We start from the raw sequence: 70,938 nt of genomic DNA, 5'->3' as shown, positions 1-70,938 counted from the left end.
TTTAAAAAAACAATTTTCTTGATAAACTATTAATAATAAATAATTACAGTTACAATTGTTGTAGTATTGTTATGTAATGAACACATTAGAATTGCTGATTAATATTTTTAACCCTTTGACGTTTTATCATCTTTGAACAAAATATTATATATACTGTATCTATATCTATCGGTGTCTGTATATATATATAATGTGTCTTTTTATCATTGTAAATATCCAAAACATTTCTATCAATGTTTTCCTAGCATTAACACAAGGGGTGACGCCCCCCACCCCACACCGAATGGACAACTCCAACTGGGGCTCAAATGGCTGCTGAAAGTGGGCCCTCTCGTGTCACGCATCCGCTTCCAATCCAGGACGCGCCTGTGACTGCATACACACAACCTTAATTTGGATGGTACCTCACATTGATCAGGCAGCAAGTTATTTATTTCCGTTTTGAGCTTTTGTTTGTTTGTTTTTTGAAATGCACTTTATTTTGATTGCAACTGCATTTCATTGTCTCTTGACTTTATTAATAAGCTTCGATTTGACCATCACTTTTACTATGTTATTTGAGTTACGTATATCTACATAATGAAAACAACTACTACTATATGATTCGTGCTTCATAAAAGACAATGTTTACAAATATCACTTGTCTTTTTTATTTTTCTCGAGATGTGGAATTGTGGTCACTCAAACCTCCAGTCGTCCAGGTGTAACGTGCGTGTATTGCACGTCCTACCTAACCTTCCTTGCACACACAATTGGCGTCAATGGCCTCTTTGGATTGGAAGCAGATGCGGAGCACTCAGCTGCTGCACTGCACACGCTGACCCGGAGCTAAAACATTTGCCAAAGGGCCGAGCTGTGGGTCATGCAGGTGCAAAGCACCCCCACAATGACTCCCCCTCTCAAGGAGATTGCAAAGTGACGCATTGTGCACGACGAGGCCTCCAACTTGACTACAAGTGCATGCATCGCCTCGTCTTCAATTGCGCTTCATTCATCGCCTGGGAAGTCAGTGCGGTGCTAATGACGTGTGTTAAATTTTACCTCCTCGCTTGCGGTCGTGCATCGGCTGACAATAAGTCATAATAGACAGCGGGGGGCTAATCTCAAGTAAACCATATTTCTGGCAGGCGCAATTATACCTTTTGTCCTTATGCCTTTCCTTTTTTTAACATTACAGATATGGAAATGAAAGATTTTGGGGGGTTGTCGTTATGAAACGAATGAGTGGTTTTAAATTGCTCTTATTGCTTTTGTGCATTTAGTAAAATTAAATACATTGGGGGGTTAAAAAAATATCAAATGTTTGCTTTTGTTAAATATTTCAAACACATTATGACACATTAAAGTAGATTTACTATTTCGATACACATCATAATGCAATAATATACCAAATACTACATTTATATCATATTGTTGTTCAATGCATGTATTTTTTAAAGACTATTTTTGTTTCATGTGGCCATTCATTTCTTATATACAGGACAAGATTAGATATTTATCATTATTAAGTGGTGTATTATAAATGTATTTAATATTTTCCTAACAACTGCGCTTTATGATGAAACAACACTTTTTTTATAAAAAATAATAATATTTAGTACATGGCACATAACATTCGGACTTGTAGTGATTCTTAAGAGAATAATTCAGCTTTTGTATGCAGTGAGGCATAACTGCATGTCCCTTTCCAGAAAAGTGGTGCATGGAACATTCCGGGAAAGAAAAAAAGAGAGAGGGGTGGAAGAAAAAAAAGGTCCCCAGATGCAAAGGACCCTCCTGCCCCCCATAATAGACACAAAGCGGGCCTTCATTTAATTAAGACAACGAAGCCTCAAACTCAGTTTCTATAAAAATATATATATATTCGCAAACGGCATATATATTTTTTTCTCTGTGGGGAATGTTTAGGGGTTCTGTCTGGTTATGTTGGCTCAGTCACGCTCTTTCTTGACCCCCAATGCATGAAAAACGATTCCAGCACGCTGATTGGATTTTATTTCTTCCTGCCCTAGAACCCTTGAAAAGCGTCATTTATTCGTTTTGGGACTAAAACGACACTTGTTTGTTATAATTAGGCCAAAACAAAGGAGGGGTATGCGGGGATGACTTTCTGTCAGGCTTGTTAACAAATGGGCATGTGGCACTTTTGGTGGGTTTTGTTTTGATTGATCTTTTCCTGGTGTGAAGGATTCGAGTTGACAATTGATCTGCACTACGCACACATTAATTGTTTTTTGTGACGTGTGAATAAAGAATACACACACTTGTTGATGAACTATTACGGGATTGGAACAGGTTTGAGAAATTCACCTAAAGGGTAAAATAATAGTTAGTCAATCATTAAAACGAGAACGTATTAAAACAAATTTTAAAAATGATTATTGTGCCTGCAAATTATCAAAATGTCAATTTGCACAAAGGAAAAGTAATTATTGCGAACCTTAGCGTGAAACGCATCTTAACAGCCTTTGTACTTATTTGTGCTCGTATTTTTGTTATTATTTAGATGAGTTTGAACGACTTATAAAATTGTCTTCGAAAAACACCACATGAAATTTAGTTGTCTTTTTAAAAATGAACAAAAACCATATTTCTATATATTTAAAGTTTGTGTTTCCCTTTGTTGTTGTTGGGGGTTAATGTGAATAAAGCTATCCCATATTTGAAAGCAACCAATAAATTCGTTTTAATTTTAGAAAGCAGACTTTTTGGGCTTCTTTTAAGCGAGTGTGTCAAATTTGATTTTTTCCTTTTAAAAAAAGGATAATATGTAGATGTATGTGTTATAATATTAGCTATATTTGCATACTTTGACATCCAAAACTATACTTACATTATTTTTCATGCGTAAACTGTCAGGAGAATTCATGTGCAGTGACTGTATAATTTTAGAGCCATAACTTGAGTTTTTGCTCGTGTCACCATTTTTTTCTTATTAAAATAAATAATATCATTTTAGTAATGTTGGCTGCATTGTAAAATATCACCAGCCTTGTATGAATCCTTTCAAAAAAACAAAAACGTCTTAAGCTCACATAAAATGACAATTTATTAAACAAACAAGTAAAATCCTTCCAAAAAAATAAAATAAAAATACTTATCAACATGTGAAGTATCTTTCAAATAGTATACGGCGATATACACGTTCCTTCAGTCATTTTTATAATGGAACACTTTTTTGTAAATCAGTTTAGAAAACACTGCTTTGTGTTTGTGTGTGGTTGCGTGTGTGTCTGTCTAGGCGTGTGCGTGCGCGTGTGTTTGGTCCATAATATCCTGGCTACAGTTTGGAAATAAATTACTATATGCAAGTTTAACGTCCATGAAAAATAGAAATGACATTTTAACATACGGAGCAAAAAAAATAGAGAGCAAGATATAGAGAGAGACTTACGTGTTATTTGTGGTAACACTGTTTAGAAAGATCAAGTCTTTTTTTTGGTTTGTTCTGTCTCATATTAGTCTATTTGAATGACGGGTGTGGGGGGCGAAGGACGGGAGTTGGCTGGAGGTCGCTTTGGGATCAGAACTTGCTGCAGTCATACACAAAAGCTCCCGAAGTGCGATAGATAGACTGGCTCGGGGGGAAGGACATCTGGCAGCTGTTATTCCCGTTCACCGGCGAGTTATTCAAACCGATTCTCTGGGACTCGAACATCTCTCGCACCGAGTGAAAGTTCTGCTGCTGCGCCGTCGGGTAAGCAGCACCCAGGTGGCCCAGGTCCCCGGCCTGGTTGAGATACCACGAAGTCAGCCGGCCCTGGTGAGCGTGCGGGTGGCCCTCCTGGCCAGAGTTGAGGCCCCCACCGCCCCCGCCGCCGCCGTGCAGGGACGACGAGGTGGTGGTGACCGAGTAATCTGGCAGGCTCTCGTCCGGCACGGTCGTGCTGGGGGCTGAAAGGTGGCTGGCCCGCTCCCCGGCGTACAAGCTCATGGCCTGCATGTTGCAATGGTAGGTGGCGTTGGAGGTAGTGGAGATGGAGTTCTGGTTACACGGGGACCCGTACGCGGAGGTCTGACTCGGGGAGTAGCTGAGCGACAACGACGGAGCGATACCTGTCCTCGCCGAGGGCAGTTCGCTCGCCCCTTGCGGAGACCCCCTGAGGGAGGTCATGATATTGTCCACGCTAAAGCCTTGCGCTTGGTGTTGCTGCTGTTGTTGCTGCTGCTGATGGTGGTGATGGTGGTGGGGATGCTGCTGCTCGGAGGCCTCCATGCCCACCAAGGAGCGATTGGACGGGATGCTGCTGTGCGGGCTCCCGCTGGACATGCTGCTGCTGTCAGGGCTCTCGATTTTGGGAACCGCGCTCAAGGTGGGCGAGTTAGCCTGTGGGGGCGTCGCCGTTCCGTTTTCCGTCTTAATATCCTGGATTCGGACGGGCTGCGTGCCGGCCTGCTCCTGGTCCCGAGATTGCTGCTGCGGCTGCGGCTGCGGCTGCGACGGACGAGGCGGCGCGTCCTTCTGGAGCCGATCCTCTTTCTCCTTGATCACATCCTTCTTCTTGAAGCGCCGTCGCCTGCGCAGGAAGCTGCCGTTCTCGAACATGTTGTACGAGTCCGGGTCCAAGGTCCAGTAGCTGCCCTTGCCGGGTTTCTTGTCGTCGCGCGGCACTTTGACGAAGCACTCGTTGAGAGACAAGTTGTGGCGGATGCTGTTCTGCCAGCCCTGCTTGTTGTCCCGGTAGAAAGGGAAGCGCTCCATGATGAACTGGTAAATCCCGTTCAGGGTCACTTTTTTGTCGGGTGAGTTCTGGATGGCCATGGTGATGAGCGCGATGTAGCTATACGGGGGCTTCACCATATCCTTGGGTTGGGGCTGTGGGGTGTACGGTCCGTAGGCGCGCGCCATGCCGGCCGGGTACTGGTCGTGCGCGGCGTGGGTGTACATGTTCATCGGCGCGGGCATACCCGTGTATCCCCCGCCGGCCGCCGCGCGGTAGTAGCCCGGGTCGCCGCTGATGTACGGCACGACGCCCAGAGAGTTCGGGCTGGAGACGGAGTAGCGCGCCTGCATGGCAAAAGTCGGCTTCCTCTGCGCCCAAAACAAGTCCCGGCTCCCTTTTCAATAATACAAAACGGAAGAAAAGAAAAAAGAAGCGCTTGCTGTTTTTTAAGCCGTCCCCATCTCAGAGCGTGCGGGAAAAACTTCTGGACTTTGGACATCCGTCACCACGCAGGACTTTTGCGCAGTTAAATTCTTTCCTCCTTTTTGCTGCCAGTGAGGCTCCTCCTCGCCCGGGACCACCGTCGTCCAATAGGAAATGTGGCCGAGGAGGGGGGCCCTGGGTTCTGGTGGGGGTGGTATAGAGGCGCGTTTCGGGCCCACGTCGAGTCACAACAAGCCGATAAAGTTATCCCCCGAATGCGAAATGATCACCTAAAGATGTCAGAAGTGTCACCGCAACTTATGTGGCCGTCTCTTTAAATTTCTCAATTCTGATCCTAAAGACAGCAAAAGGCTGCTGTTGCAAAAGTGACATCAATGACCAGATCTGGCTCATTAAGTGATGGAATTAAAATGCAAATTTGGGCTGGGGGGTGTGAAATTTTATTCAGGGGTGGGCTTTAAAATGCAGGGGACCAAATGGTGTTTTAGCATCATGGTTAGACCGTATAATCAATTAGAGGGTGTTTTTTGTTGTTGTTTTTTTATTTTTTTGGAGGGGGTGCGCTTGCAAAACATTCATTTCAATTCGATAACTTTTAAGATAGGCGAATGTATTTTCTAAGTCATCCCTAAGATGTTTTTCCTTCTTGGTGAAAGTTTTAAAAAAAAGACGAAAAAAGCAACGAGTAAGCCCATCAATAGGGGCTTTAATGTGCACCGTGAAATCGTCCATAAATTGACCGTGATGCAACGTTACACTCTTAATATGAGTGCATAAGCCTTTGCACGTCGTCTTAATTAAAATGTCCGTGCAGTGCTCGGACGGTTTCTCCTTACATGGACCCGGGCATGAACTTTTTCCACCGCCCCGAGGCTGTTTGCATACGCAGCCCGCGACGGGCCTTCTATTTAACAAAGCTGGCCACCCCACAGGCGCACTTAAATCTTGCACAATTGAGGTTATTCAGCCTGTAGTTGTAGGTATGTCTTTTGCAATATACGAAAATAGGATTTGAATCGAAACATCCATGATGTATGTAGATATAGCCTATGGTATTATTCAGGTGAGTGGAAAATGATTGTAGGTTCACACATTATAAATTTAAAAATCTTAATTATGTAAATATGAGTTAGTTTAATAATTCAAAGGTTTAGTATACTGTAAGCTAGATCATTTTAAATGCACTGTTCAATTTTAAAATAAAATAAATGGGAGGTAACGTCATGAGCGTGAGTGTGGCTCTCTCTAGCGTACAGAAAGGAGAATTTCAAGGAAAAACTGGAAATAAGCCATACCAATTGAACCAGAGGTGGGCAAGGTAAACACGTGTGGATAAAAAGTATAAGTACTATCAATTTACGACTTATATAAAAGAAATTTTACAACCAACTCAGTAACTCTTGTGATCTGCACCCATAATATATTAAATATTCAGTACTCTAGTTGAGTAAATCAATGAAATAGAGTTTAGGTTCTTTGGTTCTCCAGATATGTGGCACCTTTGCTTGCAGTTACTTTTTATTTATTTTTAATGACTGTGGAGGTTTTCAGAAGCATATCACAAACTTTCGAAAAGGATAAAAAAGACATGCAAAGAGTGCAATGTCTGCTTTGATATCTGTGACGTGAGTCAGATAATTAATATGCTGGCCACCATCTGTTAATTATTGATTATCTTTAGTTGCCAGTTATGGTAACATAAATTGAGCAATAAGGAGGTTGGTTTGGATCAAATTTAAAATGTGTTGAGAGGGTATTTCAATGAGGATGTCTGGAAAAAAACAGACAGAAAGTAGGTCATTCAAAAAAAGAGAATTTTTAAAATGCTCCACATAGCTAGTGAATGACACTGAAATGGGAGGTATTGTCAATTTTCACTGCCAGTAAAATGGAATGAATGCCAGCCTACACCCACCTCAGTGTCAGCAATGTTAGCCATTAACCCTTAAAAAGGCCAAACCACTAAATAATTGACAGCAATTTAAAATTCTTTAAACTCTGAGCCTTTAATGCCCCCTTGGAACAGAAAGACTACAAAATGTAAAAAGTAATTTGTATCATAGTCATGTGATATATCAGTTTTGATGATGGCAAAATTATCACATTACCCAAATGCATGTATCAAATATAATACGTTTGAACTTATAGGGCTATTGGTGAATCTTAGACGTGTTGTTGAGTGTTAACGGTGGTCTTAGTGTGGACATTTTTATACATAGCGACGCCAACTTCAGCATGACCTTTGCATTAAATTAACAACCAGATTTATTTACACTTATTACACGCTGCTGCTGGCTAGTGGTCTAATTAAGTACTACAAGTTATGGTCATCCTTTTTTACATGTGCATTCGAGGCAGATGAATCTTTATTTTATAAAATGAAAAAAAAAAAAACGAATGCAACTTTTCTGATGTTTAATAATTAAGAAAAGTAGGTAAAATCATGTATTTCCAGGAAGTTGCCACCCTAACATGGGGGCAGACATTTAATCAATGTTGACTTTTTTAGCCAATCAAATGTGAGTATCCCTGAGTGCCTGCCCTTCCTCCTGTCATCATTAATTCCATCATCACAGACATCCCTAACAGCTTGTAAGCGATTATGTATAACTGGCTTCATAAAAAGGCAAATATTTTCCCTATGATCAGAACTCTTAAGAAATTTGCCATGTCCATATTTAACTTTGAAGGGGAAAAAAGTGCTCTTTCCTTTTTGTGTGAAAGCAAGAAAAATACCTTTTCCATGATGTGATTGAGCAATGAAGACACGCAAGGTTGTATATTTTGTTCAGAACATCATATTAAACTGATAATTATTGGCTTCTTATATTTTTATTCTCAATCACAGACTCGATATAATCACCATTCAGCTTCATGCATTTCATTAAGACATCCCCAAATTTGAAAATATGTATTTTTTTAGACATTGTAGATGGGTTACTATCTGAACCAATATTTACTTGATAAGAAATCTACACACCCCTGTTATTTTTTTTTTGTGTGATGAAAAGAATAGAGCAACATAATAATTTTAGCTTATGACAAAAGTGGGCCTTTAGCCTTTCTGATTCAAATCCTTTTATAACTTAGGTTTGGCTGTTTTTCCCAATGATTTATGAGCTCTTTTTAAATAGGAGCACATGCAATTATTCATTTTCCGAAACGCTTATCCTCACAAGGATAACTGGGGGAGCTGGAGCCTATTCCCAGCTGACTTCGGGCACCAGGCAGGGGTCACCTTGAATTGGTGGCGTGCCAATCGCAGGGCACAAGGAGACGGACAACCATTCACGCTCACTCTCATACCTCGGGGCAAATTAGAGTGTAACCATTAACATGCAACCAAATTATGTCAGTTTATTTTCACCCATCCAATAGTTTATTTATTTGAACTCGTTTCCTGCCCTTAATGGTGATAGACATCCAATTCATTTTATCGGGAGAGCAGTGCTCATTCATTCCCTTCCTACTTAATATCTGTCCAAAATTTTAGCCTATGGCACAGAATGAGTAAAATCCAACTGAGTTGTATAGGTTTTAGGTAAGATTAATGTTGGAAAAATGGTTATAACGACACAAGAAACAACAGTGTAGTGGTGTTTGTAGGTCTGCCCTTCTTTTTCTCTTATTTGCCCAAATGACATTTTAAATAAAAGATCATCAAGGGTTAGATAGCACCTGAATATTTGGTGCTCTCATGAAAGTGCACGTTTATTTGTTTTTGATACCAACTGTACGCTTGGAGTTTCATTTTTGCTCTCCCCACAGTGCTGCTAACGGAATGACTCATCAGCTTGAAGATATTTTTTATTTAAAGTGGGATTTACAATAACATTCTGAATATTTATGAGCTACTTTAAATTTTAATGTTTTTGGTATGTTTTCAATTTAAATTATTCAAACAAGAGCACTTGGTTATGATTGCTTGCACAGGAGTAACAATAGAGGGCAGCACATTGACAAAACTTGGAGAGGACAAGGAAAGTATTGAACCAGGTTGTTTGGTTTTTAACTTGGACTTCGAATGCTATCGAATTCGATTTGCAACACCTTAATTACCGATGGAATCATGGAATCGTCTCCAAAACTAAAAAAAAAAAAACCCTACCGTGAAATGCTCAATGACACATTGCTTACTTAAAAACTTAAAAAGTTTAAAAAAAATAATAAATAGGAGACGACCAACAACATATAATAGCAAGGCAAAAGAGCTGTATTGAACAAACAAAAGCAATGAAAACCAACAGCAATATTTGTAGGCCACTGCATGTATTAACATTTGCCTATATATTAATAATAATAATGATGCTTACAAAGTTTTGATAAAATACTTTCCTTTATTGGCCCTGTTCAGCAACATTAAGTGCATGAAGTAAAAAAAATGTTCATGTGCATCTCATTAAATGAAAATAGTACAAAAGGTGTTTCATTAAGTCCACTGTGAAATGAACCCCTCAAATTCAAATTCATTAACAGGGGAAAGAACTTTTAGATAGGAAAAAAAAGAATGGTGTTTCTTAAAAGGGAGATTGGGGTTTTTCGATAGCAATATAACATATAAACATTTAAATTTACAAAGTATTGAGTTACTTCATGATATTACATTCCCCACAATATTAATTAGGGTTGTAATAATCTGAACCCTGTATGAATTATTTATAGGCAACAAACCAAACTAATCGAACAACATTGTCATCTTTTAGATACCGTTTTGTTAAAAAGGATGGATATGTGTCGTGTCTACAATGATAAATTACCATTTTTTGTTGTAGGTCAAATATGTATATACTAATATCCTTTTATTTATTGACCTCGAATCAGGGTAGAATCATCAAAAAATTAACAATTGTACCCCCTAATATTAATATATCAAAATGATGTACCTATTGTGCGTGTATGCCTTTTTTTCCAGTATGTGAACCATCAGGTCTGCTGCCATTATCGATCACATTGTTTTTTTCTTCATTTTTTTATGTAGAATGTCACCACTGTTTTCACTTAAGGGAGAAAATGTCACGTTGTCAAATGTTCTTGTTTACATGACACAAGGCTTGACGTCTTGATATGGGCTCTGGTGATGGTGCAGTTGATGATGGTGATGGTGATGAGGATGATAATAAGACGCTCCAGTGCCCGAATGTAGAGAGGACATCCCGTTGAGGCTTAAAACCAAATCCTTCCGCTCACACACTGCACTGGTATGGCTGGAGTACCGAGACAATCCAGCTGCAAACAAACAGCAAATATTTGGTGCGTAAATACAACTTTAATCAACTAAAAATTTATTTCATGCTTTAAATAATGGTGCAAAATGCAGAATATTATGCAGAAAGTTTATTTTATTTTTTTACATTTAAGATATATAGACACGTATACTCAGTAATTAAGGTACCTATTGCAAGTTTTCCCTGGTTGTTGGTATAAAAATGCATTAACTGTCTATTTGATATGTTGATTGTTTGGAATACATTATTTCATTGATTTGAATAGAGGGAATGGCATTCAATGCGCAAAAATATTTCTAAATATATACATAAGTATTTTTATTTCATTACATTTTTTCTTTTAAATTGAACACAAAATTAGAATAAGTTGATTAAATTTGAGATTGTGTCATGCATGTCGTTGCAAGTGTCTATTTTTTACATTTTTAAATTAATTGCAATACAATTTCATATCACTCATGCCTTCTTGCATGGGTGTTTTTTCTGTGTGCATAAATGTGCAAAACATGAATTGCAATTCAAAGTCCAATCTACTGAAAATTGAAACGAAACAGAGAAAAAATATAGAAAATGCAACAGAAGGATGCAAAATAAAAACATTGGCTACCATTTGAAGTGCAAAAACAAAGAAGAAGAAAATTTAAAAAAATGTTTTTCACGTTTGAAAAAGAAGGCATGTTGTACGCAGTGCACACTTCATATTTACATACCTGGAATGTCAGCAGAATCTCGTCCGTTATGATGAAGATAACTTTGATCCAGAGAAGACGACGCCATCCCGTGTGTGTGCAGAGCACCGTGGGCTGCACCGGGGCCGTTATTAGTCGCCAGAGTCTGCTGTTTAATATACGGAGAAACAGCAGACGAACTCCAGTGGGATGCCGCATTGCCGTAAAAACTTTGACCGTCCACGGAGCCCACCAAGGCCGGAGATGACTGCAGCGAGCTGCCGCCGCTATCCGGGCAAATGTAGTCCACATTGGGGGTCGCGCTCATGTATGACGAACCGGAACCGGAGGACACATAATGCCCCCCAGTGACACCTTCGAAACCCCCGTGAGGCATCGAGTTGAAGTCCAAATTGTAACCATTGTGACACACTAATGGGCCCGACGCGGCCTGGAAGTCGAACCCGATGCCGTTCATCATCCTGTACATGGGTTTGAACGTTTGGCATTTTCTACGGAAGCCGCGAGGTCTTCGCCGAAACGAGCCCTCCTCGAACATGAACTCACTGCCCGGGTCGATGGTCCAATAATGACCCTTGCCGGGTCTGCCGAGGCCCTTGGGCAGCTTGATGAAGCACTCGTTGAGGGACAGGTTGTGCCGGACGGAGTTCTTCCATCCCTGGTAGGCGCCTCGAAAAAAGGTAAAGCGCGCCTGCAGGAACTGGTAGATCTCGCTCAGGGTCAGCCTCTTACTGGGAGAGCTCTGGATGGCCATGACAATGAGGGCGATGTAAGAGTAGGGGGGCTTCTCGGGTCGTCTCAGCCCTGAGTTGCCGCGCTTGGCTTTGGCCGGCGCGTCATGCGCTCCGGCAGCCGGGGAGGAGCGCGCGACGTTTGGATCCAAATGACCGTGCAGAGGACTCATGGTCGTCATCTTGCAACAAAGACAATCGCGTTCTTAATACAAAAGATGACTAATTGCCGTCTTTTGCCCAATAATCTCCGATCTGGCATCCTCTTCCTCGGCTCTGTCCATTGCAAAGACCACCAAAGCCCTTGGTCTTTGCTCGAACATCAGCCAAACAGCAAGTGGACCACCTAGTACTTCTCCAAATTTGCCTCTGCCCCTCTCAAAATTTGCGAGCCCTCCAAAAAATCCCGAGAAAATCAACTCCCTCCCATCTGGACAAGATCCAGGCAAGAAGCCGGACACAAGATTGCGGAGTGGAAGAGGCAAACACACCCACACATCCCCCCACGCACACACCACCATCACTTTCTCCTGCCCACCCTTTCCTCTTTTATTTGCGATCCGGATCGCGACATTATCTGTCGAAAAACATCTTTATTTAACCATAATTTGAACTTGCACGCAACAAGTGCAATTGGTTTCATTTTAAAAGAATGTCTGCTGCGTTAGATGCTTTTAGGGCATCTTTTTATTTCATTTTGAGTCACACTAAACCAGTTTAAAAGGTAACGAGACGCCCTTTTATTGTATCTGCGTCATCGTCTAAATATGGTATTGCATTGTTTTAATAAGCATTGAACTTATTGATTTATTAGGTGGATATTAACGTAAAAAATGCTCTTACGTTTGCATTGACAACATTTTTGAGACACACACGCACACACACAAAGAAAAGAAAAATCCTTGCAGTGAGTATTGTTTTTACTATGGTAAAAGACAACCCCAGGGCTAAATTATTAAGACAAATGCAATTGTTGATCACCTTCAAAATAAAATTCTTACACAGTTCTCCTCATGTTGCCCAAGTTTTATTAGACTTTTATTTTGAAGCTAGGCAGCCTATTTCCGAGATCGTTACGGTGGCATTTGACTTGCTTCCAAAATTCCACACACGAGTAACTTTAACAGTCACTGCCATTGTCAGCGATAGATGTCCAATCAATTTGAGCTGGGACGTGCAGTCATCATTCAGTGCCAGCTCTGACAAGTCAAAATGGATTGGACATCAATCATCAGAGAACAAGTCAATTTTATTGTTGACATTGCATCGCTACTGTTGATTAATTTCTCTTTTTTTTACAAAGATCTAATACTTTCATCTTTATCAATATTACTTGCTTAGAAAAGTCCTTTCAAGGACAAATTGGGGGCTGGGGAGGTGTTTTGACGGTGTCAATGAATAGAATGAATATGTATTGTTATTATGGATGCCCCTTATAATTAAAATTCATTGCAATTAGATAGCATTTGGTACGTTTTATTAGAAGTTACACAATAGTGTCATGAAAACAAACAATGCAATTATGTAAAGTCAATATACGGAAGTAAGTAAATGCTTTGTCAAATGCACTGAAATCATTTGCAGCCAACACAGATGTATATTCTTCTTTTGAAATTCAGCCCATCATACTGCATGCCGGGCCAATTTAGCCATGTTTTCAAAAATTTCTACGCATTCATTGTGGGATCAGCTTGGCACCAAAAAAAAAATGCAATTTGCTTTCACTGACATTGAGGTCAAGAATGCTAGAATCTTCCATACGTGCCCATATATATATATATATATATATATATATATATATATATATATATATATATATATATATATATATATACTTGAAATACATTTGTCTTTTTACTTTATTTATTTTTTTAAAAGACATTTTAAAAACACACCTTTATAATAATCAACCAGTAACAATTAAGAAAGACAACAGTATCACCAAAAACAACAACAACAAAAGTGAGGCGTAGGAAACACTGATGTCTACAAAATAACAAGCTCCACAGATTTCATTCATAACATAATAATATCTTCTCTGCTAAACTAATCAGGTCATATACACTGAATAAATAAATTGGTGTGTATAGGTTGAGGCAAGATCGCCATGACTTCTATTATTTTTGGGTGGAGTAAAAGATGTTCGGCTCAGTAATGGTCGGGAATTATTGTGGATGAAGGTCACGCCATTTCTAGGTGAAGCCCGCAGTTGTGCGCATGCGCTGCTCCAAATTGGATGAAGCCGCTCGAGTGGATGTATGGCGAAGAGGCAGGTGGAGTTAGAAACGGCGTCATTACAACCCCGAAGTGATCGGCGAAATTGGAGTCCCTTTTGAAGGGCTTGCTGAGGATGCTGTCTATCGTAAAGGAACTCGAGAACTTTTTCGGCGGTCCGTCCGTGGAGCCACCCTTCCCCTCCTCCCCCTCCTCCTCCTCCTCCTCATCTCGCACGCGCTCCTGCTGTTTGCTGAGCTGGATGCTGATGCGCTTTCGCCGACGCCTGAACACGCCGTCCGCGAATGTGTACTCGCTGTGCGGATTGAGCATCCAGAAGTTGTCCTTCCCCCACGGACGGGTGGGGTCCCGGAGTACTTTGTGGAAGCAGTCGTTGAGCGACAAGTTGTGGCGCACCGAGTTCCTCCAGCCCGAGTAGCTGCCTCGGAAAAAGGGGAACTTGTTCATGAGATACTCGTTGATTTCGGCCAAAGTAAGGCGTCCGCACGGCGAGTCCCGGATGGCCATGGCGATGAGGGCGATGTACGAGAAGGGTGGTTTGGGTCTGCGCGTGTACGGCTTGGATTTGCCCGTCAGGGGACTGTGCGCCGCGCAGTCGCCATCCGATCCCAGCTCCTCGCACTCCCTCGGTTCCGCCGGGATGGTGCTGGTGTCATCGAGGTTTGTGGTGTGGTGGTTCCCGCACACGATTCCAAGCTTCATGGCCCCTTTTTGTTGTGTTCTTTGAGGAGCCGCGCCGGTCTTTCCCCTGTATATAGCTGTTGTACCTGTGCGATTCCTGTTCTTACCTACAACCTGCTTCAGTGATACTTTATAGCTCACCTCGGGGACAACCCAAATGGGCGGGGCGGGTGATTCCTTAAATGTTTTTGCGCATTACTGCACAATTTAAATTTCATCTCCATAACACTGCACTAGACACCGTACTTGTTAGTACATGTAAGGGCGTTTCTAGACCCCTTTAGGCACAAGGCAAAAAATACCAAGAACAAAAAAACTACCAACTGAACAATAATAATGAGGGAAAAATACATTAGTTTCTCTGGTTTCTCTTTAGTTTTTCTAAATAAGTTTCTCAGGCTCCCCTTCCCCTCTGGCCTGAGGCAACTTTGAGCTGCCCGCCCTGCTATATGTTCGTGAAGACATAATGGCAGGGAACCTATCATTTTACAGCCTTACCTGTGGAAATATCATGTGTTATTACACCTAACACAAGCAGGTGGTGTGTGCTTTCAAATCGAGGAAGTTTGTTATTTTTATACATGAAGCTGCACTTGAATCCCCAATATAGTCCAACAGGACGCCGCTGTTGTTTGTCTTATAGATTCTGCCTCCTCTGCTTGGTGCCAGGGTTAGTCCACCGACAACAATAAACAAGATATTTATCAATCTTTATTTTTAATTAATTATTTTAATCAACCATAGACATAATATTCCTTTCAACTTTTCATCATGTTTCACTGCCATTAATGGTGATTGACTTCCAATCCAATTTGGGACTAGTTGTTGTCAAAGTTGATTGGACGTCTGTCGTCGTCAGTGGCAGCCAATGAGTTATCTGATTCCTGCCAGCACCCTCTATAAAATTTTACAAGTCTACTATTTCTTGGTAGGATTACAGTTTCCTGCCAAGACTATTCTTCAAGGTCATACTGTATTTTGAGAAGTGTTATTAAAATTAATAATAATTTACTGCCAGCTCCAGCTCCAGACAGTTTAACCAAAATTACATCAGACGATTAAACTAATCGCTCCCTGACATGTCTGCACATTTTAGAGGAGATATTTTAGTTGTGGTTTACGGCTTTCATCATACTAGATAGATAGAGGAGATAAATGACGGAGCCGCTTCTGTAGCAACTCCACAAACATTTTAATAAGTTAAGCCACAAATGACACTCCTGTTTTGAACATATAACATTTGCATGTTAAAAAAAATGGTTCAGTGATTCACTATTCCACTCTAGTGAATGGCAGATCCAGGAATACTGTGAGGCCTACTACTGCAGCAGGTAGAAACAAAAACTGAAGTCAGTTTATAAACAATCTAGAAACATACATAGAGCACACTATTTGCAGTAGACTTTGTGTTGACTGAAGCCTTGCATTTTTGCATGGCACTCTGAACCTTAGTTAAAGGAGTAGGATTATGTAATATTTGCACTACAATTATTTATTGAATCTCCCTCATTTAAACACACCTTAAATAAGCATGTTTTTTTAAATTATTCCAACAAGGAAGAACATTTTAAAAGTTTTGGTTTTGATTCTGTGTTTACAATGGATGTCCCGCCCTCCACCAATTACAAGATCTTTGTGTTCGGCTGGTTTGCTCTGTAGGATACACGAACTGAGGTTGCTACCATGTTCACAGTCAAAATTAACAATGCCATATACCAATAGACGAAACGAAACCCATTTTCGAATGTCAAATGAGTCATCACACATTCAGAAACAAATGAAGGATATTTATTGGAGATGTCTCCAAATAGTGGAGAAAAGGATGATAAAATTGACCACATACGCAGAAGTTGACCGACTTAACTTAAAAGTGATATCCTTTTGGGGAGTTTTCAATATTTCTTTCCGCTATGGCAAATTCACAACTGGAATATTAACAAAATTTTCATTTTCGTGTTAACGTTGTGCACCATGTATAGGTCCATTCTCTATGATGATACACGAACTGAGGATAGCATCTTTACACGTGCACGTTTGTCCGTAATTGAAATGAATGGAGGAACAAATTTTAGCCTCGTTGTATGCACATTAATCAACGACGGTTGATCAGTGTTTCATACCATTGTAACTTTATATTGCAAAAAAACTGCACTCATCACTCGCACACCACTGTCATTGCACAAGCACATTTACACTACTTTTATCCTTACATGGCTAAATGGTTAATTGTATTTGTGTACTCTTTTTATGGCAGGGTGTTTTATTTGAAACTAGCATGACATACCGAAGACAAATTTAATTTCAACCTCATAAATGACCAATTAAGAGGATTCTCACATATCATAATTTAGACCACTGCTAATGTGATGAATCAGTATTCAATATCAGCGACGCTTGTTGCAATAGATTTGAACCTTTCTCTACTGATGAGGTCGAATTTGGACATGCTGTTCTTTTGTTTTCAAAAAGGATTTTATTGTAATTATGGTTTCCCTCAGAGGGATGTGCAAAATGTATAATCGCTTCATTACACTGCTGTGTAAACAAACTAATCACTGTTAACAATAAAAACAGTGATGACCAAATGTAAACATGGGTGTGCATTTCAGGGTTTGTTTAGTTATAAATGATTTTAATGTCTGCACAACGTCACCCAAAAATTGCAATTTCGGTCCTGGTTTGCTCCAAACTAACATACAGAAAGAGAAAAAAAAGATTAATGTCAAGCCAGCAAACAGGATAAGATTGAAGACACGTCAAACATTATATAAGTATGTTTGGGGTTTGTTCAAATAATATATAACCTGTATTACTGGTGTTAGTTTGTCTGTGTTTTTTAAGTTGAATGTATTATCTTCAGGGGCAAGCATAAAATGGAGATGTAAATGAAATGAGGTAGTTTATAATATGCAGTATTGAAGGCAACAAATATGTTTAACCATCAGTTACTACAATTGTAGTATTGTGCAAAATTCAGTGTGGTTAAAGGTCTTCAATGTATTATCGAACATTTCTATGAGAAGCGCTTTTTTATTCATTCATTAATCTTATTTTTGCGCCTTGTGTATGAAGTCTGGTTGTGCGTAACAACCTCAACCTATTTGATTGGCGTATTACTAATATACTGTGCACGTAGAGTGCTCGAGGCACACATCATTCACAAAATCATGAACAAATCAATAATATAAATAAATAAATGAATAACTAAAGTAATATTCACAGTGTTAAAAGATTAAGAAAAAATCTGATGCAGTACACTGATGCACTAATGAGTATTATAATCAGATGTCTTCATTCATTTTCTGAACTGCATATCCTCACAAGAGTCATGGGTGGTGCTAGAGCCTAACCCAGCTAACAACAGGCACCAGGCAGGGAAATCCCTCACGCACACCTTGGGGCAATTAAGAGTGTTCAACCAGTCTACCATGCATGTTTTGGGGATGTGGAAGGAAACCCACAGAAAACCCCCACAAGCCAATGGACATCATTAAATTTCCATACAGCGAGGACTGACTTGTGTTCAAATCCTCGAGCTCAGAATTGTGAGGCCGACGGACTAACCACTCGCCGGGACTCCAGGGTTGCTACCAAATAACTTAATCTTACTTCAGAAGACAGCAACTAGTTACAAAACACTACAGCATTATTAAAGCAGCAATTTGGAAAAGCCCTGCATGACGTTCAAAATGTACTTTGCGTGATAGATTAAGGCAAACCCTTTTGTAATTACATGAATTATATGAACGTCACCAAGCATTTCAGTCATGTAAACTGTTGCAGCAGATTGCACACGGCATCTAAAAATAACCCGTTGAGAGTTTTACCTAGGTACGTGTGCACTTCGGTTTGTATAAATCCCGCTCGAGGGCTCCCGCTGTCTATACAAACAAAAGATCTTTGCGTGTGAGGCGGCTGTTAGTCAGAAGGGTCAAGATGATTTCCAGATGATTACGCCGCTAAAACCATAAACAGTAGCATAGGCATCCTGGATTCACTCCAAGAATCAAAATAATAAACGCAATTTCACGGTCATTTGAAGTACTACTTTTAATCGGCCAAATGCCCAAAAATCTTCCGGGTACAGTTTGAAGCATGCAGCCTTCAATGTATGTAGATGCAAGTTCTTACTTGTACTACAGTTGCAGAAGCACCACCACGATGTACTGATTATTGATCTTAAGGGCAGGTACACACAATAATGCTGTTACACAACCATGAGAATGATTCAAAGGCAAACTATGAAAATACAAAGGAAAAGTCATCTCTTCTCTCTAATCTCTTAACTGCCAGAAATAAAAATCTTAACTGCCAGGAATCAAAATGATTGCAACATATTTCCTATTCACCAATGCATTATTGAAGCATTCAAATCATCACTTTCAATTTGGTATTTGAATGCATCTGGATCATTGTATGAATTGAACTTTGGTGTCTTTCGCAGGACTCTAAAACATTCACTTATAGATAATGCTAAGATTAAAAAGAAAAAGACTAAATTTGACTAATTTTGCTTTTAAATTTGCATCTAATAATGATACAAATGTAATACAGTAGCATTAAAAACTCAACTGAAACTGTTTGTTATTTGTTGTGTACAAGGTATAATGTGTATTGGTTTGCAATTACATGGAAAGACTGTCATAAACTTTTTTTAGAGTCACAAAACAGTTAACATGATAACCGAGATAAATAGCAGATAAACATTCAAATCTGACAATCTATGGCTGGCATCCAATTTGCTTGAAGGAAGATCATTTGTATCAGAACATAACAACGCGAAAATATTTACACTTGCAGGTTTTAAACACATTTGTCACAAAACCAGCAGCCGCCAAACATTTATCGTCTCTCCTGATCTCAGTTTAGATATAAAAAAAATCAACTCAATGCTGTATTTTCAGAGCTTCACACATTGCACAGGGTTATGGGTTGAAAGAATCACTTATACCATTCTACATTTTGTTGCAAGTCTGTGAGCCAGCTGTGCACAAATACTGTGGAGTAATCAGTGTGCCATATCTACAGAGACAATAGTTGCGTGAGGCCATGCTAGACTGCTCTTGCACCCACCTTTTGAAGGCACCCTCACTATCATAAATTTAAATCGTTCTTTTTTTAAGGGTGTGGTTATGGCATGCCTTCTTTTTCAAACAGTCTCGTATGTCCATTTATTCCATGACATTTTTAAATCAAGAAAACACCAACAATTGAAACTGACTTCATAGGAGAGGTTTGTTGTAATGTTTATATACATGAGTAAAATTAAATTGGAATATGCTGAGATTGTTGACATGACATTGCTATGACAATGTCTGGTCATGGAAATATTTCAAAACAAAATACCATTCGCGATGTAACCATACCTTAAGGGATCTACTACCATTTTGGGTGTGCTCTCATGTGAAGCATGCCTTCTAGTCAAGTGGAAAATGTTGAGAAATTCTAACAATTAAAAGCATCTTTGTATTTGCACAGTTAGGCAGTAATAATTACTTCAGTTTAAAATAGAAACTAATGTCAAAGTTGTCAGCAGCGCTTAAATCTTTGCTCAAAAGAACTTGTTTAACATGCCTTAAGGTATCTTACGTGAACTGAAGGAAAATATAACAAGTCTAGATTATGGTGTCTCCCCTACAGACGTGTTTATGTCATAATACTCCATCTCCAAGGTTTGGTACGGTTGTTTTCTCAAGGGGAAGCTATGACGCAAGGAAAAAAAGATATTGTAGATTTGATGACAAAGGACCAACACCCTTGGGGGGTGTATTTGTGAAATGTGTTCTAAAGCACTAAGCCACCACACAGGTTTATAGCCCACACATCTACAACTACATGGAAAACCATTAATCATAAGGCAAACTCAGTCTTGTCAGAAAGATTGAATGTACTGCAACTCCTTGGATTTTAAGTGTCTGTTTGGTTGTCTTTATTTGTTGCTTTAGTTACCAGGGACTTGTTTCCTGATCGAGTTGCCGTGTTTCTGTAAACACTCCAGGGAGGCATAAATGTGAAAATTGTGTATAGCAGTGATTCCTTTTGTGTGTTTTGGTCCTTGTTTAGAATGTCTTCATCTGTAATCATAGCATAACATGCAGCACTTTTCGCTATTCCCCATAAAAAAATGAATATAAAAACAAAAGATACAAACCTACATTATTTCTATTCAAATCCACTGTTATTGAATAAAGGCAATGTCTGTTTCTTATTTCTTGGTCTCTGGCACATTCCATAAACATAACTCCCAGGTGGTCTGTAAGTAAGTGGGTGTATGCATGGGGGTGCGTTTGGAGGATGGGGGAAGAAAGCCAAGCTATTGATGGCGGAATGCTCGGGACAGCCCGACTCAATCTGACAGCTCGGCTAAATTATATTTATTTCCAAACCGCATGCTTCCAGAGCTGGTTCCGATCCATTCTGGCGGGTGGGCCGCAATGCCAAAAACATTGCAGCACAACTATCGCTAGTTCATGTGAACGGTCAGTGTTTACAAAATGTAAGGCGACTGCAATTGTGTTAGGAATGTTGTGTGTATATACAAATAAAAGTGAGACAAATGCTACTTCTTTGAATTTACAACAATTTTTAGTTAATACAACAGCTTCTACCTGACATTCATAATCCATATTGTTGTCTGCATACCACGAGTGTTGCTGCAGGCAAGTCTACGCAGTATTCAACTTATGAAAGACTGCAATTTGGCTGTTCTAGAAGAATAAAGCTTGGTGGTATGACACTCATTTTTTACTAATGCTATACATATATATATATATATATATATATCGCATCTCATCTCATTTTCTGAACCGCTTTAACCTCATTATGTTCTTTTTAGCATAGGTTAGTAACATATACACATTAAATAGTTGTCATATAGCATCGTGCTGGCTTCTAATCCAGGGCCAAAAATGAGTTTTGGCATAAAACTCCTAGCAGTGAGTCGTGAAAATCTAGCAATAAACTCTATTTACATATCAAGCAAAATCAAGGTATGTTCCTTCAAAAGGCAAATAGTTTTGAGAAGCCGTATTGCCTTACAGCTCTGTGCAAAAAATAATCGATACAGATGGGTGGTACATCATTATGCTTTTGATAAAATAGACAATACATCTAATTTGACAGCTCATTTTATGATTTTAAAATGGTGAAACATTTTCTCAGGATTATTTATGTATTACATAACAGGCACTCTAATAAGGGGACAAGTAAACTACGATCAACTAAGAGAAAAGGAGTTTTACAAGTTTGTAATACCTATTAACAGTCAACAACATATCCTTCTCAAGCATGCTTTTTCACATTTATAATCACAAAAAGTGTCATGTCACCCAGACAAAATGTCCATGTTGGCGCCATTAAATGGAATGCCACTAGTCCAGATGTCTCACTGGAGCATTCATTTGTGTAATAGGCCCTGACAGACAGACAGAGGCAGACACAACTGTCATAACTCATCTTTGTAGCATGTGTCAGTATCAGACATTGCTTTCCCACCAAATATAAGCATACTTGCTAATCCACTGGCGAAGTCTAAATGTCACACAGCATGTTAATGAGCGTAGTGATAGCTAGTGTTGATGGTAAGAAAATATGAAAGCCACTGATGTTAAGAAGTCATATATACCTCAAGAAAAGATGAACAAAATTGTGCCGAAACCCCCGCCTATGTTAAGCATGTAAGCATGTTGAGCAGCGCTTATTTTCAAGCTGCTGCAAAGTGTCCCCTTAAACGCAGTGTGTGGTAGGTTTAAAACAATCGGAATGCCAACTGGATTCGAAATTTGATCCACTCCTCTTGTAAGTCGTCAGTTTTGGAGATCTAAGGGAGATTAATGCAACTTAAACCGCATTTGGGGGGCGAAGTTCAGCTGTAAAACTCATTGTCAAACTCATATTCATATTTCTTTATATACCCAGAGGTATAGTAACAACTCTTTGAGTTGTGTTTCGCGTCTGGTTGGCGGCTAACGTTTGCATAATCAGAAGATAACTTGGGCCGTGCTATGAAGCCATGGAGTATAAGAGGGTTCAAAGGCTTGCAAAAACACATTCACACAATCAGCCAGCCGGTCTGTGCCAGTTAAGGTGCGTGAGAGATTCTGCCCCACCCCGTTTCATGACTCATTCCTCGTCTATCCAGTGACATCTGATAAAGGAGCATAAAATAGTCGTCTATATAAACATTCCTGATAATGAATCGAGAGGACATATGAGTCAAAACTATATTAGTAAGGCTTCTGTGGAACATATTAGCTGGGATCTAACTGTAATTAACTAAGACAATGTGTTCTGAGATCACAGATTTATTCCAATTTGGGAATATTTCTCTGATTAAAAACTTTTCAAGGCAAAAATGATATTTACATTCCTACCTGTCTCACGTGTAAAAATGTCTGATAGAATGTTGATCGATTATGAAATAAAGTTCTAATAAATAAAAAAATCTATACAGAATGATCCTCGCCAATACACATGACTATTAAGGGTTTAACCATATACTAAAATGTATTTGGGATTCCGTTGTTGAAGTGCTTGGTTCTGTTCATTTTATGGATCTAAGAAAGACGCAAAAATACTTAATTATTTTATTTTTATAAATATACACAATAGAGTAAATAAAAGTTGATGATCACTGTTTCGTATTTAAATAAACTTGTTCCTGGTGTATAATCTTCCGTGAGAATCCGAGATCCATATGATGACTCACCACCAGCTTGTTGCAAAACAGGGAGGTTCAGGTCAGACGCTTTAACACATGCAGCAGATACCTTTCTCAGGAAATTGGGTGCAGGACAACTTGTGAAAAGGATGTTTTTCCTTTCTAAACCCAATGTTTGGCTAGGTTTTAGGCACGGTTTGAGGGTAAAGATTAGGTCGCTGTTAGGACTTGCTTTTCTATTTTATTCCCCATTTGAGGGTCCATAGAAACAAGGACATTCAACTTTGGAGAATCCAATTAGTATATTACACAAAACTATAGAAATAGCTAAACAGTGCAATGGCAGCGTTTTTGAGAATTCTGGCACTTAATTGTGATGTGGGAACTGCAACAACAGAAAGCCGATTAACACAATGGACGGCCAAAGTCAAAGAGTAAAACACCATGAAAGCATTTCCCGTCCATTGACCTATTGTCAGTCCTAGCCTTCCATGGTGTGGAATGAGATCAAAACAAGCCCTTTGTAATTGGATCCTCATCCAACATCAAACAACCTCGACCAACAAGAAAAACACAAAAAGGTAAAGGAACAAAAATAGTCAACGAAGGAGAAAACAATGCCTTTGTAACCACAGGGAGACACAAGTCTGATACATGTCTGCTATTGAATATTGCCACACCTTCTGTTTGCAATTACTGTTACAATCAGATGGCACACAAATCCAAGTATATATATACTATGAAATAAAATGATGAAGTATTTTACAGCAAACAAAAATTGTTCTCTTAAAAAAGAAAGAAAGAGTGGTATCACACACTCAAGTTACAAACGAGTCCGCAGGAATGACATTTTAGTAAATCTGAGACTCCTCATTGGACAGGTGCAAATGGTTTCACAGAGCTACAGAGTTACCCCACAATAGTAGGAGTGTATACATGATTGAAGCTTTGTTGTTGTCATTTCAAAATGAAGCTTACAGTACAAAGAGATTATGTTCACTTGTAACAGTTTATAATGATCCTGGCATGAAAAGTAAGTACGTATAAATACTTAGAACATTGTGCTCAACCCTTGGCAACACAATGGAAAGGGAGGTGCGTTGAAAGAACATAAAAGACACATGACTAGCAGAACATTAAGTGAGCGTTACAAACACAAAGTTGAATAGAAGTTATCAACGGTGACATTGTATAATGGCACGTGAAGTGAAGTCTTAGTCACTGTGTCCTCGCTGTCATTATGGCTCTATACTGCATTGAAAAACATAGGTTAGTGATACTGTAGATCAGGGATGTCAAACATACGGCCCACGGGGTTGTTCTACCTGATGGGCACTTTGTAGCTCATTCATATTGTATGTACTCAATTAAAAGCTTTCATTTTTTTGACAAGTTTTTTGCCCCCCTGCCGTCAAAACATTGCCTTTAATGGCAGCCAATGAGTTAATAAGGAACCTTAAAATGCCCCAAAACCAATAAGAAGTAACCTGGAAATGACATAAAATACACAGGAACCGACTCACAAACAAGAAACATCACGGAAAGTCCCTCAAAATTAATATGAAATTATGCAAATTTTACTGGAGGTGACCTGTAAGTGGACTAAAATGGAAGTGAAAATAAAAGGCACACAAAATTAACTCATTGGCTGCTATTCACTATAATAGATGTCCAATTAACCTAAACTGGCTGTGGAGGCTCATCTTACAGTGCCATTGACGGCGCTAGACGGACAAACGTCCATTCTCCCCTCCCAGTCAAAATCAATTGGACATCTAGCGGCAAAGGGGCGAATTAAGTTAATTTTTTAGGCTAAAAATAAAATGGTCCGGCTCACATAAAATCCATTTGGCATTAATGTGGCTTGCCAACCAAACTGAGTTTGACACCCCTGCTCTAGATACTGTGCAAAATCAGGTTAGATTGATTGCAGTTGTAGAATCAGAACTCTTCTTTTTTATGTTTCAAAGTTTCAATTGTATCTTCCTTTCAATGGAAACTTTGATATTACTATGCCTGAGCTGCTAATTATGTTTTATTACTGTTTTTCAATGGCTGTGGTTTTAAACACATGCATCTTAGCAACGGTAAATTTGTTGTTTTACAAGCTCTTTGAGTTTGAAGTCTAATAATAGGTTTTAATATGTGCCAGTGTGTGTGTCTTGTCTTTAAAATGTAATATATCAAACCATGTACTTGTAAGCTGTCTTACTTATAAATACAACTCTGCAACACTACGCATGGAAGCTGCCAGTTGATGTAAGGCACCATAACGCAAATAGAGCAGCACTGAGGCGCAAAAACACAAACAAGACAGCATTTCCCAGTTTTAGTCTTTTTGGATTTTTGAATGCTTACTTGCGAGCTAAGTGAATAGTAGGATGCAAAGTTAAGACACAAAACATTCTTGTAGTAAACAGCAAAAAGTGGTGACTCAACACATGAAAATTCTCTACCTAGTATGTATTAGTGTTGATGTGGCTGACTCCAACGTGGCACGCGATGTGGGCTAAGGAACATCAACAAGTATTTCTGTCTGGTTACACCCTATACTAATATGCTGAACCTTTCTGATGCGAGAATGTCCCATTGGTTCAAGGCAACTAAAATTTAGTGTGGGGTTGAACCAATGCTGCAAGGCTGCAAGGAATTTGGGACAGTAGTAGTATGATTTAAAAAAATACTAATACTCTTTACGACCATTGACAGCAATAGTCGTCCAATCCATTTGATCTAAAATAATTTAATGTCAGCCCCACCCTGTTCAAATGGATTAGATGTCCATCATAGTGAATGGTAGACAATGAGTTAAATGGAATTGTCAACATTCGGGGCACTGCAAATGTATGACAAAATTTGGGATAAAAAGCACACTTAACAACAAGTCTTTCTTCATCTGGGTTTAGGGCAATTTTGGTGAACGTGGGTGTGCTAATATGTGCGTCTTGTCAGCTGTTTTCACAGCTGAGCACAGCAGAGAGGCCTTTCTACACCTCCTGACAGCTGGTTTGTAACAAGTCACGCTATCGTAGTCCTCACCTACCGAGCCCGCTCCAGTTAAAGCCTGTACTTGCCGTTACTACGACAACCAGTTTACGTTCAACATAATAAATTTGTTCACGAGGCTGAGGGAGCTGTGACTCTTAGTTTAACCCAAGTAGCTTTTTCATGGTCAGTAAGGAACAGGCTGTATTAATCAAACTAGTGAGCAGGTTGTTTGTTTTATCAAGTTGGAAATGGCAATCTTGAAAAAGAAAGGGGTGCTGAAGGACAAAGCAAGGGGACTCTAGGAAAGCAGTTAAACTGCTGGGACAAAGAAAATGTAACTAAAAGTAAAAGCACCAAAATCATACAGAGTAAATTTTGTCCAATTACGTATTGATTTTGACATGAACTTGTGACTTAAAAAATACTTTACTTAGAGATTGAGGTTTTGGACCACCTGAATAGCCTATGTTGCTTCAAGTCACTTTGAAATCTAAAGAAAAAAGGAAATATTATGAATAAAAAACATGTATATTCTGTAAAACATTGCAGGAGCCACCTCGTGGTGTAGCGATTCACTCGCCTGACTTTGGTGGGTTAGGCTCCAGCAACCCCGCAACCCTTTTGAGGATGGGCGGTATGGAAGATGGAAAAAAAACTTTGCAGGGTCTTGGTGAGGAGATACTTATTCAGTTTTGGTGAGGGTCAATCTGTGCAGTATATTTGCATCATGTTACGAATGTGCAAAGTACAACTTTTAATCAAAGGCTGCTAAAAAAGAAAGAAAGAAAAAAAAGGGCTTCTCCAAACTTTAGGCAGTGTGAGTTTAAAATGAACACCTAACTGCCCGACTCCCCCTGCTGGATCCACGTCCACATGTTTGCACTTTGCAGTGTTTAAAGAATTGTTTTTGTTCTGACACAGAAAATGTACTATACACTTTTAGACATTTTTTTTCAGTTAAATTCACCAAAAATATGTCTTTAAATGTGGCAAAGCTGTGTATTATATGTTGAAAATGCATGGAACCAATACCTCTCCTAACTAAAGCCAGAAAAACCTGACTTTGGCTGAACAGGCGTCCGTCAAACACTACATCAATGGTGAAAGATTTCACAACAATTACAAAGTAGGTCGACAGGGGTGCAGAGGAATCTTCTAAATATTTTGTCAACAAAGTAATAAATATAATTTTTTTATCATAGGCATTTCATTTTCTGTGCGACATCCTCACGAGGACCACACAGATGCTACACATCACGGCTAACTTTGGACATTTCAGTTACTATTTGAATTTAGTGTCAACATAAATTACCTGTATATGCCAATTAAGTCCTCATAGCGTTGCAAAAAAATGAAGAAAGATCAAAAGAATATTCCAAATAATAACCTATCTAACATAAGGAGTGTATTTTATAAAATATCTCAAACGTTTCAATTTAAACTAGCAGTTCATACAATCCAGGATCTGGATTGGAAAATATTTTTAAAAATTACCAAATGACTACACTTTTTCAAACAGTAGCACACCAGAACATAATTAATATGGTAAGAACTACACAGTTTATGACTAATCTCTATTATAACGCAGCGCATGAACATCCACTGGCCACATAAACTAAAATGATCGATCTGATGTTCTGTAAACAGTTTTAATCCAGCAACGGGGTGTTTCCTAGTCGTACAAGTCTGTCATGTGTTGTTCTAACCGAGGTTGTTCAAACCTGTAGGCCTCAGTTAAAATACATTCCCTCTTAGCAGACATCATGAAAAAAGCAGGACAGAACACTCTAAAGCTCGTTTAATGGAAGGTAAATATTGCTTTGCAGTTTTCATTTTCACACTTCACGTGCTATAACTGGAATGGTGCACTTAAACCCTGACACCGCTTTACAGCTTGTGGTCTCTAATACCTTAAATTCAGTTAAAATTATGAACACACAGTAGGTGAAGACACCATTTAGTCCATCTGGAGTCTATGACTAAGTACATGGTGTCTCTGTTGACATTAGCTCGTCTTATTTTTTTTATTTCTACCAATAATTATGGGCAACAATCTATGGTTGCCCTATTTCTTTTTACCCTTTTATTACATGCTATGATAGAAAACAAAACAAAACAAAACACAGGATTACCTGTGAAGTAAGTTGTATTTTAATAGGTTATTTGAAAAGGATTTTTTTATTCAATGTAACTAATTTTGTAACATTAGACATATGTCATATTGGAATCAAAATATCTTTCATCATGCATCAGTAAAATATACATTACAAATATATAATCTCCATCTGAAGTCACAAAAACAAGTAATATTTTTAGAAGGAATTTGTTCAGGCAATAAAAGAAAATGTATTCTTATGAGAAGTACAGTCATTTTCACATTGAAAAGTCAGAGCTTATTCATAATATGAATTTGCAAAAAGAAAAGAAATAAAAGCATCATAGTTTTTTCAGCATTAAACATGTGTAATACTATCCATTTGAAAAGGAAAAAAACTAAGATAAAAAAAATACCCAAATACAAATTCACGTATAATCCTTTCAGGATGGCATGAGTTGTGATGATGGTGTTGCAAGCTTTCCCAGAAGCTGCAACCTCTTTTCTTTATACTGGCGTTAACAACCACAACCATTTAACATCACCAACTACTGATATCAACCAACTAATAGATCGCAATTCAAACAATAAATGAATCACCAATGAAATGGATCTTATTGCCACAATCAGGAGAACTAAATGATTTTTTGGACTGTCCAGAAATGTCTCAAAATGAGTAGTCAGCTTATGTATGCGTGAGTGTGCAAGTGTGTGTATGTTTGTGTGTACAGCTCAAAGTGAAGCCCTGAGAGATTCTCCTGAGTCCCTGTGTTTATTCAGTCGGGTTCCTGCATGGCTGACCGGGACACTGCAAGTCAATTAAATGTAAACAAATGGAAAAGAGGATTTAGTCCAATGAAACATTGGTACTGCTATCATTATGGACGAATTCGCACAGATCCTGAACGAAACTGTCCTTGCTGTAAGCATTCAAATCATTAAGAAATGCGGCGAATGTCCTTGGAGCCATATTTGGAGAAAAAGTGACTCTTAACTCGGCGTCTCTCCAGAGCAATTACTCTAAGTTGTGTGTTTATGTTCACTAATAGGCCCCTTGATGTGCTGAAGCAGTGACCAACAGGCACATTGGCTTCCCATAGAGTACAGAACCAGTAGTATAGTATCAGGTGGACGTCGCTGTACTATCAAAGCACAATCTCCTGAGAGACAACCTCTTATCATAACAAGGACCCTGACTCTGCCTGGCAGCTGCTCCTGGGTGGTCTGGCAAAGCCGTGCAATAATGCTGCCTGACTGTTCTGAGAAAAATAGAGGAATACAGTGTGAAAGCCTCATTTCAGACACCTAGATGGGATTGATAAAACCAGATTTGCTTTCTCAAAATGAGGTAAATTCTGTGTTTTTAGCAAAACCCCAAATTAAGAGGGCTTTAAGTGATTTTAGCAGGATTAAATAGCAGCATACTTGGGGGAGCAAAATGTGTAAGAAGTGAGCATTTCCGTGTCCATATAATTTGTAAAATATTTTACTCGAAGACTTGTGTTAAGTTCTTTTCTTGACCCTGCTACAGATTTGTTCCTTTAGGTAAGCACATTCCCAATCGCAATAAAATAGGTTGGCTGTCTATTGCCGTTTTGGTTATTTTACTAACTACCACAGGACATACTTTTTACAAAGAGGGTAAATAAGTGACTGGGAGGCTTGGAAGTGACCATTGATCTCCCAATACAACGGCATTGGTTCCACTGCCGTCAAAGGCACTGAAACGTGATAATTCACTGCCAACCCTACCACGTGCCAATGATATATATCGTTGTCAATGAGTTAATACTGCAACATGATTGGTGTGAATTCAAAGTGTGTTATGCATTGTTCCCCTTCGTGCCACATGTCCCTGACCCAGGCCATTTTAGAGAAAATGCGCAGAAATGGGTGCGGGGGTGTGGTCTCTCCTCGTCTAGTGCGTTTCCTGCCTTCCACACCAGCTCTAATTGGAAATACGGGTGGCCCTGTTTATTTGCATGGTTGAAATGCGGCGAGGTTGTATTTATATTTTCATGGCGCGTTCTCAGCAGTGCTGCATTACATTGCTTTCCCTAGAGATCACTGTGGGAGAGGGAGAGAAGATCTTTGGTTGAACGTATGCAAGCGAAGGGGTTGGATGAGGTCTTAGGCTTCATCTTAATGTTAAGTACTTGTTTGAAAACAATACTGACCATAAAGGGCTAACATTTTACATCCTAAAATATGCTTCAAACAAGGAAATACAGCAATGGTCATTCGAAAAACAATGAAAGGAAAAAATGAATGGAACTATTCTTTGAGATCAAATTTGGAGAAGGCTTGTTGGATGGTTTAGTGAAAGATCATCCCCGGCAATTATTTTGTGGTTGTTCTCCAACAGGAAAATCTAATCAGTATTTCAGCTGGGTAACACATTGCTGCGAAGACAAAACAGACGCTGAAAGGTGAAGTAGCGGTAAAGTTTAGGACTACTTTGTTATGTAAAACAAAGACAATTATGGATTAAGAGAGAGAAATAATGTAACAAACGGCACACTCCCCCAAAACATAATGGCAAGCCATTTGTGTTTTAAACAACAAGATAGATTATTTTTTTGTCCTCAGCTATATCTGGTCATTTCTGTTGTCTTTGACAGAAAACAATATTTTTGGATCATACTGAATAATATTTGCACTCATATGATGACCATGCTACTTAGCTATTTACATATATAAATAGTGTACAAATTACTCTAAATCAATTGAATCGTGATAAATTGTTAGACTCGGTTTGGATTAAAAAGGCAAGAGTGAAAGAGGTATTTCTTTGATTTCTTTTTGGGCTATTCTAAAATACTATACTATTCCGGTAGAATTTATTTAATTTGGAACCAACTTGTGTTGAGTCTTGGTACTGTGTCACACATCACCCTGACAAACCAACAATAATAAAAGAACGTGCCGATTTTGTCCTTATCGTGTGCAGCGTCCATCACACAAATTAGTTAGTGTACCCCACTTAACTATTTTTTTCCATTGAAAGTGATAGACGTTCATTTGAACTGGGAGTGCCTGGCAGGAAAAATTTACTGCTAGCCCCTCCCAATTGGAAGGGAAAGGATTGGACGTCTAGCAACGTCAATAGCAGCCAATTGGTCAAGAGATCTGTCAGTGGCATCGCTCAACATTGGAGTATGCGGCCAACTCTGACAAAAGTGCATGTAGTTCAAAAAACTGTTTATTTTGTCAGATTAGGGCCCAAATTGGAATAGGGGAATATGAGACAGCAAAAAAATACAAATAGGGGGAATCCAAAAAAAGTAAACTATCACATTCTGTATTAGCACAGTATTCCATGAACGGTATCTATGAAGAAATGAATTCTTGGAAGCATGTAATGCTTGCTGTATGGTTTAATTAGATCAATACAACTATTGCTATAAGTCAGGCTTGACGTCCAGAGAGTACAAACCAAACCCTAGAACTCCTTTGCATGAAGGTCTCATTGGTTCCATAAGTATACACGGATAAAACTGATCTCAAGATGAGCGGTGTCAGAGCAATGGAGGGGAGTGTTTATCCATTTCCACCGAAACTCAGTGAGTGCCGGAAGGCCCGGCTTTCTAGTCAAGCTGTGGCCACAGAGATCCCGGGCCTGACTTTGGATAAAGTAAACACACAAATGCACTCATGGAAGGGCTCTCCCCGTCCTCCCCTATGCCCGTCAGCTGTAGACCACACACCCAGACCACACAGAGTCTGAGAACAGGCCTAGTCAGTCTCACGCAACATGGCGGCCGTCCTGGCTGCCTGTCACTTGCGTTTCTTTCGTCACCACTGCCTCTGATCACATGACACACCAAAAGAAAGTATGTCTGTGTTTACAATTTCCACTTTTTGGGGGGGGAAGTGCATTAAATCTAGCTACTCTGTTGACATTATACTCATCCAAGTAATTAATTGACGAAATATGTTACAATAAACTGTGTTGTGTCTTATTTCTACACACACCATTAGGGTTCATCAGAAGTCTGATAATTGGAGGAATTGGGTACTTTCACCCACTAGCTCTGAACTCTCATGAAGCATAACAGTCCCTGCTGGTCATTTACTTCACTGCAGCAAACTGGGTTGGTCAAGACAAAATAGTAATAAAATAATCTCACTTTTTTCCCCCCATGAGTCTCATTAGAATTTTTTACAGACGTCAAACCTAAAATGTATTGAGCACTTGCTGGAAAAATAATATAGAATGGTATAAAACAAACAAGCTACTGCAAAGTCAACCAGAACATTTCCCGTGTGGCAGAAAATGCAAATATGTTAACTTCTAAATGAGTCAGACCTGACAACTTCATTGCAGTGTGTTAAAAGAAAAAGGTAGGTTTATTACAGAAAATTAGGTGACAAACAAAAAGAAACATTGCACAAAAAAAGAAAATTGAATGTGTTAAAATATAATATATTGTATCTAGTTTTCTTTTTGTTTCCAGTGTAGAATCATTACCTTTTCATACTTTAGAAATCAATATAGAAGAATTGGATAAATATATAATGATATTAATTATAATGCAATAAAACTAAAATATACAATAACTACAGTTTATGTTACCTTGTATATATTTTTTTCTGTGCTCTGGTAGGAATTCAAATGTAAAAAAGAACAATACAGTTCTTTGAAAAACAAATACAATACATAAAAAAGTTTTAAAAATAAATGTCATACATTGAACTCTTCAAGAGAACACATTAATTCAATATTTTCCACTTCTGGTTTCTACAAATAAAGCACTACATTACAATGAGTATAACGTTGTTAAACAGCTTGAGATTTCTCCTATTGAAAAAAATACAGTTTCAGTCCCTGAAGTAACTTTCAATTAGTTTGTATAATGATGTGTCGTGTTGTTCTTATTAAAATAACATTGACGAAAAGAAATAGGAGAAATTTTGGATATTATTTTACTACATTTATTATCAATCAAAAGAAATACAGAAGTACAAATATTATTTAGGCACATATTTCATAACCGGATGCATTTTCATTCATTTTCAACTCATCATTTCACCCCTGTGTATTAATTATAAAGCAGGCATTTGTAACTTGAGGGAATATTGGTGAAATATAGTACTGAGCACAATGGAAAAATATATTTATTTGGATTAAAAAAAAATCGGTCTATTTATCAAACAGATGTTTTTTTCCTTATTTTGTTTAACTATTTATTTTATGTATGATACAATAGCCAAATCTATGCTGATATTTGTGCTTATTTATATTGAAAATTTGAGGGGCAAAAAAAACAATACTTTTGGATGGAGTGGTGAAAATAACATGCGCTTTGCTACTCCACCCTGCAGGATAGTGGTCAGTTTTGCACACATACTGGCATGTTAATGTCGTTACAGAAAACAAGGACAATGATCTTGTTTGTCTGAATGTTCAAAGTATTTCTGTACAATTACATGATGATTAATTTATACCATGGAGTCAACAGGTTTTATTTTAAATCAGTCGGTTTCCCCCTTTCTGCATATACAAACCTATCTTGCTATTACTCAACTTTCCATTATTTGTCTTTAAGCACCTCAACTGCACCGACTCCACTGAGGACGCCTGAGTGACGAGCGGTGTCGGCGAATGACAGAAAGTACATAAAGCGGCAAATGAGGTCAACGGCCCCGTAACCACAGGGTCAACAAGCAGGATCAGAGTCAGCGAGGGTTAAGTAAAACTGTCATCAAATTGCGGCCAGGGTCTCAGTAATACCCGACCCCGAAAAACATGCTTAGTTCATGGGCCTTGATTCTGGTGTAGGGTTACCAAAGGTATGTTTAAATAAGCAAAAGCCATCCAGTTGAACGCTTCTTTTACACGTTTAATGGTGAATGCACAAAGTAAACCAGACTTACAAGGTTAGCACAATGTTTAGTTTTTTTTTCACATGAAATATGAATACTACTTCTAGCATTAACTTTGTAGTTGATATAAAACACTGGGTGTGTTAATCCAACATTCCATTATTTACCGTGATAAATGTTTTTCTCTTTGTGGCCTAAAAGTCTTTGTCAAACAAATATTTATTTTAGTTAAATCACGCAGTAAAGTTACGATATGTGACGAAGGACCCTCTTTAAAAATAAGAGTGATGTCGTTTCAAGCTTGGACATGGTAAACTTTCCTTATCCTATCCTACTATTATAAATTGCATAGTGTGACAAAACATGCTTCAGCTTGTATTACAGCACATTCTTTTGCTGCAGTAGTATACAGATTTGTGGTTGACTTCATTGCATGTGGGGAAAAATACTGCAATTGTCATTTCATCCAGTAGATGCTGCTCCAGTACAGATATCAACATTGCTCAAAACATCAGTTATAAGGCGTTAAATGATGAAATATTGTATATCATTGATCATATATGTGCTGTTGTACTTTGTGAGAAGAATGGAATTTAATCCAAATGTTCTAATATAGCAATGTTTTAAAATCACAGTAGATGCATATTAAATGTAAATATTTTTGGCAAACAAGAAAAAGCTTGTTACTGTGGTCGGACGAGTTATTTTTTACTCACAGATTTGAGGCAGTTTCATTTCTCAGCAAAAGCCAACATGTGGTTGTGCTTGAGGTATTGTCAATGGAAGGGGATGCCACTCAAATTAACGGCTGATTTGCACGACACACAATGTGGCTTCCTGCTAAGGCGAAAGGGGAAATGTGAGGCCAATATTTAAAAAAAACAAAAAACAAAAAACAAAAAAACAAAAAAAAGGCTTTTGTATTACAGAATGTTTTTTATGTTTATTCCTATGAATAAAATCATCACAGGTTTGCGTTGCCTCTTGATATTTATTTCAAAGCATAATTCCTGATATGATGAAATAATAAAGGCTAGTACATCAATTCTTATTGTGCGACATGTCATTTGACCTTTTGAATTACAGTAAATTCAACGGAATTATTTTAAATCACTGACTCATTCACTGTGTAGGTGGGGGAGTTACGAGTGCTCTTTAAAGTTCATAAATAGCAGGTAGCCCCTTTGATTTCATCATGTCAGTAACCATTGGGGAAAAAAATATACATACATTAGAAAAAAAATCTGTCTCAGAGAGGACATATTAATGGTATACACACAACCAAATGTATTGGAAGTGATTTTGGTTCCACTATTGAAGCCATTGTGAAAGTATACTGTTAATAACAATAACACTTTTTTAAAAATTAAAACAATTAAAAACCTGGAACAAACTATTTCTGAGCTTTCGTTTGCAATGGTGTAGCACTCACTACAAAGGCAGAGGAAGCAAAACAGCTCCTCCCTGACTAACCCTGCACAAAAAAACCACAGAGAAAAATGATCTTCTCATTTGGCAAACAAGGCCGCTAAATTCAGATAAAAGGGAGGGGGTGACGGGACAATTCCCATCTTTTTCATAAAACAAATACTACCACATCAAAAAGAAAATCTACAAAATAACTGTTTCTGGAGCACCAGATTATTAAAAAAAACAAATACTATGCTCATAAATATTAGGGAGTGTTACCTCACATTAGTAGATTACATACATTCATATACAATATTAGAATCTTCATATTTATTTAAACAATGTGTTATCCTTGTGTTTTTTGTGAGGGGCGCATACTTCCTGTGCACCTGTGTTAGTATTTCCTGTCTGAGTGGCTGCACCTCATAACCTTGCTCTAAAACCGCATCCATCACATATAGTCGTAAAAACGCATACAGCACACATACACACTCAGTAACGTATATGTGTGAGGTCGGGTTATTAAGGGCCCCCTGCTATTTGGTATCATAGATGTGGTAGGAAAAGATAGGTTGTGAATGTGTGAGTACGTGTGTCACTCCTGGATGTGTGAGGGTCTCAGGGAGGGATGACCGTTTAGACATGATGTGTTCTGGTCCTGGATTTGTTGATATGTCTGCAAGTAGTGATCATTGCTCTGCTGGTAAAAGTTGACCAATTTTCTGGCAAAAACTGGCTCCACCTAAAAGGAAATTATGTGTGAAATATGTTGGTTACTGCTGATTTTTTTGTTTCTCTTTTTAAGTATATAAGCACTAGTATTTAGTTGTTGTTTTTTTCATAAAAGTACCTAATTTTATGAAGAAAATATGATGGAACAATGAAACAAATGTATGTATAGCAAAGCAGTCAAATACTCAATATTATTCAGCAATAATTTCAGAAGAGAGCATCTTCATATAGCACATTTCATTTCAAACATTTCATTGCTTTCGGATGCATGAATAGTGTAATGTGAGTTGTTTAATTGTAAGCTATGTTTTAAGTCTGAATAACTGTTTAGAGCTCGAAACTACATTTTGAGGATCTTGGTCTGGTCTCAGTCTCAACTTGTCATTGTCTTGTCTATGTGTGGGCGGAACTGGGATTTTCGGTCAAGAGCAGTACTTCTACTTTAGTTTATTCAGGTTAAATCATTTACATCTCTTCTCCTCTTTCCTCTGGAAGTCCCAAGGGTGCTGTTCTTGAATCAATCTTACTTAACATCCATCTCCTCCCTCTCAGTCAGATATTTCTCAAATATGACATTTGCGTTCATTGCTACGCAGATAACAACCAGCTTTTCCTGTCCACCAAACCTAATTCCACCCTCTCCACTTAGCTTTTTAACTGTTTACAGGAAATAAGTACCTGCTTTTAAAATCAATTCAGAAAGGGCATCTGGTTCAAAACTAGATCATCCAGATCATCACAAGAACTCCCTCCATGAGTCATACATTTCTTTATGCATATACATTATTTTTATTGGGGTTTTTTATGTACTCGTCTAGTCTTGGTCTTAGTCTTGGTAAGTTCAGGTCTTGGGCAAGTCTTTGTCTAGGAGCCTCTACACTCTTTGTAAGGGCTGTCATTCAAGAATACCTGAGCTGTAATCATTTTTCTTGAACGCTGTTGGTTGGGATACTCATCCGCAAAATGGAGAACCACCTGGTGTTTCGGTACACGCAGTCCATTATTGGCAAAATCTTGAAGCTCTGTGTGAAGGGAGACAAGGCGAAATACATCATCATGAGAGCACAGTGGAAAGTAGCAAACATAATTAGTCAAAGTAATCATTTTGCAGTTCCTCACAGTTCAAAATGTTACACAAATAAGTATACTTTCACTTAGGATGTGTTCAGGGTTAAACAGCTATTTGAGTGGATTCGGTGGAAATTTGTGGTATTAAACATCATGAAAACACAGTACTCGTGTTAGTGGTCTACCACAAGACATGGGTGGCCACAGCATTAACAGGAATTTTTATATAGCTAAAGTGCACGTGAAGTAGGCTTTCTTCATTATATATTCATTCGTTTGTTTCTGGTGTCATACATACCCAGTTAACACTGGCTTGTGGGGACAATTGTACTAGCATTTTTACATTGAAATTAGCACAGGCAACAAGCAGGGGAGAACCCCTGTATTGGTGGGCAAGGAGACAGACAACCGTTGGCGCTCATACTCATGCCTAGGGGCAATTTAGAGTGTTCAATCAGCATACCATGCATGTTTTTGGGATGTGGCAGTAAACCAAAGCCCCGGGGAGAACATGCAAACTCCAAACAGGAAGGTCCGGACCTGGGATCGAACCCTCGATTTCAGAACTCTGAGGCCGACGTTCTAACCACTCGTTCCCCGGGCCACATATATACATATTTATCTATATATACACTATTACAAAGTTTGTTGTACATCTGTCTTATATATACAGGAGAAAAAAAATGACGATGCTGTTGCATACTACATATTACACTATTTGCAAAATCATCTGTGCACTTACCAATTAAAAATTTCTGCGTGTCAAACAGTTTACACGGCACCTCCTTCTCTATCTTATTGAGTTTTTCCACATTTGGAGCGAGGGGCCCATCCCAGAACACATGTCCTTGGCAAAGACGGCGGGCGTATAAACCATCCGGCATCATCCACAGCAGCACTCCCCTCTCCAGGATGTGAAGAAGCCTCTCGGCATCCTGCCATTTAGATTCCGGTAGTGGTAATGGAAATAGAACAACATCAGCACGGCTCTGAAACTCCGCGGGGGATGGCGAGGAGGACGATGGTGAGAAGGAGGAAGGTGGGCTGATGCGACAACCTTCTACGCTGCCGGTGGTGACCTGCTTCACCAAGGTCTCGCTATAAAATAGAGACACGTGTAGACTGAAATCTGTAAGAAAGCAACATAATGAAATATAACTTTTATTAGTTCATGTTATTTGGTAGACAGATGTCATGCTTCTCCACCTGGTATGCTATTGCTGTGGTCCACCATACTTGTATATAAAGGTTGTTGGGCCTCTGACAAGTAAGGCAGGAAGGAGAAGTGAAATCCTGTGAGTTTTAGAAGTACATACATGTTGATATAGTACAGTCACTCTTAGTAAATAGTAATACTGAAGATAAAGCATGCATACGCATTATCTTACTGTTTTCTGACAGTGACTCAGACCAAGCAGGGCTGATTGGTGAAGGAAAATGACATTGAGCATACGGCAGGTCTCCTTTAGATCCATAGTTATATCCCGAAGAAACAGAGTGTTGTTCTGTAAGTTTGTGATCCCTCCAGTCTCTACTCTCTCCTGAAATAATGTGTGTTGGTACCTAGAGACGAATTATGAAATAAGTTTCTTGTCAAATGTGTCATCCGAGTTGAATATGCTTACCTGGCCGTGCAGTGTTGAGTGTGAAGCAATTAAACCATAAGATTTTGATGCATCCTCTAAACCAAAAGTCATCTTTGTTCCTGTTACAGTACCTGTATTAGATTATTTCATTAGTGAGCAAGTTATGAAAAACTGAGGATCAGACAATTGACTGCTGCAATACAGCACTTCTCAAAAATGGGCGTCATCCTTGAAATTTCTTTTCGAACTATTGTGTTTTTACCGTATTAACAATGTTTCAAGTCTCGTATTGAATAATGCAATGTTTGATCGCTGCAAAATCTATTCATTTTATTTTTTGAGGTCAGTTTCTAAGTGACTCCAAACCTTTTAACTCACCAGGACATATACATGATGAAATTTTTGAGACAACACCAGTATGGTAGAATAATAATCATATTTATATGGCACTGATGGCATAGACATCCAATCCATTGGAGTTGGGAGTACTGGTCATCACTATTAATGTTTCAGTGCCTTTGTCAGCTATAGAAGTCCAATCCATTTGAACAAGGAGGACTGACAGCAATTGATCACTGCCAGTCCTCCCAGTTCAATGGTTGACAGGAGTGGGCCTGCTCGAATGGACTCTTCAAATTCGTGCTTGTTGCCTCATCAGTCGATCATGAGTTTATAATTTACCTTTCTTGGCTGATTCTGGAATGATCCGATAGACTTTATAAGGCTCTGAGATGTCCAGCTGGGTCCTGTGTGTCAGCTCCTCAAAGTCATTGCTTTTGTTAAGGGCGCAGCGAAGTCGGGTTTTCCACGTGGTGTGATCTGGCTTGTCTACGCCTTCTTTATATTTTCCCTTAAACAGAGCCCACGCCTGCAGTAATCCCAGAACAAGATAGACATGAGAACAACGTGAAGAGTGATTTTTGTCAAAATGGAGCTCAGAGGCATGACCTTGAAGAGCGCTGCATCTTCCTCTTTGTTGTAGTCCTGCTTGCCAGCGTGCTTCCAAGGAATCCTGAAGATGGTTTTCTCGTGGTTTTCCCAAACAAGGCCAGAGTATTTATCGCTGTTAATCTGATCAATCAGCCACTGTCTAAGTTTGCCATTGCAATAGCCCGCTCCTGTTCCAATGTCCTTCTCCAAGTTCATCTCTGTAGGAAGGGAATTGAAACAGAAAATCAGGTTTAAATATTATTCCCATTAGATTATGTTTAAATAAAATATTACTAATCAAAACGGGTTGCGGGTATTTGAGCAAGTGATTCAAATTAGATAGTTTAGCCTTGAGGGAGAAAATGGGATATATATACATGAGTCTCACCATGTGTGTGTGTATATATATATATATATATATATATATATATATATATATATATACACACACACACATGGTGAGACTCATGTATATATATTTGGTAGAACATGAGTCTCACCGTGTATAAAATAATATATATATATTATTATATATTATCATATATTATTATATACATGGTGAGACTGGTGAGACTCATGTTCTACCAAAACACTAACTTGAATTATTATCTAAACTGAGGAAACATAAAAGACAACAATTTAGATATTTTACTGTATCGCTACTGTAACAACCAACCATCCAAAAATGATTTGGCCAGCAACTTTTGGGCTAAAACCTTCTTCCGACACTTGCTTCTAATCAAAGATTAAATCAAAACAGACTAATAATACTCTGGTATTTTGTCACCTTTAAAAATATTATGTGCCTCATGTTTCACATTATGTAATTATGTCCATTTAGCAATGGATCATGTCTACAAGTTTTTCCCTTACCCTTAAGCACCGAGACCCATTTAGTTTCACTAAATAAAAAACATTGGACTAAATTGTAATATTTAAAAGTACATATTGGGCATTGGGGTGAATTTACTCTAATGCTGTAATACCTGACCTGAATATAATACAAAGTGAGTGTTGAAAACTTAGGCAGTGACTTACCTTTAACGGGGCAAGTTGTTTCACACTGAATGGACTGTCCTCTGATGTCTTTATCTTAAACCTTATCATATGTTGATTGGCTACAGGGATATGGGAGGAGCCTGTGGTAAAATCTTTGAACAAGCGATGCTCGGTCGACAATCAGGTGTTCTTCTTAGGTGGCACTCAGTGTGCTTCTATCAGATTTCTTTCCATACCAACAGAAACACTGACTACATGGTTTGGCAGAAGCAAAGAAAGGATAAAATAATTTTAAATTGTGTATTTGTTTTGTTGTAGTTCTGTGTTCAGTTAGTGCAATTCATTTGAGATGAATTTTCTAACGCACTTGGAGTGAAACTTGTCTTAATGTTTTGTTGTGGCCACGCTTCATCTCTCATGCACATCAGAAAACAGGAAGTTAGTCAGCCTAACGGCACTTGAATCGACTGTTTTTATTATTTCCATATTTGAAATAAGCATTCCTTAGTATTAAAAAGACAGTTGGCACAACCTTTAAGTTAGTTAGACATCAATCAACAGCAAATACAAGTCCTTAATCCCCGTGTGAGCGATCCAGCGTTTCAGACAGAAAATTTCACAGTAGAATGACGGTGGCCGCAGCTGCAAGTGACCTCAGAGGGATCCCTTTTGCGCCGATTCCTGGTTTTCCACTTGCTCGCATTTGATTTTAGAAGAAGCAAGCAATTCCATAATGTCTGCTTCATCTTTAAACGTGTTCTCCTTATATTCCTGCTGGAGCCACTTTCTGAACTAGAAGAAATAATGGCATTACATTTATCAGTACAGAAAAAACTGACAAGGTCAAACATAACTCAAATGATTTAATTTTTAAGAAACACAATAATAAAAATAGAAACAATCTTTTCACTCCCCTAAATATTTGTATATTTTTGGCAAACTTCTTTATGGCTAATAAAGTCATGTACTGCAATATTAGTGTAAAATCAGAACAAAGTCCAAAATATAAAATAAAGGTAGGGGTATTAAGACTCAGATTGATGTAAATGGTAAATGAAATATTTTAACATTAATTGACATCATAGTGTAAAACGAATTAGCCAATCTAATAACTTTATATACAAGCATACTCCATTAACTCCCCGTTAAACTCCACCTTAAATGATCCCAAACCGAGTTAATGCCTGTATTAAAACAAAAAGGCCGTAAAGTCATATATATATATATATATATATATATATATATATATATATATATATATATATATATATATATATATATATATGTTATTATGAATATCTGCCGGCATCAGTGCCAGCTTGTTGTCATTTGAATCATTGTGGCACCTTGACCTAGGAGATCCACAATTTTCTAATTTGTGTTATAGGTCAAGGGATATACTGGTGAGATCCTCTATAAACAATTGGGAACAAGACAGTCAAAGCAAAAGTTACTGACTTCTTTGACATGAGTTGTTTCAAACTCCTGGAGCTGATGCTGGAAGCCTAAATTAGGGCCGGCGCTCGGCCGGGCCATCCTCACTGCGGCCAGAGCCTCCTTCCAGCCCAGTCCCGTTACTGTCATGATGTAGGCGACCACCAAAGTGACGCTGCGGGAGACACCTGCCAGGCTGTGGGGGTAAAGCATGCTTTATGTTGAATTTCTGAATCAATTTTATAACCATCTGAAAAAAATACAGATGATCAAAACAAAACTTCTGCTACTTAGAAGGGTATTTATATTCTACTACTTGTCTTTTATTTCAGTTGCATGTACAAGCAATCTGTCAATTTACAATTGTGAAATAATAACTGTATGATATCAGTGTTTTCGTCTTACCAATGAACCAGGCAACCTTCTCCTTTCAGTCGCGATTCATGCATAAACATGATGCTCTTTTTAAAGTACTGACTCCTGTGCAAAGCCACGAGAAAGAAAAATAAACAGTCATCTACAGGTTTGATTGGACAACATTTGGTTGTGCTTCACATTCCTGAAATTGAATTTTTTTTGCAGTGTCAGGCTTTTTAAAAAATGTTCACACTTTAGTCAACCCAGAAGGGCCAGGTGTGTAGGGGATGAGTTCAGACTCGTAAAAAAGTGAGAGGGAACACATGACTTTGTAAATTAATCCAATATGCAAATAGTTTAGATCTCAGTAGTTACTCCCCTTCCTCCAAGTGTGAAATCAAACTAAATAATCTTTAGTTTTCTGACGATTTTGGAAATTTCTAATCAAGCAAGGCAAAAAGTACTTGTGCAATGCTGTTACATCAAAAGGGGAAAAAATCATTATAAACACCCACACCCACAATTTCAGCTTGCTTTGACTATGACATCACGTGCTGGACGGGACAAACATACTGCTCCACTTTCAATAGACCCAAGACGACACTGTGAATTGCTCTTTAGTGCAGGTCACGATTTGCTGCCTTTTAGCAAAAAAAAGTATTGCCTTGGCACCATCTTGTGGAATCTTGATGTTAATGGTAACTTTAAGTCAAAAAAACGTTTTTTTTGTGGGGCTCTATGTTTTAGATGTCCTGTTTTGTTGGTTGTCCTTGAATACAATTTAAGTAACATTTTAAAAAATGAATTTAAAGTTCATATTCTCCGTGAGTAGCAGTTAAGTTAAACCCGGAATAAACTCTGTACATGCTGGAGGTTTTGTGTTGAAATGCTGACTGTGACGACAGTACAAAGTGAGTTTTAGGAGGCATTGCATATTTAGCTTAAAAAAACAAAAAACAAGAAAAACAATAACCTACCACCCACACCGCAGCACCGCATAGAGACACTAAGCTGTCTTTTTTCCTTCCCTTTTATTTATTTATTTTTCTGTGATGTGTGTAGAACTTACAGGTTTTGTGTGGGCAAGTCGGCTGCTGAAATGCACAGATATGTCATCTCCTGAAAGAGAAGGAGTACTAGCTGGTTTATTACCACAGTGACAATTAGAATAGAATAGAAAATGCTAATGAGACTTATTTGGTGCTGCAACAGACATGCACACGATGAAAATTGCAATGATTTGCAGGTTTAATTACACCTCACTGTCCAGTTATTACCTTACAAAACTGCTGGCTTTTAGGAATAAGTGAGCAAAAATACTCATCAGAAATTATATTATGTTAAGTACCTTGAGCTTTAGATGATTGAAGATACTTCCCCCCTTTTTTTCTACCTAAGCACACACGCCCTCCCCATTTTTTTCCAATAAATTAGCTCATTTTCTGTCACCAACAGCAACAGACTGGCAATCCATTTGATCTGAGAGGGCTGGCTGTAAAACCTTACCACAGTAGTCCTCCAAAAACTTCCAATTCCCTCCTAGAATTCCGAATTCCCAGTTAGTTAAAAATAGTAAGGTGACATTACCTGGAGGATGGGCGCTGCATTGTCATGGATAGACAAGATGTGGGTTATGTTATTTCTGGCTAACTGCTCTCGGTCTCTTGCATCTGATATGAACAAGTCATTACAAAATACACATGATATTACATAGGGATCATATAATATAACTCAGGAGGACACACCTCTATAATTTCCCAAATACAAGTCAGGCAGGACCTAGGAGAGAAAAAGACAGCATCAGAGCAGCTGAGTGATAGAACAGCTGCCAAAATATCCCTAACTATAGCAAATGACTCAACGTTAGAAAAACTGCGCCATGGGACTATTATTAAAACCCCATTGAACATAAAAAAGTGGCGGTCATTCCACCAAGCATTAAGAATATGTGTACAAATTGTGAAAGGGGCGTTTCCCTTCATATTAAAACCTGACTATACACTGTCATCTCGTGCGAAAGAACTCACCTTATTGATACCATTTCCCATGCTGAAAGAAGGCAGCCGAAGACAAAAACAGCTCCGTCAACGCTTCCCACTTATGGCGAATGAAAATTGACGCTTGCCGATATTCTAAAAACAACGAATTTGGTCACATTGTCATGCATACTCACTGAAAGTGCGTGTGTATGAACGAGACGTCGAAACGCAGCTCGACAGTTGCGGGTGGTGCATCATTGGAGATGTAGTTCAGAACACCGAAACTGAGAAAAGTGTCCTTTTTGTACAACAGTAACTAACACAAAGAAGCAGTACAAGCTGTGCATCACAAATGACTGACAATTTGAAATAAGAGATCTGTTATTTTGTAAATAAACAAATAAATGTAGTCGACTCCTTCACCATCCATTCGTATACTATACCATTGACGTCAATAGACGTCCAATAAATTTAGTTGGCTGTATGAGCATTGCCAAATGATAGATTATCCCAAATCACAATGTATTTGGGTAAATTGTATCAATACTTGCGTACACTATCAATACCTGTACTTTACCTGGAGTATTTCAAAGTGCCTTACTTGAGTTATCTTCAGATTCAAATACAAATAGCCTAATTTTGTTTTTTAACCACGTTGGTGTGCTTCAAGCACCACAAACACAAGGTGAAACTACTCTGATTATGTAGTAAAGTAAAAAGTAAAAAAAAAAAACTTCCTGAAGTGAAAAACAAGGAAGGAACGAGTAGCAACTGGCTGCCCTACTCTGGCATCGACTTATAAGCCTGATTGTAGTCAGTCGAGGAAATGGGCTACTATTATATTACTGATTTTTTTAACCTTCTACGTCAATTCGTCGAGTCCAGGAAGTAAGCCTTCAGTAAACAGCACACTCAACCTGCGATCGTACCTGCGATCGTGCTCTCTTTTCCCATTAGTTTTATTTCTTTTTAGCTCGTCGCGGATTGTTAGCAAATATGCACGTTAGCCTAAGAACTTTTTGTCGTGTTCTCACTCTCTCTATTCCATGACAAGTTGATCTTATGAGATAGTGTTTGTTGTCACTGTATTATAACACGTTTAGGGCGTGTTAACGATAAAAAATAAAATATAAAAAGGGCAATTATGGCTACCGCACCGCCATCGTCGCTCCAGCTGCGATCGACAGATGTAACTCGAAAAGAGCACCTGGACGACGGGGGTTTCGGGGAAGTCTACTTATGCTATCATGTCCGCCTGGGTCCTGTTGTGATGAAGACCATGTACACGGGTCCTCTTCGCAATGAGTAAGTTGTAGTTTCTGTTTTATATTTTTGCATATGTCGCGACTGGGGATTCCCGGTCTGCACTCAGTGATTTGCATCACGCGTGAGTCGGACCCAATGTGTTTTGATATTAAAATGCGTTTGTGGGACCGGAATTTATATATTAATTTATCTTATTTAAGTCTACAATGTATTTTCCTGTGTCTGTGTTTTCACCTTCTTGCTACTGGAACAAAGTGATTTTCCCGAGTACTGGATGTATAAAGTTTAATCTAATCTAAAAAAAAACCCGGTTAAAAATGTGGTAAATCATCGGTAGGTTTGGTAGTCAACGTGATCTCTAGCAGGGAGTGTCGAGTGGAACAGGACAAACGTAATGTCGTCTGAACTTTCTTATTCGAATCCCAAGTGAAACTGAAAGAAACTGCAAGACCTCTTATGTAACTTATTCTTATTGACATCCGTGTAACGTGTCATGCTATTGACGGCGATAGACGTCCAATCCATTTTGACTGGGAGAGGAACGTGCCTTTATAATTCCCGCACTCTCAGTCCCTCCTAGCAAAATAGATTGGACGTCTATCGCCGTCAATGGCAGTCAATGAATTCAGATCGGTACTCCGCTGTTATAGAATGACCAGAACGACTGGAAACACTTGCAACACCACACCGCATGACTTAAACCTTTAAACAGGCGATTCATATAATTTAACTTAAAAAAATAAGTCAGCTTTATCTTGATTTTCAAGATGTTCTCTTTTTCTGCTATTCTTCCCCGACGTAAAGCCATAAGTTAGTGCTAAATGTAGCAGTCACAAATATCATACGTTCTCTAAACCCAGGGATGACCTCACGCAAAATTCAATACAGTTCTGTTGATGGAGTTCACTGTTTTGCATTCCGACTGAAATTGAATGGCGTTATTTCAACCACTTTCCTGACACGTTTTTGGAATAACAGACTGAAAACCAACTTGTAAAAGAGTACATCTCGTTAAATTCTTCTCCTTTTTCTCCAAACATCCAGGGAAAGCAAGAGGTCTCTGCTGGAGGAAGGTAGCATTATGGCCAGCCTGAACCACGAGCGGGTGGTGAGGTTGCTTGGCATCATCATGGAAGAGCGAGGTTGCTCTCTTGTCATGGAGTTGATGCCCAAGGGCAACCTGTTGGCCATGCTGGAGAAGGTCCACACTGCAACATGATCATATTTTACAGCTACATATGATGATTAATTCTAATTCTATTGCTTATTGCTATTTAGGTTACCGTGCCCGTATCAATCAAAGGGAGGATCATTTTAGAGATCTTGGAAGGCATGGTGTACCTCACTGAGAGGAAAGTCATACACAAGGACATCAAACCGGAGAACATTTTAATCGATAAAGATTTTCACATCAAGGTACAATTCTCCCTAGTATTTATCAGATTAAATGATTAGAAGATTAAAAGGGTACATATTTTTTTTTGTATTAAAGAAATGCCATTTTTACAACAAAATACAAAATTAGTTTCTGAAGAGAAGTAAACAGAAAGATATATTTGCCAATACGTTTGATTTACAGCAGCCAAAAAACACGAGTACTGGATCGGAGCCGATGTTGTGACCAAATCCAACACTTCAAAAATAGTATTGGGCACCATTACCAATTCTGAATATCGGATCAGGAGATCACTATAATTATCATTCTTCATATTTGTAGTGTATTTTCATTGAGTAATTATGTTTGCACTTCATTCCCGATGATAACCATTTTACCGCTGTGTTTAGATTGCCGATCTTGGCCTTGCCACCTGCAAGACATGGAGTAAACTCACCAAAGAGGAGTCCCACAAGAAAAGTCGCATGCAGCTATCAATCAGGACGAGGGCGGCGGGCACGCTGAGCTACATGGCGCCGGAGCACTTGGAGAGCATCCATGCCGCCTCCACTGAAAAGTCTGACGTCTACAGCTTCGCAATCGTGGTCTGGGTGATTGTCACAAGCAAAGAGCCCTATGCAAGTAAGTTGGCGTCATTTGAAATTAGAGCCTCTTAAGAATGTTAAAATGATGCTTTTCATGTAAAGTTAATGGTTTGATAAAACGACAGTTAGACCCTAGCACAGATAACTTCTATTTCCAAGGTGAAAAGTTGTATCTCAAGTACAGTAAAGCAGTTTATATATTTTCAGATGCAAGAAATGAAGATCAAATCAGCTTGTGCGTCCGCAGTGGCAACCGCCCAGCAATGGACCTTATCCCTGACAGCATGCCAAAAGAAATCACCGATCTCATGGAGATTTGCTGGGCTGAAGACCCACTGAAAAGACCAACGTTTCTTGGTAGCCACTGCCTTACAAAATTACTTTGCAATTCAGCTTAAAAAATCCTTCCAACAGATGTTCTAACACTAGCTACCACTGTCTTTCTCACCTCTTTTTTTTTTACAGAGGGCCACAACTTATTCCGTCCCTTCTATGAGGCCATTCTTGCACCACACGTGGGGAAAGATTTGGTCCATCTACAAGTGAGCAAAACCGAATTCATATATTTTTATTGTTATTACAAACTGAAGGCCTTTCAAGCATAATTATATTTACAAATAAACCAATAGAAGGCAGCATCTTTAGGTTAAGAACTCTGTCAGTAGAGGGTATATGCACATAGCGCATAGACTTATTGGTGCCTGTCTTGATCGTAGACTAAAACTTAGCCAATAGAGGGCAGCCTTCAGGTTGTAGTAGCACATAAGTGCTTGTTATGTTCACGCCTTTTTACACAATAAAGACAGATTTTATTATCTCAATATAGTCTCTATACGAGGGCCCAGAACAACTTGTCGACAAGATGAAGTCATTGTCACTGACTGATGAATTGATTTCAGCTGGTAAGAACCGATACCGATGTCAAATGTTGCACATGCTTGCAAATGAAAGACAACTTACTCTTCTGAAAATAAAGATTCTCCAGCTTTTCTGGAGACCCCCGACGGAAGTGTCAATGTGCCGGTGGAAGCCAGTATTGAGGACATCCAAGGCATCCCAGAGGATATGAATGCAAACCACAGTGTGCCAGAACCACAGGTTTCTTTGGAGGAGAAATTGCAACCAGAGTTAGATTATCACAAACATGGCAGTTACAACTGTAGCAGCCAGTCTGAATCTGTCAGTAGCCAGCATCGGAAATCTCCGCAAAATATCTTGCCTAGTTTATCAAACAACACCCTTAGCCAGCCAGAGAACAACACAGGGTTCGTGTCCTCTGTCCATGCCTGGACAAAAGCAGAACCAGTGCAGCCCAGCAGTCAGGAAGAAGGTTGGCAGTATACAGCTGCTCATTCTCTTGACTCAGTGACCGCTTCCACAGCAAAGGCATCACACTTGCAGACATCTACCGGCTTCAATACGCTGCCATCTTTCAATCAAAAACATCCAGATTCCTCCTATTTCCGGCAGCAATCCTGGCCTATTTCCGCAGTTTCTGAAACAGGAGAGTATGGCAGCAATTTAAGGAAAGGCGTGACAGCACAAGATTGTGGTACGTACACACTTAGAGACATCACTTGGACAGCATTTGGCAATTTCTGATAAAGCTAATGTGGCTTGTCTTCATTTTTTCAAGGCACTCTTCATATTAGCAATGCCAGAGGGATCCAGATAGGAAACAACAATAACCTTAGTATCCATACCCACGAGCCCACTCAATGTTTATCATCTCTTCCGGGTAACATATGGAGCAACTCTCAACTCAGAGAAGCGATACAGAAATATGGTAAATGTTTGCTTTAGGTTTGGGTTTTTTGCACATTTTAATGGAGGAATCATTCAAGATTCTTAGAAGTGAAGCTAATTTTTTATGCTTTATTTAGTTTTATAGCATATCAAGTCCCGGGTTAACCTGAATAATAGGCTTGACAACTTCTTTAGAGTCAAAACTCAAATTCAGGTTGTGCACAAAATTAATGGGATCAATCATTGACCCCTATGGAACATCGTATTTTAAGACAGTCTGGGCTGATCATGAATTTGGTTTCCAATCGCTAACAAATGTACGTGAGTGGGCTTTGATTTAACTTTTTACCTGCAGAGGACTGTGCTGTGACCGAGGAGCACCTTGATGTATTGAGGAAAAACATTGGTGCCAAATGGAAGTTGTACGCAAGACGTCTGGGTTTGAGCGACGTGGAGATTGAGACCATCGAGCATGACGTTTACCTGGACGGCCTGCCGGAGATGGTCCACCAGATGCTGCAACACTGGAAAATGAAGGAAGGGAGTCTTGGCTGTACAATGGGGAAGCTTTACCGTGCTCTTGAAGGTATTATAGACATTGATGTAATTCAGAAAATGTTGAACATATGTTTTTCTACTTCCCACACCTAATGAACTACTTTCACTTCAATCAGGAGATAATTTAGATACAGACAGTAGATAGTTTTCTAGTCATGCAATACTGTTTGTTATTCTTCTTTTTGTTTCTCATACTTAAATTCCATTGCTATGGAGCCAAGCAGAATGCAGGCACTCTGGTCTCCTCCCACATTCCAAAAACATGCATGGTAGGCTGATTGGACACTAAATTGCCCCTAGGCATGAGCGTGAATGGTTGTTTGCCTCCTTGTGCCCTGCGATTGGCTGGTCACCAATTCAGGGTGTCCCCCGCCTCTGGCCCGAAGTCAGCTGGGATAGGCTCCAGCACCCTCCGCCACCCTAGTGAGGATAAAGCGGTTAAGAAAATGATATGAGATGACCGTGAAACCAAATGTGGACCAGACAAGCAGGGGGTGCAAGTAGACAATCTCTTGCGCGACCCCTCAACCCACATGTCCCAGGGACCACCACTGTGCAAAACTTTGGTGAACTGAAGTGCCTAATCTTAGTACAGAGTTTTTAATCAACGTTTTTTCAGTTATCCAATAGATGGGGGTGGGTGCTCTTATTTGCTCTTATAGAGCCATATTGTCCTTCATATAGTGTTTAGTAAAAAGTGTTGCAGCTGATTGTCAGATACGCAGTCTTGGTGAATGAACCCTAAAAGGTGTGTATTGTTTTGTCAAATTTGGCCTTTTGAGCAGTCTGTGATCAATTTAGCACTTTTCCCTCTTATGCACGCTAGAGGCTCAATAAGATTAAGCACCCTAGAAGGGGGACTTTACTACATTACTCTTGAAAACTTTCACTTAGAACATAGGTTGCTAACAGGCAGCAAGTTCAAAATAGATATCAAATGTATGTAGAGACACAACAACAACAACAACAAAGTTTAAGGTGATGAGTCTCCTATTAAATCATTTTAGTTCTGATAATTATCAGAAAACATCAGTGATTGCCAACTAGTTCATCTAGAACTAACATGAGCAATTGCATTTCAGAACAACGTTAAAGGACAACCATGAATATATCAGTTACAATAAAATGAAGTACACTAGTCAAAAAATACAGCTGCACTGACATTGGTTTTGATACCCTCCAACATTTTTACTTTGTTCAATTGTCAGGAATTTTTTTCCACACACCAATCAGCCATACTCTTACAGCCACTCACTGTCCTTCTTTGTGTGAAATTTGTTAACTATATGTTGTTTGAAATACGTTTTTTTTACCCAAACTGTTAGTCACACTGCATTGGTATTAAACCCTTAAAATATGAAGTAATGGGATCTGGTTTTAGAGAGTAACAGAACAGAAACTGATCACGGTGCCAACCTGTAGCTTTTAATAAATGATCTGGAAAATGTGATCCTGTATTGTGCATATGTTAGTTCTCTTACATTCAGCTGGAAAATAAACTCTTCAATCAAGATTTGTAATCCTTAAGGTTAAGTTCTTTTCCATCAATCACATTAGGTTATAGGCAGTTAGCCTGTGCCGATTTCAATATTATTGGCATCATCCTTACCATGAAAATAGGTAAAGCTCAGAGATTGTTGGAATTTCACCAACATTGACTCATGAGCCAGTGAATTTTCAAGACACAATCTTTCTACAATTTTGATGGTTGGTAGTAGTGTTTATTGTACTCTCTGATTAACTCACAGTGACAAATTACAGATAACATTTATGTATCGACATTTCTGTTGTATAATACAAGTGCACTATGTCAAAGGTATCATCTGTGTTCTAAATAGTGTACATAGTACATGCTGATGATGATGATGATGATACAAATATTTTTATACCAGAAATAACTTAGTACTCGTAGTATTCCAGGCAGTTTTTAACGTGCAATGCTTCCATAACAATTTGTCCATAGGCTACCCTGCTTTAATCATTCATTGCAATGACAAAACCATGGGTTAGTGCTGTGGTACAAAATAGGATGTTGTATAGGAAGTGAAAATGTGGGCAGACACTTGCATAACGCATAGCTTGACATCACATTGTCACAGATTTCAAACTGGCTTGTTTGCAGTTGTTTGGCTCCCAGAAGTGATTAAATCACAAACTTCATAGTTGGCAATCTTCAACCCAATCACAATCACATTTTGACCTGTCTTCAGCATGAAACAGTAGAAAAAAAATGAAGCTTTTTTTTCCCCATTTTTAAAGAAAAGATAACCTTCAACAGCAAATTTAAACAATCTAAATGTAAAAGCTAAAGATCAAGGTGATTAATTAAGGTGCATTATGGCTGCAGCGTGATGATTAGATTATTGCACATTCCTGAAGAAAATGTATGCATGGCTTAATACCTGTCGAGAATAACCTGAAAAATAAGCTATCGAATCAATCAAGGCCAAGCCATTTTTGCTTTGCCTGGAACCATCTCTAAATCAATATGAACACTATCTGGAGTCCTTTTTGCACATGTTAGGCACAGCAAGGGTCTGTTGTGGGTCACACTTGAAGTGTCCTTACACTTGGATGATTCCACATAGGCGGCAGATTTTGTGACACCGTACACTTGAGGACAGAGTCCGAGACATTCAACAGTATCCTTGGGACATTTCAACACAACCGTCGGTGGTTGCCTGGACAAATTGGGCGGAGGGAACTGCTCAATCTGTCTTTGGACAAGCCGAAGCCTCACCTTGACTCTCGGCCGGCGGCAACACTTAACCTTGCAGCTCTTTAGGGCGCCGAGGTCCCTGAACATTACCCTTCGGAAGTTGGGCCTTAGCATGAGGTAGATGATTGGGTTGTAGATGGTGGACGACTTGGCGAACATGGCCGGCATGGCGAAGGCTAGAGGCGGGATATCCTCGATGTTGCCGAAGGAGGCCCACATGGACACTAGTGCGTAGGGACTCCATGCCACAAAGAAACCAATGCACACCGCCACACTGAGCTGGGGGCAAAGAGCACAACAAGAGGATTGGATGACATTTAAAACAAGAATGCTGTGGGATTGTGTCACAAAACCCCAGCTGGAAACCAATTGTGGAATAGGAATGCCTCGATCATTCCTGTGGCAGATGTGGCAAATCATCACCAAAAGACAGTGGAGCATCTACAGTAGTACCTCGACATACAACGTAAAATTTGACCCCAAATCTGTCCACCAGTCTTTCATAGTCTTTTCAGAGAATTAATAATTTTAATGTATTCTTATGGGGAAAATCTGTCTCAACCTATGACCATACCAACATGCAAACCAGGTCCTGGAACAATTTCAATTCATATGTAGAAGTACCACGGTACTATGTTTCACAGTAGGGACAGCATACTTTTTATGCTCTAGACATCATTTTATATCACAATAAAGCTGCTGTGCCATGCCAAAATGTTGCACTTTTGTTCCCTCTGTCCATAGGATATTCTCACAAACATTTTAGGCCTTGAGAACCAGCAAATAAATACCCATCATGCTTCTATCATTATCATCAACCGCTATAGTCATTGCTTTTATTCCATATATGCATAATTCCCCCTCCCAATAGTTTGTCGTTAAAAATTCTAGAAACACTACTTGTCCCTTTACCTTGATAATAATGATCTGGATGCTGCTCATATGCATTCGTCTCAATGCGTGCTGCTCTATAGTTTTGCGTGATGCACGCACTGTGGCAAGGATGCCCGCGTAGGATGCCAAGATGATGCAGCACGGTAGGATGTAGCAGAAGAAGAACAGCACCACCGTGTAAGAGCGTGCGGTTGGAAGCCGATTGGACAGTCGCCAGTCGATGCAGCAAGCGGTGCCATAGGGCTCTGGTCCGTACTCTCCCCAGTGACCCAGTGGGCAGCAGGCGAACACGAGCGCGTAGAGCCAGGTGCTAGCAATGAGCAGACGGCCATGAATGCAGTTGTATCTGTTACCTGTGAAGACAAAAGTGTGGATGGTTTGCAGTCTTAACTCATTAACAGCCTTCGATGGCAATAGACGTCTAATCCAGTTTGACTGGCAGTGAATGCTGGCATGTTTCACCGCTAGACTTTCCAGTTCAAATGTGTTGGACGTCGATTGCTGCCACTGGCAACCCTTGAGTGGACAATAGCTACAGATTGTTCAAGATCATGATTTGTGATTCTTTTTCTTAAATGTTTTCATTACGAAGTTCTCAAACCTTTGGCCCACGGGCCAATTGCGACCCACGGGCAAATATTTTGCGGCCCCCATTCTAGTAGTAATGTTGCGTGTGTGTATTTTTCTACAGGCAATGAAAAAACTGCAAATAATTTGAATGAACTGAATGAATTTTTTGGGGAAAACAATTATTTCAATAGTGATAAATAGATTTTCTTTTTAAATGGAAATTTTAAAAAAAAAGCCATGAGTAAAGGCGGGTGAACCACTACATCATTAGGCAGCTCAAATAAAAATTATAGATATTTCTAAATACATTAAAATTAATTTAAAAAAATGATCATAGACTTAAAAAAATATGCAGATTGCCATTTTTATCTCCATTGAATGATCGCTTCGAGCTTCACCGACGTTATTAATGTGATACTATTCTTCTTTGTGACAGATCAGTCCACTTGGCGGTGCTATTATCCAAGAGTTTAATGGGCTTGTGGTGATGCTGTTGGACTTCAGCATCTCTGCCTCTGAACAGCTGCTTTGATTTTGTTCAGTAGCTATAAAAAGTTCATACAGTATTCACTTTCAAAAATCTAGACAGGATGAACTGGGAGCTCCAATTGATCTGTTGAATTGAGGTAGCTTTACATTTGTTAAATTAAGAGCTTTTGTGCCTCCAGCTGGGAAAAAAAAACACTTCTAGGGGTCAAGCAGAGTCCTTTTCGTAGTGCATTAACCAGCATCACAAGTATATTCGTAGAGTGAGAGTGCAGTTGGCAGACTTGCGGGTCATCAAAGAGAGGTTTAACGTATGGCCCTCATGGAGGGATTATATATCGACAATGGGCCCATTTAGGGACGCCGCATCTTTCTGTTGGCAATCCGGTTTGCTTTGAAGACCTACCGTAGTACGGATAACACACTTTAACACAGCACACCATGCTGAGCAGGGTGAGCGTGCTCAGACTGCAGATGCCGAACAACATGCCGCAGAAGGCGTAGATGGAGCACGCCGTCTTCCCATACAGCCACCTGCGTGGGACGTATGCGAGTGTGGGAAAAAGAAAAGGGGATTTTGGTGAACAAGTATAAACAAACAGAAGGATTAATGACAGAGGACATGTGAGAGTTTAAAAACAGGCGAATCGACTTAGCACCAGAAAAAAAAAACACAAAAAAAACTTGTGAAAAGCCTCATTACTGAAGTTAACGTCTCAAGTTCCGTGCAGCTTTAGAGGCTTTGCCAGAAATTAATGAGGGGTGAAGTGTCTCGCCTTTGTTGTGGGAGGTAGCTGACATTTTGGAACGCAGTCAAGATGTAAGGCCACAGTACCTGTGATAGAAGCTGGATGTTATGGCCATCGGGTAGAGAGACAGAGTCAGGCCCAGGTCGCTGATGGCTAAGTTGATGATGAAGTACTCGGCCGGCTTTAGGAGGTGTTTTTTCTTGTAGGAAACGTACAGCAGAGTGCTGTTGCCTAATAGTGAACATATTCCTAAACGGTAAAAGGGGAAAACATGCAAAATGAGAATCCACTACAGAAGTCCCAAAACCTTCAAAAGCATGAGAAAAGAATGGTTGATACGCTATTTGTGTGTGAAATAAATCATAATCTTCCACTCTGTCACTCCAGACACTCCATAATAAGACTATTTTAAGATTCTTGTGTTGTCTCTGACAAACACAGACGTGAATATGATTTTTTTTTTTTTGCCTCACGGAATTCGATTATTTTACAGAAAACAGACTGAAGATTCATACTTGCTTTCTTGGGAGAAAATTATTACATGTCTAGACCTGCTGCATATTTTAAATAGAGCAAATAAAACCCGACATCTACATGGATATAGTTGGACTCATGCTGATCAGCTATGTATTTTCTTTCTCGCAGCAAATATTTTTTTCCAAGCTATTAGAGAGAACATTAAAAGTAAATATAGTTTTCTCTTTGTCCTGCCACATAGTACAGTTGACTTGGCTCACCAAAAAGCGAATAGACCACAGCCACAGCGATGTCCAAAGGCACAGGAATGTTCGAGTGGAACGTAGCATCTTTATTGAACCATGTCATCTAAACACAACCAAAGCATTGTTTGATATTCCTTTTGTCTTATTGGTTCAAATAATATATAGCATGCATATATACATTAGTGATCTCACAATATTCATGAAAATAAACATGAGGAAATTATAATTGTCTCCTCTAGCCATTCTTGCCTAACAGGTTGTTTTTGATCAGCTACATACGGTTTGTTTTGGGGTTGACTCTTCTTAGAAATGTTCTCTTCGTAATTGAGGCTCCTGATGTTGTTCCTGGGAATCAGGACCTAGCCGATCTATTACCTTCTGTGTTATTGCCCATTGGAATTTGCATACTTTTATTCCTAGTAGTACTAATCCAATGATGTGTGTCTATGTCAACATTATATACAGTATATACAAAACTTCAAATGGAGATTCACTAGCAAACATGATACTATTACATGCACTCATTGCATTCTGCTGTGGTTGGTCAAGTCTAATGAAATTGTTGTTAAAGAGATGGAGTGAAGCATTTAACATTTTCTGTTAGAAAACAATCTATAATTGAGAATATTTTTAAATGCAAATGAAGAGGGAAAGTGATTAAAATTTCATCTGTCAGTTGTTTTTCAGACAACTTGTACATCGTATTTTATCTAAAAAGCAACACAGATGATAGGTCTCATTTTTCCCCCTTCCAAAAGTAACCCACATTTGTAAGAAAATTAAAATGATGTGGTCTTTTTTTTTTTACCTTGAGTCTTGTACGATGCTCCAGTTGAATCCAATTAGGTTCTTAAATCAACGAAGGGAAAACAAAAATTTGCTTGAGCAGGCTCACAATGTGTTAGCAGCTGAAATTGCCTCAGGTGTGTGAAGCAGAAAGGCTGGCACTTGAGAGTCCGGTGCTGATGACACTCAACAGAGTGGGAGACTTAGAGTTTGCCTGCTCTACTAACGCTTCTCAGCACCTCGCCCTCCTACACCTCACATCACCGCGCCGCCCAGTGACTCCAGCATGATGACGACTATTCTCTGGATTACTGAACAACAGCAAAAGTGGGGGTGATGTGGGAAATGATCCAATCCCACTTCATTTGTCTGAAAATGATTACTTTTCTATTCCAAATACATCCACGTTCAACATATGGGAGAGACCTATACTGATGAGAGGGATAATAAAAGGTTTTCTTTAATGAGCCAAATATATGGATTCAAATGTACCGGCAATTTGACTAGGCACACTTCTCCAACTGCTGGTTACTCCAAATTTTGGATCAGCCAATCACATGGCAGCAACTCAATGCATTTCGTCACAGAGCCCTGATCAAGACAATCTGCTTCTGATTTCTAGACAAATTATCAGTGACTTTTAACATAGCAACCCTGTTGGCATCACACAGGCTTTTCTGAGTATTGTAGTAACTGTGTTCTTCTACTGGGATTCTCACACAAAGCATCTCTAGGCCTTACAAAGAATGATCCAAAAACGAGAAAACATCCAGTGAGCAGCATTTCTGTGGGAAAAACAATCCTTGTTGATGCCTGAAGCAAGACTGGTTCAAGCTGATTAGAAATGAAGCGGCAACTCAAATAACCACTTGTTACAACCGAAATAGGCGGCCTAAGAACATCTCTAAAACCCAGTGGCGGTCCGTGCATTTTCTCATAGCGCCTTCAACGTATCAATCCAACCCTCAAAAACTATTTTATGGCTATAAAACCTCTACTGCAGCTACAGCTGCGACACATAAAACAATAATAAATATATCAATACACAAAAATGGGGTAAAATCTACTTCCTAGCAGCATTTCATGATTAAATACAAATACTGGAGCTTTTCAGACATTACAACCGGGCCGGGGGGTGATTTTCTCTGGAAAAGACAGTAATGAACGTCAATGGCGTACGGGCAAACATTGCCCGAAAATGGGGTAAAATCCAGCTGAAAACGGCATTTATTGATTAAATACAAATACTGAAGCTTTTTAGACATCAGAACCGGGCCCGGAGTATCATTTCCACGGTAAAAAGACAGCAATGAACGTCGATACGTCCATACGTGAAACGGCAAAAAAAATGCACTGCCACTGTTTAAATGTCTAGAAGTAAAAAAACAAACACTAAAGTGCATGTCATCACAATGTTCATAATGCGCAATACTGTATTTTAAAGGATTAAAGCCCAACCCAAAAATATTTACAGCTCCCCCCACTAACTAATGCACGTTATGATGAAAACAACGTGTTTTTTTAAGTATGAATGCCCAATCAACACGTATTTACAGCCCCGCCCCCGCCCCACCCACTGACTAATGCATGTTATTATGAAAACAATGTATATTTTTTTAAGTATTAAACTCCAACCAAAAAGCATTTACAACCCCCCCCCCCCCCCCCCCCCCCCCCCCCCCCCCCCCCCCCACACACACACACACACACACACACTGATGTCAGAGTTCAAATAGCCGACGTCAAATCCAAAATGGTTGATGAGCCAGGAGGCAGCACGGGCGTGCACTGCAGAGCAGCTCAAAAGTGACGATTTGCCGAAGAAAGCCTGACAAACTTCTCACAGGACGATGCAGCACATTCGGTACGTTGTCATTTGGGGATTTCGAAGCCCCAGTTCTCGTCTTAAGAGTGATAAGAGCATGATTCGTTGACGTGATGTAGCCCCATGTGTGTGCAGACAGTAAAATGTTTGCAAACAAATTGGCTACATTGCGTTACCGATCGCTCTTTGTTTAAAGAGAAATCATTCCATTGTGTGTTTCAGTCCCTCAATGAGCACAGACTGCTGGGAAACATCAAGAATGTGGCCAAAACGACCAGAAAGGGGCATCTTGTCGACGCCATAACAAAGTGAGTCATTTTTAAATACAGACGCTCCCCTACTTACGAACATTCAACTTACGAACAACGGTACATACGAACATGTCTGCAAATTGCGTTTAAGTCCAAAAATGTTCGCAAGTCCAATTTTGTATTTCACCCCTTTTTCGGAGTAGTACTTCTTTCCGCCGCTAATACCGACGCCTGGCGCTGTGAGAGCTCAGCTCACCCAGCATCTACCTTCTTCTTCGTTGCAATGCGGAAGTGCGTGAATGTATCTCCAGTGTGCAAAGAACCTCTTTCATTTGTATCATTAAATATCTCATGCATCCAATATTGAATATGGTTGGTAAAAAGCTAAAGGCTTCTATTGAGGGAGTTGCAAGGAAGAGGCAAGCCATTTCTTCTGAAACGAGTGGCAATAATAACGAAGCTTGATGCGCGTGAGAGTGGTAAGCGTTTCACGGGCATTGAATCGTTCGACCGTCAGTACCATTTATAAACAAAGATCGAGCAGCAGGACCCAAATATTGAACGTTGCACAAAGTTTGCAAATCAATTGAATGAAGCCATACAGTGCTACCGCATCATTTATGATGAAAAAAAGAAGAAAACTGTGCAATCGTCATTAGGTCGCTTCTTTTGGCCAGTTTCTAATACATAAATCTCTCTCTCTACAGTACTGTACATATTCTCTCCATTTTATTAAATGTTTTTTTTTTCAGTACAAACCAATGCGTGTTACTTATACAAGCCTTAAACATACAAATGCACTTATATAAACCTTCAATATACTTATATCGGCCTTAAACATAAATTATAATACAAAATGTAGCACTGAATCAACTTACAAACAAATTCAACTTAGGAACCAGCTCGGAACCAATTGCGTTCGTAAGTAGGGGAGCGTCTGTATATGTTTTGACGAAAGTTTGGCGACACTCTTTTTCCTTGTCGACGATAATGTCAAATATTAATTCATCTTATTAGACGTGCTTCATAACTGAGCAAAGAATACCCCGAGATTTAGTACAAACGTAAAGCTGGCATGCAAAATGACTTGAATGGCTGGACATCGTAAGGCTTTTTCTTTTAAAAAAAGTGGTCTATGTAAAGTAAAGCTTTTATTTGTTTAAAAAATAAATACTATGTATATATAGTCAGGCTTTTTTCTTTAAAAATGACCATGTATATTAAGGGTTTTTATTAAAAAATGACCATGTATAGTAAGGCTTTTTTATTTTAAAAAAACGACCATGTACAGTAAAGCGTTTTTCTTAAAAGACGACATAGTATAGTAAGGCTTTTTTTCTTAAAAAATGACATAGTATTGTAAGGCTTTTTTCTTAAAAAAAAACGACATAGTATTGTAAGGCTTTTTTTCATAAAAAACGACATAGTATAGTAAGGCTTTTTTCTTAAAAAACAACATAGTATAGGCTTTTTTCTTTAAAGACGACATAGTATAGTAAGGCTTATTTTCTTTAAAAACGACACAGTATAGTAAGGCTTTTTTGTCTTTAAAACGACATAGTATAGTAAGGCTTTTTATTTACAAAAAAGACCATGTATAGTAAGGCTTTTTTCTTAAAAAATGACCATGTATAGTAAGGCTTTTTTGTTTAAAAAAGACCATGTATAGTAAGGCTTTTTTTCTTAAAAAACGACATAGTATAGTAAGGCTTTTTTTCCTAAAAAAACGACATAGTATAGTATGGCTTTTTCCCCCTAAAAAAACGACATAGTATAGCATGGCTTTTTTTCTTGAAAAACAACATAGTAGAGGAAGGCTTTTTCCCTGAAAACCGACATAGTATAGTATGGCTTTTCCCCCTAAAAAACGACATAGTATAGTATGGCTTTTTTCCTTTAAAAAACGACATAGTATAGTAAGGCTTTTTTTCGTAAAAAAACGACATAGAGTAAGGCTTTTTTCTTAAAAAACGACATAGTATAGGCTTTTTTCTTTAAAGACGACATAGTATAGTAAGGCTTATTTTCTTTAAAAACGACATAATATAGTAAGGCTTTTTTTCCTAAAAAAATGACATAGTATAGTAAGGTTTTTTCCCTAAAAATGACATAATATAGTAAGGGTTTTTTTTTTCTTAAAAAATGACATAGTATAGTAATGCTTTTTTCCCTAAAAAACAACATAGTATAGTAAGGCTTTTTTTCCTAAAAAAACGACATAGTATAGTAAGGCTTTTTTCCCTAAAAAAACGACATAGTATAATAAGGCTTTTTTTCTTAAAAAAACGACATAGTATAGTAAGACTTTTTTTCTTAAAAAACGACATTATAGTAAGGTTTCTTTTCTTCTTAAAAAACAACATGGTATAGTAAGGCTTTTTTCCCTAAAAAAAACGACATAGTATAGTAAGGCTTTAAAAAAAATGACCATGTATAGTAAGCCTTATCTCATTTTCTGAACTGCTTTATCCTCATTATGGTAGCGGGGGATGCTGGAGCCAATCCCATTTGTCTCCAGGCCAGAGGCGGCGGACATCCTGAATCGGTGGCCAGCCGATCTTAGGTTACAAGGAGATGGACAACCACACACACTGTATAGTAAGTCTTTTTTCCTTAAAAACAACATAGTTATAGTAAGGCTTTTTTTCTTTAAAAAACAACATAGTATAGTAAGGCTTTTTTTCTTTAAAAAACGACATAGTATAGTAAGGGTTTTTTTCTCAAAAAACGACATAGTATACAAAGGCTTTTTTCCCTAAAAAACGACATAGTATAGTAAGGCTTTTTTTTTCTTAAAAAACGACATAGTATAGTAAGGCTTTTTTCCCTCAAAAACGACATAGGCTTTTTTTCCTAAAAAAACGACATAGTATAGTAAGGCTTTTTTTCCCTAAAAAACGACATAGTATAGTAAGGCTTTTTTCCCCAAAAAATGACATAGTATAGTAAAGCTATTTTCCCCAAAAAACGACATAGTATAGTAAGGCTTTTTTTCTTCTTCTAAAAAAACGACATAGTATAGTAAGGCTTTTTTTCTTAAAAAAACGACATAGTATAGTAAGGCTTTTTTTCCTAAAAAAACGACATAGTATAGTAAGGCTTTTTTTCCCTAAAAAACGACATAGTATAGTAAGGCTTTTTTCTCTCTCAAAAAACGACATAGTATACAAAGGTTTTTTTCCCTATAAAAAACGACATAGTATAGTAAGGCTTTTTTTTTCTTAAAAAACGACATAGGGTTTTTTCCCTAAAAAACGACATAGTATAGTAAGGCTTTTTTCTCTCTCAAAAAACGACATAGTATACAAAGGTTTTTTTCCCTATAAAAAACGACATAGTATAGTAAGGCTTTTTTTTTCTTAAAAAACGACATAGGGTTTTTTCCCTAAAAAACGACATAGTATAGTAAGGCTTTTTTTCCTAAAAAAACGACATGGTATAGTAAGCCTTTTTTTCCTAAAAAAAACAGCATAGTTTAGTAAGGTTTTTTTCCCTAAAAAACGACATAGTATAGTAAGGCTTTTTTACCCAAAAAATGACATAGTATAGTAAGGCTATTTTCCTCAAAAACGACATAGTATAGTAAGGCTTTTTTCCCTAAAAAAACGACATAATATAGTAAGGCTTTTTTTCCCAAAAAAAACGACATAGTATAGTAGGGCTTTTTTTCCCTAAAAACGACATAGTATAGTAAGGTTTTTTCCCTAAAATGACATAATATAGTAAGGGTTTTTTTTTCTTAAAAAATGACATAGTATAGTAATGCTTTTTTTTCGTAAAAAACGACATAGTATAGTATGGCTTTTCCCCCTAAAAAACGACATAGTATAGTATGGCTTTTTTCCTTTAAAAAACGACATAGTATAGTATGGCTTTTTTTCCTAAAAAACCACATAGTAGAGGAAGCCTTTTTTTCTTAAAAAACGATATTGTATAGTAAGGCTTCTTTTCTTAAAAAAAACGACATAGTATTGTAAGGCTTTTTTTTCGTAAAAAACGACATAGTATAGTAAGGCTTTTTTCTTAAAAAACAACATAGTAGTATAGGCTTTTTTCTTTAAAGACGACATAGTATAGTAAGGCTTATTTTCTTTAAAAACGACACAGTATAGTAAGGCTTTTTTGTCTTTAAAAACAACATAAAGGCTTTTTTGTCTTTAAAAACGACTTAAAGTGGTCTATGTAAAGTAAAGCTTTTATTTGTTTAAAAAATAAATACTATGTATATATAGTCAGGCTTTTTTCTTTAAAAATGACCATGTATATTAAGGGTTTTTATTAAAAAATGACCATGTATAGTAAGGCTTTTTTATTTAAAAAAAACGACCATGTACAGTAAAGCGTTTTTCTTAAAATATGACATAGTATAGTACGGCTTTTTTTCTTAAAAAATGACATAGTATTGTAAGGCTTTTTTCTTAAAAAAACGACATAGTATTGTAAGGCTTTTTTTCGTAAAAAACGACATAGTATAGTAAGGCTTTTTTCTTAAAAAACAACAGAGTATAGGCTTTTTTCTTTAAAGACGACATAGTATAGTAAGGCTTATTTTCTTTAAAAACGACACAGTATAGTAAGGCTTTTTTGTCTTTAAAAACGACATAGTATAGTAAGGCTTTTTATTTACAAAAAAGACCATGTATAGTAAGGCTTTTTTCTTAAAAAATGACCATGTATAGTAAGGCTTTTTTGTTTAAAAAAGACCATGTATAGTAAGGCTTTTTTTCTTAAAAAACGACATAGTATAGTAAGGCTTTTTTTCCTAAAAAAACGACATAGTATAGTATGGCTTTTTTCCCCTAAAAAAACGACATAGTATAGCATGGCTTTTTTTCTTGAAAAACGACATAGTATAGTATGGCTTTTCCCCCTAAAAAACGACATAGTATAGTATTGCTTTTTTCCTTTAAAAAACGACATAGTATAGTATGGCTTTTTTCCTTTAAAAAACGACATAGTATAGTATGGCTTTTTTTCTTAAAAAACGACATAGTATAGTATGGCTTTTCCCCCCTAAAAAACGACATAGTATAGCATGGCTTTTTTTCTTGAAAAACGACATAGTCGAGGAAGACTTTTTCCCTAAAAAACGACATAGTATAGTATGGCTTTCCCCCCTAAAAAATGACATAGTATAGTATGGCTTTTTTCCTTTAAAAAACGACATAGTATAGTAAGGCTTTTTTTCCTAAAAAACGACATAGTATAGCATGGCTTTTTTTCTTGAAAAACGACATAGTAGAGGAAGCCTTTTTTTCTTAAAAAACGATATTGTATAGTAAGGCTTCTTTTCTTAAAAAACGACATAGTATAGTAAGGCTTTTTTTTCTTTAAAAAATGACAGCAAGTAAGGCTAAGAGAGTCGGAGAATAAATCTGACTTCTGATTCTTCACCTTCTAGTTGTTGCTGTGGTCCACTGGCAAAATCATTGGGTCAGGACATGGGGCGGGAATCAGGAGTGAGTTCATTTCCACTCGTTGCAATTCTCAAATTGTTTATTGAGGTAATGAAAAGGATAAATACAACTCCCAACTTTACAGTGGTGCAGTGGCAAAGACAATGGGTCAGAACTTCAGGTGGACTCAAGTTCAAATCAGAAGTGAGTTTGATTCCACTCTTTGCAATTCTCAAATTGTTTATTGAGGTAATGAAAAGGATAAATATAACTTCCAATCACATCATTTCAGAAGACACTGTGGTCCAGTGGCAAGAACAATGGGTTGAGATTGAAGTTGGACACAAGTTCAAATCTGGAGTGAGTTCAAGTCCTCTCTTTGCAAATCTCAAATTGTTTATTGAGGTGATGAAAATGATAAATATAACTTCCAATCATCGCATTTCAGAAGTCACTGTGGTCCAGTGGCAAAGACAATGGGTCAGACAGACCTCAAGTGACTGCCATGTGGGAGATGGGGTTCGAATCCCGCTCTCGTTTGACTAATCACTACACTAGTAGTTCAGTAAATGGGTAATCCTTTTTTCATTCAAATAAAGACTTAGTCATTTTTTTCAGCAAAACAATATTTCCGGTCAGCCTTCGGCTGACCGGAAGACAGTTGGGAGGGGGGGTTCCTGGTGGTGTTCGACAGTCGGCCTGCGGCCGACTGCCGACACCATACAGTCGTTGACTGGCGACACCGGGACGTGAACCCTCGACACCCACGTCGCAGGCAGGTGACTTACCCACTACACCACGAGGCGGCCCGCCTATATATGATTGGAAGTTATATTTATCCTTTTCATTACCTAAATAAACAATTTGAGAATTGCAAAGAGTGGAATTGAACTCACTCCTGATTTGAACTTGTGTCCACCTTAAATTTCAACCCATTGTCTTTGCCACTGGACCACAGTGACTTCTGAAATGATTTGATTGGAAGTTATATTCATCCTTTTCATTACCTCAATAAACAATTTGAGAATTGCAAAGAGTGGACTTGAACTCACTCCTGATTTGAACTTGTGTCCACCTTAAATTTCAACCCATTGTCTTTGCCACTGGACCACAGTGACTTCTGAAATGATTTGATTGGAAGTTATATTCATCCTTTTCATTACCTCAATAAACAATTTGAGAATTGCAAAGAGTGGACTTGAACTCACTCCTGATTTGAACTTGTGTCCACCTTAAATTTCAACCCATTGTCTTTGCCACTGGACCACAGTGACTTCTGAAATGATTTGATTGGAAGTTATATTCATCCTTTTCATTACCTCAATAAACAATTTGAGAATTGCAAAGAGTGGACTTGAACTCACTCCTGATTTGAACTTGTGTCCACCTTAAATTTCAACCCATTGTCTTTGCCGGGGGACCACAATGACTTCTGAAATGATTTGATTGGAAGTTATATTCATCCTTTTCATTACCTCAATAAACAATTTGAGAATTGCAAAGAGTGGACTTGAACTCACTCCTGATTTGAACTTGTGTCCACCTTAAATTTCAACCCATTGTCTTTGCCACTGGACCACAGTGACTTCTGAAACGATTTGATTGGAAGTTATATTCATCCTTTTCATTACCTCAATAAACAATTTGAGAATTGCAAAGAGTGGACTTGAACTCACTCCTGATTTGAACTTGTGTCCACCTTAAATTTCATCCCATTGTCTTTGCCACTGGACCACAGTGACTTCTGAAAAGATTTGATTGGAAGTTATATTCATCCTTTTCATTACCTCAATAAACAATTTGAGAATTGCAAAGAGTGGACTTGAACTCACTCCTGAGTTGAACTTGTGTCCACCTTAAATTTCAACCCATTGTCTTTGCCACTGGACCACAGTGACTTCTGAAATGATGTGATTGGAAGTCATTTTCATCCTCTTCATTACCTCAATAAACAATTTGAGAATTGCAAAGAGTGGACTTGAACTCACTCCTGATTTGAACTTGTGTCCACCTTGAATTTCAACCCATTGTCTTTGCCACTGGACCACAGTGACTTCTGAAATGATTTGATTGGAAGTTATATTCATCCTTTTCATTACCTCAATAAACAATTTGAGAATTGAAAAGAGTGGACTTGAACTAACTCCTGATTTGAACTTGTGTCCACCTTAAATTTCAACCCATTGTCTTTGCCACTGGACCACAGTGACTTCTGAAATGATTTGATTGGAAGTTATATTCATCCTTTTCATTACCTCAATAAACAATTTGAGAATTGCAAAGAGTGGACTTGAACTCACTCCTGATTTGAACTTGTGTCCACCTTAAATTTCAACCCATTGTCTTTGCCACTGGACCACAGTGACTTCTGAAATGATTTGATTGGAAGTTATATTCATCCTTTTCATTACCTCAATAAACAATTTGAGAATTGCAGAGAGTGGACTTGAACTCACTCCTGATTTGAACTTGTGTCCACCTTAAATTTCAACCCATTGTCTTTGCCACTGGACCACAGTGACTTCTGAAATGATGTGATTGGAAGTTATATTCATCCTTTTCATTACCTAAATAAACAATTTGAGAATTGCAAAGAGTGGAATTGAACTCACTCCTGATTTGAACTTTTGTCCACCTTAAATTTCAACCCATTGTCTTTGCCACTGGACCACAGTGACTTCTGAAATGATTTGATTGGAAGTTATATTCATCCTTTTCATTACCTCAATAAACAATTTGAGAATTGCAAAGAGTGGACTTGAACTCACTCCTGATTTGAACTTGTGTCCACCTTAAATTTCAACCCATTGTCTTTGCCACTGGACCACAATGACTTCTGAAATGATTTGATTGGAAGTTATATTCATCCTTTTCATTACCTCAATAAACAATTTGAGAATTGCAAAGAGTGGACTTGAACTCACTCCTGATTTGAACTTGTGTCCACCTTAAATTTCAACCCATTGTCTTTGCCACTGGACCACAGTGACTTCTGAAACGATTTGATTGGAAGTTATATTCATCCTTTTCATTACCTCAATAAACAATTTGAGAATTGCAAAGAGTGGACTTGAACTCACTCCTGATTTGAACTTGTGTCCACCTTAAATTTCATCCCATTGTCTTTGCCACTGGACCACAGTGACTTCTGAAAAGATTTGATTGGAAGTTATATTCATCCTTTTCATTACCTCAATAAACAATTTGAGAATTGCAAAGAGTGGACTTGAACTCACTCCTGAGTTGAACTTGTGTCCACCTTAAATTTCAACCCATTGTCTTTGCCACTGGACCACAGTGACTTCTGAAATGATGTGATTGGAAGTCATTTTCATCCTCTTCATTACCTCAATAAACAATTTGAGAATTGCAAAGAGTGGACTTGAACTCACTCCTGATTTGAACTTGTGTCCACCTTGAATTTCAACCCATTGTCTTTGCCACTGGACCACAGTGACTTCTGAAATGATTTGATTGGAAGTTATATTCATCCTTTTCATTACCTCAATAAACAATTTGAGAATTGAAAAGAGTGGACTTGAACTAACTCCTGATTTGAACTTGTGTCCACCTTAAATTTCAACCCATTGTCTTTGCCACTGGACCACAGTGACTTCTGAAATGATTTGATTGGAAGTTATATTCATCCTTTTCATTACCTCAATAAACAATTTGAGAATTGCAAAGAGTGGACTTGAACTCACTCCTGATTTGAACTTGTGTCCACCTTAAATTTCAACCCATTGTCTTTGCCACTGGACCACAGTGACTTCTGAAATGATTTGATTGGAAGTTATATTCATCCTTTTCATTACCTCAATAAACAATTTGAGAATTGCAGAGAGTGGACTTGAACTCACTCCTGATTTGAACTTGTGTCCACCTTAAATTTCAACCCATTGTCTTTGCCACTGGACCACAGTGACTTCTGAAATGATGTGATTGGAAGTTATATTCATCCTTTTCATTACCTAAATAAACAATTTGAGAATTGCAAAGAGTGGAATTGAACTCACTCCTGATTTGAAATTGTGTCCACCTTAAATTTCAACCCATTGTCTTTGCCACTGGACCACAGTGACTTCTGAAATGATTTGATTGGAAGTTATATTCATCCTTTTCATTACCTCAATAAACAATTTGAGAATTGCAAAGAGTGGACTTGAACTCACTCCTGATTTGAACTTGTGTCCACCTTAAATTTCAACCCATTGTCTTCGCCACTGGACCACAGTGACTTCTGAAATGATTTGATTGGAAGTTATATTCATCCTTTTCATTATCTCAATAAACAATTTGAGAATTGCAAAGAGTGGACTTGAACTTGTGTCCACCTTAAATTTCAACCCATTGTCTTTGCCACTGGACCACAGTGACTTCTGAAATGATGTGATTGGAAGTTATATTCATCCTTTTCATTACCTCAATAAACAATTTGAGAATTGCAAAGAGTGGACTTGACCTCACTCCTGATTTGAACTTGTGTCCACCTTAAATTTCAACCCATTGTCTTTGCCACTGGACCACAGTGACTTCTGAAATGATTTGATTGGAAGTTATATTCATCCTTTTCATTACCTCAATAAACAATTTGAGAATTGCAGAGAGTGGACTTGAACTCACTCCTGATTTGAACTTGTGTCCACCTTAAATTTCAACCCATTGTCTTTGCCACTGGACCACAGTGACTTCTGAAATGATTTGATTGGAAGTTATATTCATCCTTTTCATTACCTCAATAAACAATTTGAGAATTGCAAAGAGTGGACTTGAACTCACTCCTGATTTGAACTTGTGTCCACCTTAAATTTCAACCCATTGTCTTTGCCACTGGACCACAGTGACTTCTGCAATGATGTGATTGGAAGTCATATTCATCCTCTTCATTACCTCAATAAACAATTTGAGAATTGCAAAGAGTGGACTTGAACTCACTCCTGATTTGAACTTGTGTCCACCTTAAATTTCAACCCATTGTCTTTGCCACTGGACCACAGTGACTTCTGAAATGATTTGATTGGAAGTTATATTCATCCTTTTCATTACCTCAATAAACAATTTGAGAATTGAAAAGAGTGGACTTGAACTAACTCCTGATTTGAACTTGTGTCCACCTTAAATTTCAACCCATTGTCTTTGCCACTAGACCACAGTGACTTCTGCAATGATGTGATTGGAAGTTATATCTATCCTTTTCATTACCTCAATAAACAATTTGAGAATTGCAAAGAGTGGAATTGAACTCATTCCTGATTTGAACTTGAGTCCACCTGAAGTTCTGACCCATTGTCTTTGCCACTGGACCACAGTGACTTCTAAAATGATGTGATTGGAAGTTATATCTATCCTTTTCATTACCTCAATAAACAATTTGAGAATTGCAAAGAGTGGAATTGAACTCATTCCTGATTTGAACTTGAGTCCACCTGAAGTTCTGACCCATTATCTTTGCCACTGGACCACAGTGACTTCTGAAATGATGTGATTGGAAGTTATATCTATCCTTTTCATTACCTCAATAAACAATTTGAGAATTGCAAAGAGTGGACTTGAACTCATTCCTGATTAGAACTTGAGTCCACCTGAAGTTCTGACCCATTGTCTTTGCCACTGGACCACAGTGACTTCTGAAATGATGTGATTGGAAGTTATATCTATCCTTTTCATTACCTCAATAAACAATTTGAGAATTGCAAAGAGTGGAATTGAACTCATTCATGATTTGAACTTGAGTCCACCTGAAGTTCTGACCCATTGTCTTTGCCACTGGACCACAGTGACTTCTAAAATGATGTGATTGGAAGTTATATCTATCCTTTTCATTACCTCAATAAACAATTTGAGAATTGCAAAGAGTAGAATTGAACTCATTCCTGATTTGAACTTGAGTCCACCTGAAGTTCTGACCCATTGTCTTTGCCACTGGACCACAGTGACTTCTGAAATGATGTGATTGGAAGTTATATCTATCCTTTTCATTACCTCAATAAACAATTTGTGAATTGCAAAGAGTGGAATTGAACTCATTCCTGATTTGAACTTGAGTCCACCTGAAGTTCTGACCCATTATCTTTGCCACTGGACCACAGTGGCTTCTGATATGATGTGATTGGAAGTTATATCTATCCTTTGCATTACCTCAATAAACAATTTGAGAATTGCAAAGAGTGGAATTGAACTCATTCCTGATTTGAACTTGAGTCCACCTGAAGTTCTGACCCATTATCTTTGCCACTGGACCACAGTGGCTTCTGATAT

At 38.4% G+C, this 70,938-nt stretch overlaps 7 protein-coding genes across 11 annotated transcripts; 1 reads left to right on the top strand and 6 right to left on the bottom strand.

Annotated features, from left to right (window-relative positions):
• Nucleotides 1–3,025: 3,025 nt before the first annotated feature.
• On the bottom strand, nt 3,026–5,166 carry foxc1a (forkhead box C1a). Its single transcript, XM_077615933.1, has one exon. It carries the CDS (start codon nt 5,012–5,014, stop codon nt 3,524–3,526), a length of 1,491 nt encoding a protein of 496 aa, XP_077472059.1. The 5' UTR covers nt 5,015–5,166; the 3' UTR covers nt 3,026–3,523.
• A 4,259-nt stretch (nt 5,167–9,425) lies between these two features.
• Nucleotides 9,426–12,105, bottom strand: foxf2a (forkhead box F2a). The gene is made up of 2 exons (XM_077615934.1): nt 11,044–12,105; nt 9,426–10,334 (listed from the first exon to the last, which is right to left on the bottom strand). The coding sequence occupies exons 1-2, from the start codon at nt 11,933–11,935 to the stop codon at nt 10,144–10,146; spliced, it is 1,083 nt and encodes a 360-aa protein (XP_077472060.1). The 5' UTR covers nt 11,936–12,105; the 3' UTR covers nt 9,426–10,143.
• A 1,108-nt stretch (nt 12,106–13,213) lies between these two features.
• Nucleotides 13,214–14,807, bottom strand: foxq1a (forkhead box Q1a). Its single transcript, XM_077615935.1, has one exon. The coding sequence runs from the start codon at nt 14,688–14,690 to the stop codon at nt 13,935–13,937; it is 756 nt and encodes a 251-aa protein (XP_077472061.1). The 5' UTR covers nt 14,691–14,807; the 3' UTR covers nt 13,214–13,934.
• A 20,420-nt stretch (nt 14,808–35,227) lies between these two features.
• On the bottom strand, nt 35,228–40,179 carry irf4a (interferon regulatory factor 4a). Its single transcript, XM_077615415.1, has 8 exons — nt 39,982–40,179; nt 39,715–39,901; nt 39,073–39,164; nt 38,836–39,010; nt 38,654–38,740; nt 38,190–38,576; nt 37,289–37,401; nt 35,228–36,389 (listed from the first exon to the last, which is right to left on the bottom strand). The coding sequence occupies exons 1-8, from the start codon at nt 40,177–40,179 to the stop codon at nt 36,243–36,245; spliced, it is 1,386 nt and encodes a 461-aa protein (XP_077471541.1). The 3' UTR covers nt 35,228–36,242.
• Nucleotides 40,180–41,411: 1,232 nt separating this feature from the next.
• Nucleotides 41,412–45,909, bottom strand: dusp22b (dual specificity phosphatase 22b). Of its 5 annotated transcripts, none has more exons than XM_077615752.1 (8): nt 45,890–45,909; nt 44,781–44,885; nt 44,499–44,532; nt 44,341–44,423; nt 43,823–43,872; nt 42,802–42,876; nt 42,421–42,592; nt 41,412–41,754 (listed from the first exon to the last, which is right to left on the bottom strand). In XM_077615752.1, the coding sequence occupies exons 2-8, from the start codon at nt 44,799–44,801 to the stop codon at nt 41,617–41,619; spliced, it is 573 nt and encodes a 190-aa protein (XP_077471878.1). In that variant the 5' UTR covers nt 44,802–44,885; nt 45,890–45,909; the 3' UTR covers nt 41,412–41,616. The 5 variants fall into 5 exon arrangements, with proteins under 5 accessions (XP_077471878.1, XP_077471876.1, XP_077471879.1 ...); XM_077615750.1 differs by having other exon boundaries at nt 44,781–45,016; nt 45,890–45,906; XM_077615753.1 differs by having other exon boundaries at nt 45,334–45,897.
• On the top strand, nt 45,541–51,795 carry ripk1l (receptor (TNFRSF)-interacting serine-threonine kinase 1, like). Its single transcript, XM_077615746.1, has 10 exons — nt 45,541–46,037; nt 47,043–47,199; nt 47,277–47,414; nt 47,784–48,015; nt 48,186–48,335; nt 48,444–48,520; nt 48,805–48,880; nt 48,955–49,530; nt 49,615–49,764; nt 50,080–51,795. The coding sequence occupies exons 1-10, from the start codon at nt 45,877–45,879 to the stop codon at nt 50,373–50,375; spliced, it is 2,013 nt and encodes a 670-aa protein (XP_077471872.1). The 5' UTR covers nt 45,541–45,876; the 3' UTR covers nt 50,376–51,795.
• Nucleotides 51,796–52,609: 814 nt separating this feature from the next.
• Nucleotides 52,610–56,525, bottom strand: LOC144086015 (opsin-5-like). Its single transcript, XM_077615747.1, has 5 exons — nt 56,438–56,525; nt 55,787–55,949; nt 55,358–55,485; nt 53,914–54,248; nt 52,610–53,280 (listed from the first exon to the last, which is right to left on the bottom strand). The coding sequence occupies exons 1-5, from the start codon at nt 56,523–56,525 to the stop codon at nt 52,723–52,725; spliced, it is 1,272 nt and encodes a 423-aa protein (XP_077471873.1). The 3' UTR covers nt 52,610–52,722.
• Nucleotides 56,526–70,938: the final 14,413 nt, after the last annotated feature.

This window comes from Stigmatopora argus, chromosome 12 (genome assembly GCF_051989625.1).
Source record: "Stigmatopora argus isolate UIUO_Sarg chromosome 12, RoL_Sarg_1.0, whole genome shotgun sequence".
NCBI lineage: Eukaryota > Metazoa > Chordata > Actinopteri > Syngnathiformes > Syngnathidae > Stigmatopora > Stigmatopora argus.
This window is presented reverse-complemented; position numbering and strand designations above follow the sequence as displayed.

Excerpts from the sequence above, each read along its gene's own strand:
- ripk1l (XM_077615746.1), top strand. The coding sequence starts at position 45,877 with ATGGCTACCGCACCGCCATCGTCGCTCCAGCTGCGATCGACAGATGTA. Across the intron at positions 46,038-47,042 it reads ACGGGTCCTCTTCGCAATGA|GGAAAGCAAGAGGTCTCTGC; the intron begins GTAAGTTGTAGT and ends CCAAACATCCAG. Across the intron at positions 48,521-48,804 it reads AAGATTTGGTCCATCTACAA|TCTCTATACGAGGGCCCAGA; the intron begins GTGAGCAAAACC and ends ATCTCAATATAG.
- foxf2a (XM_077615934.1), bottom strand. The coding sequence starts at position 11,935 with ATGACGACCATGAGTCCTCTGCACGGTCATTTGGATCCAAACGTCGCG. Across the intron at positions 10,335-11,043 it reads AGATTCTGCTGACATTCCAG|CTGGATTGTCTCGGTACTCC; the intron begins GTATGTAAATAT and ends GTTTGTTTGCAG.
- LOC144086015 (XM_077615747.1), bottom strand. The coding sequence starts at position 56,525 with ATGACATGGTTCAATAAAGATGCTACGTTCCACTCGAACATTCCTGTG. Across the intron at positions 54,249-55,357 it reads AGTGTGTTATCCGTACTACG|GTAACAGATACAACTGCATT; the intron begins GTAGGTCTTCAA and ends TTGTCTTCACAG. Across the intron at positions 53,281-53,913 it reads TCCAGATCATTATTATCAAG|CTCAGTGTGGCGGTGTGCAT; the intron begins GTAAAGGGACAA and ends CTTTGCCCCCAG.
- irf4a (XM_077615415.1), bottom strand. The coding sequence starts at position 40,179 with ATGAACTTGGAGAAGGACATTGGAACAGGAGCGGGCTATTGCAATGGC. Across the intron at positions 38,741-38,835 it reads TGAGTCACTGTCAGAAAACA|GATTTCACTTCTCCTTCCTG; the intron begins GTAAGATAATGC and ends TAAAACTCACAG. Across the intron at positions 36,390-37,288 it reads GAAAAATGATTACAGCTCAG|GTGGAGCCAGTTTTTGCCAG; the intron begins GTATTCTTGAAT and ends ATTTCCTTTTAG.
- foxq1a (XM_077615935.1), bottom strand. The coding sequence starts at position 14,690 with ATGAAGCTTGGAATCGTGTGCGGGAACCACCACACCACAAACCTCGAT.
- dusp22b (XM_077615752.1), bottom strand. The coding sequence starts at position 44,801 with ATGGGAAATGGTATCAATAAG. Across the intron at positions 42,877-43,822 it reads GACTTGCCCACACAAAACCT|GAGTCAGTACTTTAAAAAGA; the intron begins GTAAGTTCTACA and ends GGCTTTGCACAG. Across the intron at positions 41,755-42,420 it reads AAACAACTCATGTCAAAGAA|TTCAGAAAGTGGCTCCAGCA; the intron begins GTCAGTAACTTT and ends TATTTCTTCTAG.
- foxc1a (XM_077615933.1), bottom strand. The coding sequence starts at position 5,014 with ATGCAGGCGCGCTACTCCGTCTCCAGCCCGAACTCTCTGGGCGTCGTG.